The 72,089-nt window shown below is 36.9% G+C and overlaps 4 protein-coding genes across 8 annotated transcripts; 2 read left to right on the plus strand and 2 right to left on the minus strand.

The window, feature by feature from the left end:
• The first annotated feature begins 33,707 nt into the window (after positions 1-33,707).
• Positions 33,708-34,043, plus strand: LOC104222684 (uncharacterized). The gene has a single exon (XM_009773952.1). It carries the CDS (start codon positions 33,708-33,710, stop codon positions 34,041-34,043), a length of 336 nt encoding a protein of 111 aa, XP_009772254.1.
• Positions 34,044-48,108: 14,065 nt separating this feature from the next.
• On the plus strand, positions 48,109-54,661 carry LOC104222682 (probable galactinol--sucrose galactosyltransferase 2). Of its 3 annotated transcripts, none has more exons than XM_009773949.2 (15): positions 48,109-48,267; positions 49,052-49,157; positions 49,768-49,990; positions 50,701-50,945; positions 51,241-51,331; positions 51,518-51,566; positions 51,662-51,753; positions 51,850-51,960; positions 52,110-52,208; positions 52,414-52,966; positions 53,109-53,176; positions 53,274-53,408; positions 53,513-53,730; positions 53,852-53,940; positions 54,050-54,661. In XM_009773949.2, exons 3-15 carry the CDS (start codon positions 49,800-49,802, stop codon positions 54,380-54,382), a joined length of 2,274 nt encoding a protein of 757 aa, XP_009772251.1. In that variant the 5' UTR covers positions 48,109-48,267; positions 49,052-49,157; positions 49,768-49,799; the 3' UTR covers positions 54,383-54,661. The 3 variants fall into 3 exon arrangements, with proteins under 3 accessions (XP_009772251.1, XP_009772250.1, XP_070026769.1); XM_009773948.2 differs by having other exon boundaries at positions 48,109-48,217; XM_070170668.1 differs by lacking the exon at positions 48,109-48,267 and adding an exon at positions 48,399-48,605.
• A 3,524-nt stretch (positions 54,662-58,185) lies between these two features.
• LOC104222683 (NAC domain-containing protein 78-like) lies at positions 58,186-58,908 on the minus strand. Its single transcript, XM_009773951.1, has one exon. The coding sequence runs from the start codon at positions 58,906-58,908 to the stop codon at positions 58,186-58,188; it is 723 nt and encodes a 240-aa protein (XP_009772253.1).
• Positions 58,909-60,416: 1,508 nt separating this feature from the next.
• LOC104222681 (uncharacterized) lies at positions 60,417-67,426 on the minus strand. 3 transcript variants are annotated; one of them, XM_009773945.2, is made up of 6 exons: positions 67,093-67,426; positions 63,953-64,016; positions 63,607-63,847; positions 62,248-62,516; positions 61,767-61,884; positions 60,417-61,627 (listed from the first exon to the last, which is right to left on the minus strand). In XM_009773945.2, the coding sequence occupies exons 3-6, from the start codon at positions 63,836-63,838 to the stop codon at positions 60,765-60,767; spliced, it is 1,482 nt and encodes a 493-aa protein (XP_009772247.1). In that variant the 5' UTR covers positions 63,839-63,847; positions 63,953-64,016; positions 67,093-67,426; the 3' UTR covers positions 60,417-60,764. The 3 variants fall into 3 exon arrangements, with proteins under 3 accessions (XP_009772247.1, XP_009772246.1, XP_009772249.1); XM_009773947.2 differs by lacking the exon at positions 63,953-64,016 and having other exon boundaries at positions 60,843-61,010; positions 61,106-61,627; XM_009773944.2 differs by lacking the exon at positions 63,953-64,016.
• Positions 67,427-72,089: the final 4,663 nt, after the last annotated feature.

Here is a 72,089-nt window from a genome sequence, read left to right on the forward strand (position 1 = left end):
TATGGGAAATGTGATCTTGGCTGTTGATCAATCTGAGATCAACGGCCCAGATCAGGCTCAAACATTACGACGTCGTTTAGACGTCTTTGGTGTCAACTGGACAAAACAAAATCACGGACAAAGATGCCTGTTTATGCCTTTCTATTTAAACCATGTTACGGTTCAGATTATGCATGACACGTACATTTTTTTTTGTATTTTGTTTTAATAAAGTAAAAATGGGCCAAGGTCATAAATAATTAACGAAGTGCCATAAAAAAAATTGTACAACAGGATCAATTGTCGTTATTTTTTTATTTCTTTTGGAGCGATGGTCCCGTGAAGCAAAAATCACGTGCTCACAATCGCTATATTCAAAAAACAGTTAATTATACTCTTCTTTTTGTCAAATATTGATCCCACTTTTATTTCATCCAACGCAGCATTTTCTCTTAATATCGTAGTTGGGGATTCTTTTTGTTTCGAATTTGAGCTTCATCTAGTTAGTTGAGTAGAGGTTTTTTCAGCAGCTTCTTTTATTACCGGTGCACTCTCTAAGACTTGAATACCCAAAGCTTGTTTGTTGTCAATCTCTATAATACTTTGTCCTTCCACTTGAATAGAATCAAATGTTTGAAGCACCTCTTCAGTTATTGCTTTATGCTTCAGCCATATCTATTTTCATTATCTGTTGGCATTTGTTTTGATTTTCATGTTGATTTTCTCTGTTGACATGTTCAAAGGTGCTTGTATATCCAAAATTTCCTACTGAAACATCAATAATGAAACGACAACCCTTGAAGAGTGAATGACTTTTTAGTAACTCTATACATGTGTGAAGATCTAAATCTTTGGATACAATCATTCCCTTGCTTGTTCCCAGATTGATATCAAACTATATCATTGCTTCAAACTTGTCTCTATCCAATTCAATAACTTCAAAGACGTGTTTAATGAAATCTTCAAATCGAATTACCTCAGGTACTAGAACAAGCTTTGTTTGATGATCAAGATATTTATAGTCTTCAGTCCATCTACCATTAAAAGTAACTATAATACATATTGTTTCCATCCTGCAATTCAAGAGAATGGAAAATTCAGGACATATTTATAGAGCAATCCTTGTATAAATTAAGGACAGGAACTGTAAGTTCAGGACCAAGTGTCCTTAACATTTGAACTTGAAAATCAAAGTTAAGGACCAAGTGTCCTTAACTTTTGAACTTGGTATTCAAAATTAAGGACCAAGTGTCCTTAACTTTTGAACTTCAAACTTGAAGTTCAGGATCATGAATCCTTAATCTTTGAACTTGGAACTCAAACTTCAGGACCAAGTGTCCTTAACTTTTGACCTTGTTAGTCTGACTTCAGGACCATGTGTCCTTAACTTTTGAACTTGGAACTCAAACTTCAGGACCAAGTGTCCCTAGCTTTTGAACTTTGTAACTGTAAGTTAAGGACGAAATGTCCTTAAGTTTTGAACTTAAGACTAAGTTAAGGACCAATTGTCCTTAACTTTTTCAAAACAATTTGCAAAACCAGGACATTATGTCCTTAATATTCAGAACAACAACAAAAACGTTAGGGACATTGTGTCCTTAATTTTTTCAATACAATTTGCAAAAACAGGATACCAAATCCTTAATATTATTTCCTCAATATTTATAGAATAATCACAAGACGCGATGTCCTAAACGTTATCAATCCAGAAAAGCAAAAAAAATCAAATTCCTAGCATCAAATTCATAGTAACGAAATAAAAATCAACAGAAACACACAAAAGCATAACTTACTGTAATTTTATGTCGATTTTTGGACGATAAAGTTGAATTCTATAAGTTGAAATCGGAAGAGAAGCTTCTGCAATTTTGGACGATCACAGTCGCAGTTGCTTCTTCAGAAAGTAGTTACGTGCTGCTGCTGCTAATCGTTAATAAGGAGCGTAGGTATAAGCTTATAACATAAAGGTATTTTTGTCTAGGTAGGTAAAAATTTATTAAAACAGTGGCTAAAGACTAAAGACATTTAAAACAGTGGCTTAAAAATAAAGATATATGCTATTAATGGCTATCTGTGCACATCGCCCTAAAACTGGGGCCCAATGTGCTCAACAGTTTGAAAAGCGCCTCTATACATAAAAAAAAATATCATTATCAAATCATGCAAGAGAAATGTGATTGACTAATGAGGTCAAATTTGGGGAGTCCGAAACTTAAATAGTGCCCTTTTGGGCAAAAAATACATTTCTACTATTAAAAAAAAAAGTTACATAAGTACATAAAACGCAGTATAATACTGCGTTTTACTTTAACGGAAGGCTAGCCGTTAAAGTTAAACGCAGTACTATACTGCGATTTATTAAAAAAATAATTTTTTTAAGGAAAAAGCAGTACAATACTGTATTTCCCTTAAACACAGTATTGTACAGCGTTTCCCTATTAAAATTGAGCCCACCTTATAACTCTGCCATAAATGCCTATATTTAAATAAAGGAAAACGCAGTACAATATTGCGTTTAAGGGAAACGCAGTATTGTACTGCGTTTTCCTTTAATAAATATAAGGCCCCTTCTTCTTCCCCAAGACAACGACTCCATTAAAAAACTCCCCCTCCTTATTGCTGGTCCCCACCCCCTCAAATTTAAAAAAAAATTTGGGCCCCACCCGTCACCCAAAAAGCAAAGAGTGTAGGTCCCGCACACAACACAAGCTTTGGATTCCTTCTTTCAGGTTCAAAAATTCGATTTGAATCTATTTCAAAAAACTTAAATCGAGGTATTTCGATTTTGTTTATGTCGAAACTCGTATAGTACATGCATATTTGTATTGTTGAATGTGTTTCCATGTTAATTTGTGTTATGTTTGTGTTTAAATTTATATCTTATTTATACCCAGATTGATTTATTAGCTTTGAGACAAAAAATAGTTAAAACTTGATAAATAATTTTTATTGTTAATGTTATGTTTTTATTTGCTTAAATAATAAATAAATATTATTTATTTAGTTTGTTATTCATATGTATGTTATGTTTGTTGTTTTTATATGTAATAGTGGCTTTTTAGCGTAATAAAATATAGAGCATTTTAGCGTAGTAAAATATATAGCCTAAGCGTAGTAAAATGTAGAGCCTTTTAGCGTAGAGTCTCTGTAGTTTAAGTATGTAGTAACTGGAACTCATACATAATTACTCAGTCCAAATCAATAATTAATTATTTGATTTATTAAATTAACAAAATTGTAAAAATGCTGAAATTGACACGCATAATAATTAAGGATAACTTGGTGCTACCGGGCCTCAAATATCGAGCCTGGAACTCATACATAATTACTCAGTCCAATTTTAAAAATAATTATTTAATTCCTTAAACTAACAAAATTCTAAAACTGTTGAAATTGACACGCATAATAATTAAGGATAACTTGGTGCTACCGGGCCTCAAATATCGAGCGTGGAACCCATACATAATTATTTAGTCCAGTTCAATAATTTTTAATTTACTTCCTTACACTAACAAAATTTTAAAAATGTTGAAATTGACACGCATAATAATTAAGGATAACTTGGTACTGCCGGGCCTCAAATATCAAGCCTGGAACACATAGATAATTACTCAGTCCAATTTTAAAAATAATTATTTAATTTATTAAACTAACAAAATTCTAAAAATGTTAAAATTGATACACATAATAATTAAGGATAACTTGGTGCTATCGGGCCTCAAATATCGAGCCTGGAACCCATAAATAATTACTCAGTCCAAATTTAAAAATAATTATTTAATTTATTAAACTAACTGTCGTGACCCAAATCCCGGTCGTGATGGCGCCCAGCACACTGCTAGGCAAGTCCGACCATTATTCAACACTTAACCCAATTTATCAAAAATAGCGGAAAGAAATATCAATTAAGCAAGATTAAAGTACTGAAGATTTTAACAAAATACACAATATAATCTCACTAGGACCCGGTGTCACGAATCTGAGCCTCTAGAATACAGAATATCATCCTAATACACGGTATATCCAAAGTCCGATAATGCGGAAATAAAGAGATAGGATAGGAGGGAGAAGATCAATGGCTGCGAACGCCGTGCAGCTACCTCGATACTCCCAGAGGCTGGATCTGCTGATCAACTGGATCTACTGAGCCTGAGACTGCCCTGGATCTGCACACAAGGTGCAGGGAGTAAAGTGAGTACTCCGACCCAGTGAGTAATAAAAGTAACTACAGTCCGAAGATAAGAAAATCCAGTAAATACACAAAGTAAGCTACAATCCGAATATACAGCAACATATGGAACTGAGCAGCTAAACACCAGTATAAATACAAATACATGAATGCAATGCAATGCATATGATGGTACATTCCAGTACCCACTGCGGCGTGCAGCCCGAGCCATCCATATTTATTTATCGTCGACGGCGCTCACTGGGGGTGTGTACAGACTCCGGAGGGGCTCCTACAGCCCAAGCGCAATATCTTGGTCAGTCATTGTTACCTGACCGGTCAGCCATTGTTACCTGACCAATTTATATCATACAGTGCCATTGTTACCACTGTTCAAGTATATCATCCAGTGTCATTGTTACCACTATTTCAAGTATATCACACAGTGTCATTGTTACCACTGTTTCAAGTATATCACACAGTGTCATTGTTACCACTGTTTCAAGTATATCACACAGTGTCATTGTTACCACTATTTCAAGTATATCACACAGTGTCATTGTTACCACTGTTTCAAGTCACTTTATAATCAGTCCAGAAAATAATATAATAAGCCCCTTGGGCATTTACAAAACAGAAGTTCCCAGCCCGGAATACATTTAAAAATATCATTTAAGTTTTCAACACTTAGAATTATGGCTGAGTTTGCAAAACAGCATTTAAAACCTTGGACTGAAATTAAATGATATGCAAATCATGCTAAGCAGTAATATCAATCCTCGAAGGATTTTACAAATCGGCACAAGGCCCCAAACATGGCATCAAGCCCAGTAATATCAATGAAGTATGTGTATCAATCACCAGTATAGTATAGACATCACACGGGATGGACCAAGTCACAATCCCCAATAGTATCCAACCCCGCACTCGCCATGGAGTGCGTGTCATGCCTCAATATAGCGTTACGATGTGAAAGTCCAGGGTTTCAAACCCTCAGAACAACATTTACATCTATTACTCACCTCAAGATGGCCAAAAGTCTACTCCGCGATGCCCTTTCCTTTCGAATCGACCTCCTCGCGCGTCGAATCATGCCAAAACCACAAGGAATATATTACAATAGGCTAAGGGAATATAACCCAATCGAAAAGACTCAAAAATATCGAAAATCACGAAATTTGCAAAACCCGAGCCCCGTGCCCACTTCTCGAAAAATTACGAAAGTCACATCACCGGATTCCTCGTCTCGCCATGAATCCGTACATATAAAATTTACCAAAATCAGAGTTCATTTGACCCCTCAAATCACCAAATCTTATTTTCAAATCCCTAGGCCTAAATCCTCAATTTTTCATGCTCAAATCCATACATAATTGATGTACTTAACTCAAAATAGGTGGGGATAACTTATCTTCACATTGATGATGAAAATCCCCTCTTGAAGCTCCCCAAAAATCGTCCATGCTTTGAAGAAATGAAGAAAAGTGAGCTAAATCCGTGTATAAAAGAATCTGCATGTGCTTCGTCGAGTTGTACCTTGCACTTGTGATATACAAGTTGTACATCCTATTAAAATTGTTCCTTGTCGGACACCTTCTGTTTAAACACCCATAACGTCTTGTATAAATATCCAAATGATAAACGATTTAAATATTTAGAAACTAGACTCAAAGGTCTTTAATTTTATAGGTTGTACACCATATAACTCTTTATATATCCCGAGATATGAGCTTCTAAAGTGCATCGTAAGTTCTGCCGAAATTGCTCCAGCAGCCCTTTTCGATCCATCGTAACTTTCTGAGATGATATCCAAATCGCGAATAATTTAACTTTCCGAAATGACATCAAAAATGTTGACCAAAGTCAACTTTAACAATAATAAATATCAAAAATTTTCAAATTTTTCCCATAATTCATATATTTCAACACAAAGATATTCCGGACACACTCCTAACTCCCAAATAACCTAACGAATCTATCCAAACCATAAAATTCGCATTTCGAATCCGATATCAAAATTTCCACTTCCGGCCAAATTTTCTCAAAAACCTTCAATTTTCCATCTTTAGCCGAACGACTCCAAAATGACCTACGGACCTCCGAATTCACGTCCGATCGCGCTCCCAAATCCAGAATCACCATACGGAGCTACTCCCAGTCTCGGAATCCCAAACAGACATCAATAACACTGAAATACACTTTAAACCAAACTGATGCAATTTCTTCTAAAATGCTATCTTCCACAATAGGCGCCAAAATGCTCCCGGGTTATCCAAAACCCGATCCGGGCATACGCCCAAGTCCGAAATCATCATATGAACCTGCTGGAACCTTCAGATCCCAATTCCGAGGTCGTTTACTCAAAATTCCAATCCTAGTTCATTTCTTCAATTTTAAGCTTTCAAAATGAGAATTTCCATTTAGATTTGACTCCAAACTTCTTGAATTTTAATTCTGACCATACACACAAGTCAATATACCTGAGATGAAGCCGCTCATGGCCTCAAACTGCTGAATGACACGCCGGAGCTCAAAACGACCGGTCGGGTCGTTATAATCTCCCCCACTTAAACATACGTTCGTCCTCGAACGTGCTGAGAACTACACTGAAGTAGTCTGAAATCACTTGTTTAACACATCATGCACCTTCCCATGCTACCACTACTCCGTTGAGCACATTAGCTCGATAATTCTGTAGATATACTTATTTATTCAAGCAAATAAGCCATTAGGCCCAATTCCAACATCCTGAATTTCCCTGCCAAGCCTGTTTCCATCATACGACCACCATATCAATCTCCACACGCTGTACCCAAACATGACTGCATAACTTTGCTGAATTCACACTTTGCATCACTTTACTCATAGAACCACAATAACATTCTTTAAACATAATAGTCGAAATTCCACGAATCTGATGCTCCCATTGCATCTCATGATCTACACAGGTCTTGCTCTAGTTTTTTTTTCAACACCGATACGACTGAAGAGATGTGCCGAAATTCACAACCAACTGCTGAATCAACAATTCATTGGATCTACACTCCTGACAAGTTCCATTACCTTGTCCCAAACCAAAGAATGATCTTTGCTCTATAATATACTTCATATAATCAGTTTGCACTGACCCCAAATCTAGTAACCTCGTCTCACCCAGTACGAACTGCTCAGGCAATAAGCCACCTCAGACATAATCAAAAATCCCACAAGATGCCACAATATGCCAGTATGCTATCAATTCGAACGCGATACAAAAGGAAGGCGAACTCTAGAAGGAACTACTCAACTCGCACACTAACATAGACTTCCTCAGAAAACAAGGAAACAGAACACACAAAAGCAAATATGGGCACTAAACTGAACATCACACTGTTGCGGCGTGCAACCCGATCCAAACAACATACCCATGGCGGTGTGCCACCCGATCCACATATAGAACTCACATAAGGAGATATACGTCGAGCTGAATAGCTCATCACATCAAAATACCGAATATCGGTCATAAACACACTAAGGTGCATAATATCATTCCCAAGGAAACATATAGCGCTATAGGCTACAAACTCAAGCACAACTGAGGTGCGATACATGATCTAAGTCTCATCCTGCTCATATAACATCACCGCTGAGCGGAACCTCAACACATAAGGAATTTACCAAGCCGTCTCACAACTCATACGGTGCAATATATCTTTACATGAATTAACTAACCACGAAATAAGACGCGACTATCCTTCCATAAAGAGCGCATTGCTGAAATAAACACAACTGGCCTGACGTAAGGCTCACTTCCACATTTAAATCTATCCACCGACCTCAAGTCGATCCTGATCGTGCCAAGCTAGGCCAATAATCTTTCACAGGTCCATAACCCAATAAACAGAGTGCCCTCCAGGCATAAATTCTCAAATGGATGATATTACCAAAATCCTCATACTTGGTTTAAATTTCTAATTAATCAAGTGACTACATGTCACACTTATACAATATTCCTGTGGGACAAGCTCCCACCATCTTCCGAAATAATTAACGGGTCTGCACATCCAAACCACCGGCTGCACTAACGCTGAAAAGCGATCAAGAATCCCTAACCAGGATGCAAAGCCTTTCTCACAGAACACCGACCTCAGGTGATACTGACGTCAATACCCATCTTACTCAAAACACTGAAACTCATATACTGCTCATCCGAGATCGTGACATCACAGTCATTGACCAAACTGCAACCTTGGTCCTTACTTCAAATTCCATACCACTCACTGCACCTCACGTGCCAATATACGATAGACGCGATTTCCATCACAACTCTGGAACCGCCGATAGGCTAATACTTCATCACATAAGACTTTCCATTTAACTCACTTCAGGAGAACTATAGCAGCATACAGGCGAATCCTCATAATCGTCGAATATGCCAATCTCTAAGTAGTTGTCCAAGCCACCATAACACTTTCTGGGATCCGCCTACTCATAATAGGCCCTAACAAAAGAATGCTTCAGAATAACATCAATCACTGCGGCCGACAAGCCTCACATGCATAACTCGATCACGCTGAACGAACCGATCACTGACACCAGTATACCAACTCAACTATGGCTAATCAATCTACTTCCTTCCAATTTATCCTTGATTGCCTTAGAAATAATAATATCTCCCTTTAACACCTAACTTATTTCAACCAAACTCACCCCGAGTGACCTTAAATCACGAGACCATGCTGTCTCAAATACCATGACCATTTCATGTCTCTCAAATGCTACACCGCAAGTCAAAACATCATAGAACATTCTGTGCCTTTCTTCATAAGCTGCTTCAAAAGCTTGACTCTTAACCGTACTTATAGACTCAAAATCATTAGGCACCACACTTTACCTCTTGAATTAACTAGGACCGCTATTGAGAGCCACCCAGCTCTGACTTGGCCCCGAATGCAACCAACTCTACTGAATTTTATAACATATGAATACCCTCTCGATAAAGCACCTAGAGGGATCACTTCCCTCGAAGCCTGCACCTATACGAGGCATAAATCATGAATCTTCCCTCAAGTCTGAACATGAGCCAATAAGGCTAACCATAGCATGCATCCAACAATTCATTTACTCAAATTACCACTCATGGTCCTTTTCCGTAGCTGCAATAACCCACCAATACGCCAATAACCAGAATTCACGCAGGTAATAAACCGTGCAATCAGCTAATCAACAGCAAGCTCCCCAACTTGGCTCGAAGCCATAGATCACAACACATATACTCTATTGTTGTCGTAATATCATGGTGAGATTAAACTCACTCCATCATAAGCTCGTGGAAACACGAATCATCTGGAATTTTAACTCTTCTGCAATTCTTGCATTTACTCACACAACAGTTAAGCCCACTCTCTAGGCGACCAATTTTTTTTTAAGTCCTAAATTTTTCAAAAATTTCGGCAGAGCCTCCTTTGTAATTGGTCCTATCCACCTGCCAGAGAATCACCAAAACCATCCTAACAACACATCCACAACTTGACAAAGCATCACAATGCATATCAATTACATAAATCTAAATTGATACATGGACATGCGTTGCACCTATTTGAATCATAACACATAGAAAATACCCTTCAACCCTCCATTATTGGGCTATTCAACCAAGTAGGAACATATTCTTCCTTTAATATTTTCGACCTTCAAGGTGGTCTCCTTGACTCAACGATTTCGTCATAATACATTTACGGAAGCGATCTCAGCTCCCAGACTTATCTAACTAGGAGACACGAAAAATATTCTTCACGCGCCCATAACTCGGGCTACTCAACAAATCACAATAAGAAACGAATCACTTAACAGTTCATCTACTATCCAGTAGGCTTCTTCGCCACTACCAAGTCGTACAAATACACCTCGCAACACTAACATACTCATCACGTGGATATCCAACCGCCATTCCGGCTAACAAGGACAATAATGAACATATGAGTTCAAAACACTTGCTCACAAAATTAGCACCTCGGTGCTCAAGCCATTGGCAAAGATTTGGCCTCAAGTCCTCCAGACTGGTCTAACTTCAAACTCACAGAGATTACACCTCGCCCCTCGATCGGGGAATCAAAAGCCATCGAGACACATCTGATACTGAGCGCCCGTTGGTGCATACGATCACGCGGAAGGAATTTCAAAAGTTTCTTTTCAAGCTGAATCAAGGACGCACGATAAGAATTCAAGAATGTGAAGTTTTCCTAAAGGTTCGACAGCCTCTCGAGGATAGGTACAGACGTCTCCGTACCGATCCGCGAGACTCTACTAAACTGGCTCATGACTCGCGAGACCAAGTAACCTAGGCTCTGATACCAACTTGTCGCGACCCAAATCCCGGTCATGATGGTGCCCAACACACTACTAGGCAAGCCCGACCATTATTCAACACTTAACCCAATTTATCAAAAATAGCGGAAAGAAATATCAATTAAGCAAGATTAAAGTACTGAAGACTTTAACAAAATATACAATATAATCTCACTAGGACCCGGTGACACGAATCTGAGCCTCTAGAATACAGAATATCATCCTAATACACGGTATATCCAAAGTCCGATAATTCGAAAATAAAGAGATAGGATAGGAGGGAGAAGATCAATGGCTGCGAACGCCGTGCAGCTACCTCGATACTCCCAGAGGCTGGATCTGCTGATCAACTGGATCTACTGAGCCTGAGACTGCCCTGGATCTGCACACAAGGTGCAGGGAGTAAAGTGAGTACTCCGACCCAGTGAGTAATAAAAGTAACTACAGTCCGAAGATAAGAAAATCCAGTAAATACACAAAGTAAGCTACAATCCGAATATACAGCAACATATGGAACTGAGCAGCTAAACACCAGTATAAATACAAATACATGAATGCAATGCAATGCATATGATGGTACATTCCAGTACCCACTGCGGCGTGCAGCCCGAGCCATCCATATTTATTTATCGTCGACGGCGCTCACTGGGGGTGTGTACAGACTCCGGAGGGGCTCCTACAGCCCAAGCGCAATATCTTGGTCAGTCATTGTTACCTGACCGGTCAGCCATTGTTACCTGACCAATTTATATCATACAGTGCCATTGTTACCACTGTTCAAGTATATCATCCAGTGTCATTGTTACCACTGTTTCAAGTATATCACACAGTGTCATTGTTACCACTGTTTCAAGTATATCACACAGTGTCATTGTTACCACTGTTTCAAGTATATCACACAGTGTCATTGTTACCACTGTTTCAAGTCACTTTATAATCAGTCCAGAAAATAATATAATAAGCCCCTTGGGCATTTACAAAACAGAAGTTCCCAGCCCGGAATACATTTAAAAATATCATTTAAGTTTTCAACACTTAGAATTATGGCTGAGTTTGCAAAACAACATTTAAAACCTTGGACTGAAATTAAATGATATGCAAATCATGCTAAGCAGTAATATCAATCCTCGAAGGATTTTACAAATCGGCACAAGGCCCCAAACATGGCATCAAGCCCAGTAATATCAATGAAGTATGTGTATCAATTACCAGTATAGTATAAACATCACACAGGATGGACCAAGTCACAATCCCCAATAGTATCCGACCCCGCACTCGCCATGGAGTGCGTGTCACACCTCAATATAGCGTTACGATGTGAAAGTCCGGGGTTTCAAACCCTCAGAACAACATTTACATCTATTACTCACCTCAAGATGGCCAAAAGTCTACTCCGCGATGCCCTTTCCTTTCGAATCGACCTCCTCGCGCGTCGAATCTTGCCAAAACCACAAGGAATATATTACAATAGGCTAAGGAAATATAACCTAATCGAAAAGACTCGAAAAATATCGAAAATCACGAAATTTGCAAAACCCGAGCCCCGGGCCCACTTCTCAAAAAATTACGAAAGTCACATCACCGGATTCCTCGTCTCGCCACAAGTCCGTACATATAAAATTTACCAAAATCGGAGTTCATTTGACCCCTCAAATCACCAAATCTTATTTTCAAATCCCTAGGCCTAAATCCTCAATTTTTCATGCTCAAATCCATACATAATTGATGTACTTAACTCAAAATAGGTGGGGATAACTTACCTTCACATTGATGATGAAATCCCCTCTTGAAGCTCCCCAAAAATCGTCCATACTTTGAAGAAATGAAGAAAAGTGAGTTAAATCCGTGTATAAAAGAATCTACTTGTGCTTCGTCGAGTTGTACCTTGCACTTATGCTATACAAGTTGTACATCCTATTAAAATTGTTCCTTGTCGGACACCTTCTGTTTAAACACTATAACGTCTTGTATAAATATCCAAATAACAAACGGTTTGAAGATTTAGAAACTAGACTCAAAGACCTTTAATTTGATAGGTTGTACACCATACTCTTTATATATCCCGAGATATGAGCTTCTAAAGTGCATCGTAAATTCTACCGAAATTGCTCCAGCAGCCCTTTTCGATCCATCGTAACTTTCTGAGATGATATCCAAATCGCGAATAATTTAACTTTCCGAAAACTAGAATGTATGGGCTACAACTTTTGTGTTTTGCACTTTTTCTGATTTCTTATAGATTACAAGATATGAGCTTCCAAACTGGACTACTCGCACCTAAAGTTTTCTGGGCACAGCAGAATTTTCTGCAATTTTTCCTAAGTCCGAAATCACTCCGAGACACCTCTGAAACACTCCCGAGCCCTCGGGGCTCCAAACCAAATATGAACACTGACTCTAAAACATCACACGAACTTGCTCGAGCGATCAAATCGCCAAAATAACATCAAAATCAATGATTTGAGCCTTAAATCCAAGAATTCTTTCAAATTTCATAAACTTTTAAATTTTCCAATTTAAGGCCGAAACCCATCAAACAACGTCCGTTTGTAACCAAACTTTACAGGAAGCGCTTAACCAACATATATGACCTGTACCCGGCGTCGGAACCAAAATACGAGCCCGATACCATTACTTTCTGATCAAATTTCATTTTCATTTTCCATAAACATTTTCAGAAAACAATTTCACGAAAAAATTCGTTTCTCGGGCATGTGACCTCGGAATTCGATTCCGGAAACACGTTCAACTCCCATATTTTTCTATGGACCTTTTGAGACCGAAAAATCACGGGTCCGGATCCGTTTACCAAAAATGTTGACCAAAGTCAACTTTAACAATATTAAATATCAAAATTTTTCAAATACCCATAATTCATATATTTCAACACAAAGATATTCCGGACACACTCCTAAGTCCCAAATAACCTAACGAAGCTATCCAAACCATAAAATTCGCATTTCGAATCCAATATCAAAATTTCCACTTCCGGCCAAATTTTCTCAAAAACCTTCAATTTTCCATCTTTAGCCGAACGGCTCCAAAATGACCTACGGACCTCCGAATTCACTTCCAATCGCGCTCCCAAATCCATAATCACCATACGGAGCTACTCCCAGTCTCGGAATCCCAAACAGACATCAATAACACTAAAATGCATTTTAAACCAAACTGATGCAATTTCTTCTAAAATGCTATCTTCCACAATAGGCGCCAAAACGCTCCGGGGTTATCCAAAACCCGATCCGGGCATACGCCCAAGTCCAAAATCATCATACGAACCTGTTGGAACCTTCGTATCCCAATTCCGGGGTCGTTTACTCAAAATTCCAATCCTAGTTCATTTCTTCAATTTTAAGCTTTCAAAATGAGAATTTCCATTTAGATTTGACTCCAAACTTCCTGAATTTTAATTCTGACCATACACACAAGTCAATATACCTGAGATAAAGCCTCTCATGGCCTCAAACTATTGAATGACGTGTCGGAGCTCAAAACGACCGGTCGGGTCGTTACACTAACAAAATTCTAAAAATATTGAAATTGACACACATAATAATTAAGGATAAATTGGTGTAACCAGGCCTCAAATATCGAGCCTAAAATCCATAGATAATTACTCAGTCCAATTTTAAAAATAATTATTTAATTTATTAAACTAACAAAATTCTAAAAATGTTGAAATTGACACACATAATAATTAAGGATAACTTGGTGCTACCGGGCCTCAAATATCGAGCCTGGAACCCATAGGTAATTACTCAGTCTAATTTTAAAAATAATTATTTAATTTATTAAATTAACAAAATTCTAAAACTATTGAAATTGACACACATAATAATTAAGGATAACTTGGTGCTACCGGGCCTCAAATATCGAGCCTGGAACCCATAGGTAATTACTCAGTCCAATTTTAAAAATAATTATTTAATTTATTAAATTAACAAAATTCTAAAACTATTGAAATTGACACACATAATAATTAAGGATAACTTGGTGCTACTGGGCCTCAAATATCGAGCCTGGAGCCCATAGATAATTACTCAGTCCAATTTTAAAAATAATTATTTAATTTATTAAACTAACAAATTTCTAAAAATGTTTAAATTGACACACATATAATTAAGGATAACTTGGTGCTACTGGGCTTCAAATATCGAGTCTGGAACTCATAGATAATTACTCAGTCCAATTTTAAAAATAATTATTTAATTTATTAAACTAAGAAAATTCTAAAAATTTGAAATTGACACACATAATAATTAAGGATAACTTGGTGCTACCGCGCCTCAAATATCGAGCCTGGAACCCATAGATAATTACTAAGTCCAATTTTAAAAATAATAATTTAATTTATTAAACTAATACACACAATTAATTTTCTTTAAATTATAGTAGACGACATGGACTTTCCGCCTGCGCATCTTGGACCAGCCGAGGATTAGCTATTAGTGTTGCAGGGCGACCATAGGTCCTCCTTTGTATGGGAGGGACATTTATCGGATCAGCCTCTCCGTGCTAGGAGTGCTGACAATATGTGGGACTTCATGGCGCAACATCATTTCCATGCCCGCGTAGTCGCGCGCCTACAGGCTATGGGCTTCTATACAATTTTTCGGATTGGGCGGATGCAGCTTGATTGGTCTCTCATCATGGCCATGGTAGAGCGGTGGCGACCGGAGACGCACACTTTTCACTTGCCCACTAGAGAGGCCACCATCACGCTGGAGGATGTTCAAGTTTTGTACGGGCTGCGCGTAGATGGACGGGCCGTTGCACTGACCCAGTACATTAGATCCATGATGTGTGGATAGTATTTGGATATGATGGGGCAGTATACTGGTTACAGACCTCAGGGTGATGCTGTACAGAGAGGGGGCAATGCGTTGCTTTGTGAGCCATGAGAGATCATATGTCGTTTTTGCACCCAGACATTACCGGCGAGACAAAGGATCTCCATATTGAGCGGTACACAAGGTTGGCATTGCTCCTACTTTTCGGGGGTGTCTTGTTCCCGAACACTTCGGGAAGTCTAGTGAGTATGCGTTTTCTCCATCATCTGTAGCAGCTAGATGATTTACCCCTGTACAGCTGGGGTGTTACTGTTCTCGCATACTTGTATAGGAGCATGTGCCGGGCGAGCATGCTTTGCCAAGTGGACATATGTGGTTTTTCTTGCCCCTTCTACAGGTGACAACATTTTCGAATACTCTGTTCATTACTCCGAATTCTATATGGTCGAAATGACTCTTAAATTTTACGTCAACCTTTTATCTTAGGTTTGGGCCTGCAGCGGATCATGCCGTTGCAGCCACCTCTACCACCACTAGAGCTCGGTGAGGCTCATCCGTTTCTCCCTCTAGCTTCTAGGTGGGTTCTACGGCGTGGGAACTACCGAGGGACCGATGCTCATCATAATCTCCCCCTTGTCAAGGATGTGTTAGATATGCTGGTGGCCGGACAGGTAAGTATGTACCTACACTTACTTGTTATAAATTGAGTTGTGTTACGCATACTCACTTTTATGTTATTATTTGGTAGTTCATCTGGACGTCATACATCGACGAGTTGCTAGCTCAATTGCCCGATTATTGCTCAGTCGGCCGACTGCTTTGGAGCACCTCCATCCCGATGATCTTCTTCGATATGGTTGAGTATCATGCCACATAGCGTGTACTTTGCAAGTTTCACCGTCCCCAGCCTATACCGGGGGAGCCTGCATGGGTGCCTACACACTATCAGTGGGATGATTGTACTAGGGTGGACGATAGATTTATGGGATGGCTAGAGCAGCAGGTCCATATTTGGAAGCAGCGAGGTGACCGTATTCCGCCACCACCTTCATTTACCCAGGAGGCCACTATTCAGCTATATACGTCATGGTACCGCCATCACACCCGACTGATGATCAGTAACCCCATTCATTTACTTGGCGAGCGCTACAGACCATACGCCGGGAGGCACGAGGCACTGGTATGTTTTTGTGGCTTATTAATATCTTATATTTGTGATATAGCATTATTTAATTAATATCTTAAGTGTTTCACAGGCTATTAGGCATCACCTGGTCTACCAGTTGGGACAAGAGATGCAGCAGCATGCCAACAGTGCTGCACTCATTGAGTATGGCCGGCGGGTGGCAGATCTGGCTCGTCGGACCCTGTTTCAAGCGAGAGATGGCGCGAGGTTGGATCACGAGGCTCAGTATGCGGCGCCAGAGGACTACCATCGGGGTAGGGCTGTCCCATGAGGTAGGGGTAGGGAACGAGGGAGGGGTGCCCCACGGGGTCGCGGGGGACGGCGAGGAGGTGGTCCCCAGCAAGGGGGCATTGAGGCACCTGTCGACCCACCTGTTGAGGGACATGATGAGGATTTTGGAGATGAGGATCTTGGAGATGAGGATCTTGGAGATGATCAGCCGGGTTATATACCTCAGCTAGATGAGCCTTCCAGCGGCATGCCATCGTACAACCTTCAACTATCTCTGCCAGCATCGCAGGTCACCCCGTCAGGAGCATTGTTGATCACGGGTACATTCGACGGGGATGTAGACCAGTACTTTGTAGTCCCATCTACCGCAGCTGAGGATCGACCGACCCGGGACGTGGATGGCAGGCGCACGTTGAGTTATGCCTCATCCCCGACGGTTGATGCGGATCTACCACAGGTGCAGGTATGTTTGTATTACTGTAAAATTTCAATTTGTTTTCTTTTCCTTAATGAGCTGCCATTAATTAATTTTTAACATTCTTATGAAGGCTTCGTCCAATCCCATCTTTGAGGCCTCTTCTACCGATCTTGCCAGCTGTGGTGTCGATGCTGTTGCACATCGTCACATAAAGAGGCGGCTTGATGATGATGATCCAGATAGTGCACCCGAGCGACAGGGGATGCGACTCAGGCCAGCAGCAGCACTGAAGCACACAGGCTGCGAGACACATTAATTTACTTATGTTTTTACTTTGTGTAAATAGTACATTATGTAAATAATGGTAACAATTATGTTTTAGAAACAATTTTATTTTAATTGCATTTGAACAACAATTTTACTTTAACAGTGCAACACAAACCTTGCAAACCTAACACAAAAACAAACAGTAGAACTAGTGAAAACACTTGACAAAGGAAACATAAAGATACACTACACCGCTCAACACGTACATGCCATTGTTTAGTTACTACCGCCTAGTATTCTCTGCTCCAACCACTTGAGCTTGTCTTCCGGATTTTTTTATCTTCTTCCACCTCCTTGAGTTTCGTCTTCAACTCCGCAATTTCTTGCTTGGATTGGCTCTCTCTGTCCCACTGCCCCGTACACACATTATGAAGATGATACAACTTGTCTTTGTAGTATTCCTGCTCATGTGGTTCATCAACCCACACCTTAAAATTGCATATAGGTACGTCAGGTTGCCTATAAAACTTGTTTATACATGCCCAGTAGTGGCGTCCAGCTTCTTCCCAACAATCGTACATCATGCTTTTGGTTTCGCAGTCGCACCTTGGGCAATAAAGGGGTTGTTGAGACATTTCTTAAAGAGAAACTTTGGTTTTATGGAAATATTTGCTATAGGTTGTTGTTAACCGCAGAAAATAACTAGAATGCGCTCGTTATTTATAGGCAAGATTTCACATAAAACGTACTATTATACCATGCTTTACATACACATAAAACATAGTATTATACCACGTTTTACATATTAAATTTTTCTGCAAGAAAACAGCATTTTCACATGTTTTTCAACTTTTTCAGAACGACAAGACAACTCAAAAAAATATAGTATTATATCGCGCTTTACATATATTTTTTTTTTATTTTTAGATTGGTCTTCCTTAGTAACACCAATAAGTTGAATATTTGAACAATTCTACGAAGAAAATACTACATTATGTAAATAATGGCAACAATTCTATTTTAACAACATTTTTATTGTAACAGAATTTGAACAACAATTTTATTTTAACATGACAACACAAACACAAACATAGCAAACCTAAAGATACACATAACAAAAAACAAACAGTACAACTAATGAAAACACGTGACAATGGAAACATAAAGATACACTACTACGCTCAACACGTACAAGCCACTGTTTAGTCACGACCGGCTACTACTCTCTGCTCCAACCACTTGAGTTGGTCTTCCAGCTTTTTTTTCTTCTTCCACCTCCTTGAGTTTCGCCTTTAACTCCTCAATTTCTTGGTTGGTTCGGCACTCTCTTTCCCATTGCCTCGTACACAAATTATGAAAATCATAAATTCTCTCTTTGTAGTATTTCTGCTCATATGGTTCATCCATCCATACCTCAAAATCACATGTAGGCTCGCCGGGTTGCCTATCAAACTTTTTCATACACGCCCAGTAGCGGCGCCCACCTTCTTCCCACCAATTGTACAAACTGCATTTTTTTCCGCAATAGCACCTTGGGACATAAAGGGGTTGTTGAGACATTTCTTAAAGAGAAACTTTGGTTTTATGGAAATATTTGCTATTGGTTATTGTTAAGCACAGAAAATAACTAGAATGCACCCGTTATTTATAGGCAAGATTTCACATAAAACGTAGTATTGTACCACGCTTTACATATTAAATTTCTCTGAAACGAAACTGCTTTTTCACATGGTTTTCAACTTTTTCAGAATGACAAGACAACTCAATAAAATGTAGTATTATACCGCGCTTTACATATTAAATTTTTCTGTAAGAAAACTGCTTTTTCACATGGTTTTCAGCTTTTTCAAAATGACAAGACATCTCAAAAAAACGTAGTATTATATCGCGCTTTACATATTAAATTTATTTTTTAATATTAAATTTTTTGTATTTTTTACAAACACCAATAAGTTTAATATTTGAACAACTATATCAAAAGGTCATGTTAAAAAATAAGATGTACCAAGATTATGGAACATAATTTTATTTGATAAATATTGCAACATACACAAGTATAGACACGTATTACAAAAAACAATATGAAAACAAAAGACTAGGGGTATCCTTGATGTTGGGTACATTCGAAGAACTTGCACCAAGAGCTGGATTACCACCGCCACGCACACCACCTGAAGGACATTTACGACGGTCGTGTCCTGTTTGCGAGCATATGCCACATTTACGCGCATAAACGGTGTCACCAACATCCATTTGGTTCCGTATACACGTTTTCTTTTGCACTTGCAGCTTGCGCAAATAGTCCTTGTTACATACCATCTTAAAAGGTTCCGCCGGCCAATAATGCTCAGCACCTAATGGCTGCAACTGCCCACTATACGTGTCTACGTATGCAGCAACATTGTATTGCCTATCAATATAGTTGGTTGTCCCAAAACCAACTTATTAAAAGCACTTCAACGCATGTGCGCACGACATGTGGTAGATGGTCCATTTCCCACATGAACACAACCTTCTGGCTTCATTCACCGTCTATAGATTATTCCCACTGTGTTTGCGGATAGCGGTCTTAACTTCAAAAACACCCCGGTCATGATCGTACTGTAGAAATGAATGCCAATGTGCTCGCCTCTTGTACCTTTCAAATCTTCTCATGGGTATTGGCATAAATTGAACACCCCTGTCCATCAATGCCGATGCAGCTCCATGCCTTTCAACTAACCTCTCCGCACTCTGTTTGAATATCATGCGGACCATGGCAGTGACAGGCAATCCACGGGCAGACTTCAACAAGATGTTGAATGACTCCGACACATTTGTAGTTAGGGCTCCCCATCTTCTGCCACCATCAGCATGCAATTTCCACATGTGAAGCTCATGTCCCATCAGCCAAGTATAGGCTTGTGGATCTAGCTGTCGGATCGCTTCCATGCGCCTCATGAATTTGCACTGCTGGTGCTCAGTTGCATCCATCCACATTAAGTCATGTAAGGCCTTGTCAAGATATTTCTTCTGGAAATTGGCCTTCAGGTTCCTCACACAATAATGGCGGTACGCATAGGGTTCCAGCCATTCAGGCAAGTGTTGTACAAAACATAAAATACCACCATGTCGATCAGATATTAGACAAATACATGAACGTTGTTTGACAACAAACTGCTTCAAGTGGTTCAAGAAAAGCGTCCACGTCTAGTCGCTTTCGTTGGCACAAATGGAAAAAGCTAGTGGAAATATTTGTTCGTTGGCATCTAATGCAACTGCAATCAAAAGCTTAATATCATACTTTCCATAGACATGAGTATCGTTTATGGAAATTACAGACGACAATGCACAAAACCATCAATTGTTGGTTTAAATGACCAGAACACATAGTTGAAAATATATTACGATCTGTCCGGACTCCGCTCAAGCCTCCATTCAATAACAGTCCAGGGGTTAAAGTGTTGCAGTGCGGCCATATACCTGAGCAGCAATGAAAACGACTTATCCCAGTCTCCATAAATAAGTTCAAAGGCATGTTTTGCGACCCAGATATGACTTTCTTTTGGTTATAGTACAACTATACTCCTGGTGGACGGCTGTAATACACTCTTTAATCTTGAACCTAATGGACACTTCCAAATATGGAATCAAGACAAGAGAAATCAAGTCTACATCCAGGTTGAAATGATTCTCATTGAATGTGTCCATTTCACATCTGTGGGTGCTAATACATTTACCCACTTTCCACAAACCTGATTTCTTCTTGCTGGCACGCAACATCCAGTGACAACCCATAAAGTCTCTATGACATACAACCTTGTATACCTCCATAGTTGACTCCCTTACCGTCATCTCTCGGCACTCTCTTACACTGTAGATTTTTACAGTCCTAATTAGGCGAGCTTTATCGGGGAAATACATGCCCTTTCTCAGAACCGCTGGTCTAGACTCATCCCACATTGCTGACAGAATTTCATCATTATCCCTTGTGAGGGCATCCACGTTCGGCATACTTGGCAAATTATCAAGGTAGGAAATATTCCGCTCATGAAATGGCACGTGGAACTCGTACACTCTTTGTCTAGCGGGAGGTGGAGGAACATGCTCCCTCGTCAGCTCAGGTTCAACATTCACTTCCTCCTCCTCATCACCCTCATCAGGGAAGGGTGTGTCATCTCCAGACTCATCCGCATTATTGTCATAATCACTATCATCTTCCTGACTCTGCGCATCTGCCAAATCACGAGTCAATACATTGTCTGTGGGAAACTGTGTGAGGTCAGGAACATCAAGAAGCTCCTTTTCACTGCATAAAAAGAACAAAATGATAAGTTACCCAACTAGATAAATACTTTACATATAGCTATATCACTTTACTTACAAGCCGTACTGTCTTGACGTTTCATGATGGATATTTTCTTGTTGGTGACGACTCCCGGATGGACCACCGTGGTCCAATACGCCAGAACTATGCATATTCCAACTAGGGCCGGGGTCATAACTTGTAAAATTCATATCCGGACGGTACCCCCTATGAAAATATGAGTGTTAATACAAATCCAATTAAAACATAAAATAAACAATGCTAAAGCGTAGAAAAATTGAAGTTTACCAGTCGTCTTGTGGATTATATAAAGTCAAAAAATTATTTTGTGCCTGCTCATTTGCCGGTGGTGACAAGTTTAAATCAAGGCAAGCTCTTTCATCAGCAATCTATCCGGCAAAAACTGCTCCAGAATAACCACCCGATGACTGGGGGTTATCCCTACTATGCGCGCCCTCATTTTTGGGAACGTCTTCAATCTTGACGTATATTTCAAACAATTTTATTACAATAAATTCCCTGTATTCATCCGAAATCCGCAAAAAATCTCTAAGAGTTTCATCATCTTCGATGTTAAACTCAAAATAATAAGCAAACCCCTGCGGAGTCACTGAATATGGAAATTTATCGGTTACTTTAAGGTTAACTGAATGCTTCCTCACACTCTTCTTTTTACGTAACAACGATGCCACTTTATCGTACTCCATTGTAAGCGGCAATTTAACAGTGACGGCAATTTAACAGTGACGCTGTGGAGGTGAGCTATACCTCACAGAGTTATTCTCCAGCACAACCTCACCCCCCCAATATAATGAACCCCTTATTTTTGGCTCTTCAGATATTATAAAAAAAAATGATTGATAAGAAAAAGAGAGAAGTATGAACGGAAGTTTGAAGAAAGTATTGAATGGATTTTCATAAAATTGAAACGCCTTTAATAAGGCAAGTCCGAGCCTGGGGTGCAGAATTATTTTATGTAAAACGCAGTACAATACCACGTTTTATGTATTTCAATTATTGTTATGTCAGTTATCCGCAGAACACTTATTGGTGGGCCCAAAAATCAGAATAAAACACAGTATAATAATACGTTTCAGTGTAAAATGCAGTATAATACTGCGTTTTACACTAAAAATTAATTCTCTGCAGTCCTGCAGAAGTAGGCCCAAATATTATAGGGAAACGCAGTATAGTACTGCGTTTAAGTTAAACATAGTATTATACTATGTTTTCCTGGAAAAAAGATATTTTTTTAATAAAACGCAATATAGTATATGGGTGTTTATCGGGTGGGCTGGGACGGGCTGAACAGGAAAACCCCCAGCTCGTTCGGTTAGCAGGCGGGCTATTAGCGGGCTGGGGATAACGGGTTGTTATAGGGCTGGGATTTTTCGGGTTTTCGTGGGCCCGTACGGGTTAGGGCTCACACGGGATCGGGCAGGCCGGGCTCAAATTTTTTTCTTTTTTTTTTTAATTTAAATTTTATTTTTCTTATTCAATGTTATTGATAGTTAAGTATTTGCAAACTTTTAAGGGTTAGAATTAAACTTTGAAGTTTAAAGTTTAAAGTTTTAAATTTGAAATTTGTATTTTATAATTATAAAATTGAAATTGGAAAGTAAGTGGCTACAAAAAATTATTTAATAAGAGTATAAGACCAATAGGCAAATGTAAGGAACAAACTCCGAAGGCTTTCATTTATATTTTTAATATTTCAACTTAATTTGCAAGTTCTTTTTTGATTTTTTTTTATTTTTGAACTTGCAAATTAAAACTTAAAAGTTTACAATAATTATAAAAAATAAGAAATAGTACATCACATGCTTTGCATCATTTTTGTAAGTTCTTCCATATCAACATGAGGTTCTTGGTTTCCGAGATTGGTTGAATCGGAACCATAAACCATTATATCTCCAATTTCTTGGTCCTCGTCTTCGTCTACCTCGTCACGCCCTTGATTTTGCCGTTCTGATCTTATCCAATCTCTGAAGCACACTAGAATTTCCAAAGCGTTGCTGCCCAATGAATGACGGGTATCTCCTAGCTGCTGCCTTGCTTGGCCAAATGCGCTCTCTGATGCGACTGTTGAAATCGGCACATTTAGCACATCTCGAGCCATGACCGAAAGAATAGGAAATTGATTTGAGTTGCTCCTCCACCAACTCAGCGGTAGAAAATCCTTTGTGAGAGGCTCCGGTGACTTTTGCAAGTAGAATTGTAGTTCATCAATATTACTGCTACTGGTTTGTTGATGCTCTCCTAGTATAGACCAAATCTGATAATCTTGAACACAATCATCATCATCCATAGTTGTTCCAGATGTTGAAGGATTAGTTGAAGGAATATTTGCATCTACAACCGAAGAAGCATCAACAATGTTAGCATAATAATTATATAAAGTTTGTAAATGTGTGTGTAGCTCAGAAATACAAGTGTCAATATCAGGAATTTCAGTTGGGCCAATATCCATATAAGTATATAAAACTCTAATTAATTGGCGACACTTTATCATTTTGACAGTAGGGTTTAAAATAGCACCAATTAGGTAAATATAGGGAATTGGGTGGAAATACTTTTTAAACTTATCTAGCATAGATTCAACAACAGTAGCATATCCTTCTTTCTGCTTCAAATTATGTAGTAAAAGAGAAATTTCAGCAATATGAACTAAACCATTTGAAATGGTAGGATAATAAGCTCCAGAAAACTCAAGTGTAGCCACATAAAATTTTTGTAAAAATTGTATAACATCATGAATGACTTCCCAAGTTCTAGATGTTAACAAACGGTTAGGATCGGTACAATGAGAATTAGCAACTTCAGTTATAGGCATTCTATATTTATAACAACATCTTAAGAACAAATAAGTATAATTCCACCTAGTAACTATTTCTTCAGGCATGAGTCTTGGTTTTAGTCCATAGTGTACACATTTTTCCTTAAATGCATTTAATCTAGCACTTCTATTATTTCCTTGAATTACACCAACAACTCTCCTAATTAAAGTAATTTCATCTCTAAATAATTCAAGGCCACTCTTCACAATCAAGTTATAAATATGACATGCACATCTAACATGAAATATTTCAGGAATTGGTGGGTGTAGATGCAATTTTAATATTGTAATAGCAGCAGTGTTGTTAGAAGCATTATCAAATGACATACACAAAACTTTTTCTGCAAGATTATAAAATATAGCAACTTCATGTATAGTATTACTTATAAATGCACCAGTATGACTTTGATCTTCATCATATTTAAAAGCAATAATACGTTTTTGCATACAAAAATTATCATCTATCCAATGGCATGTAACAGTCAAATAATCATTTCCATTCACAGCACGACCAATATCAGAAGTAAGAGAAACTTTACAAGGAAGACTTGCGAACAAATAACGTATAGATGTCTGATATTGTCCAAAAGGCCTAAAGATATCAGCTCTACAAGTACTTCTAGGAATACCTTTAAACATAGGGTTATAAATTATTTGAATATAAGTAACAAGATACGGTGAAGAAGCAAAACTAAAAGGTAAACAACCTAAAACAATCATTTTAGCTAATTCTTCCCGATCTTTCTTAATATCGTATTTCCCAAATAACCCACAAGTACTCGGGTTAAGTCTTTGTTGCCCAGATAACTCATCTACTCCCCATTCAAGAGGGTGTTTCTCTTCCATATACCTACGAAGTTGACCCGTTCCCCCTCCTTTACCGGGCTCATGTTTATAATGTTCACTACAAATTTTACATTTTACATATTTTTTTTGATCTTCTAGTCTTTCAAAAAACATCCAACACTTACTTCTTAATCGTCGATTCTTCTTAATAGGGAGAGGAGGCCTACTTGTTGCACCTGCACCCCTAACATTTTGAGTTTGACTAGCATTACCAGGTGTAGGTGGTGGTGTGTCAAGATTATCGGGTGATTGAATATCATCTAACAAAGCATCTAAATCATCATCTACACCATAATTTTCTTGCATTCGCTCATAATCTACATTTAAATTTTCAGGTGAACTTTCAGAAATATGTGTAAAGCTACTAGAAGAACCAACACCACCTCTTGTTCTTTTTGAAGTTTTCTTACTACCACCTCTAGTGCACGCTTTTTTGGCCGCTCTAAGTAAATCCATTATATAAATTAAAGTAAGAAATTAAAGTAAGAAATTAAATTAAGAAATTAAATTAAGAAACTAAATTAAGAAACTAATTAATAAAATAAGTGTACACCAAATAAGAGAAAGAGATGGAACGAGTGTACCGGGATTCCTTATGCCGCACTAATTTTGAATTTTTGATATCAAAATTCAAACTTCAATTGATAGACCGAAACTTGATAGTTGATAATACTTGAATACTTAATAATTGATACCATACTTCACTTGAATAATTGATATTTGATAATAATAATTTTGTAATGGCTAAACTAAATAATTGATGAAACTTGAAATAATAAATAATTGAGAATTTGAGATTTGAGAATTTAAGAACTATAATATCAAGAGAGAATTGAGAGTTTGATACTTGAGAGAGAATTAGAGTAGTAAGAGAATGAATTTGTGAGAAAAAATGAAGAAGAAGAGGGGCTATTTATAGATTTTGGGGTGAGATGGCTATATTAGGCCGAAATTGGCCATTTTTGCAATTTCTGGACGTTCCCCAACGGTCATTTCTGAATTTGACCGTTGGGAACGGTCCAATTTAATTAAAAAAAAATCAAACGGAAATCGGGCTGCTAACGGGCTGCAGCCCGTGTTCAGCTCGTTAAGGAAATTCGGGTTTAACGGGTTCGGGGCACCGTTAGTCTAAATGTGAACGTACACAACCCGGCCCCCGGCCCAACCCGGCCCAACGTAAACAGTAGCGGGCTGACCCGGGTTGAAGCGGGCTGAAAACGGATCATCCCGGCCGATTAACATCCATAGTATAGTACTGCATTTAACTTTAATGGCTAACTTTCCATTAAAGTAAAACACAGCATTATACTGCGCTTTATGTATTTATGTAATTTTTAATATGTAACTTTTTTTTAAACAGTAGAAACGTATTTCGTGCCAATTTTGGCACTATTTAAGTTTCGGGCCCCAAATATTAATTGACAGAATGTTGTAAATTAATAGACACAGCTGTGTCATTTATAGTCAAGACTCGAGAGATAATGGCAAATAACTTTGAAGTCATGCAAATTATAGCGCATCTTAATTTTCTTGAATGAAATTAGGGGCGGGCATTAAAAAATTATTTTAAGATGAATGATTGATACTCTAATGATTGATTGATTGATATGCTACGTGGAATTCAGAAAGAATCAAATGCATGCATACATGAAACGACGTAATCGAATTCGACTCCGCTAATTGTATATTTATCCAAATGTCATAACAAGAAGTGTCATGTTTAGTCTACTATAAAAGTACGTAGAGATTCAATATTTATTTATGAAGAAAAGAATACTGATTTACGAACAACATCACTTTGATTAGTAAACATCTTAATCATATCTTAACTACCAATCATACTTGTTGGAGTACTGACATTTCAATATTAAATTAAAACAATACTCCCTCTATTTCATTTTAAATATCGCTTTAGTTCTTTTGATCACGTTCATTAAGAATAAATAAATACAAAATATAGTTTATTAAATTATCCCTATTAAATATTTTTTGAGAATTGAACAATACTAAAAAGAACTATTACTTTTTAAATACTAGGGTTATATTGGAAACAATTGGAGTAATAAATTTAGTCTTTGAAATCCTAAAGTGACAATTATAATAGGACAATTTTTTTAAAATAAAAAAGACAATTAAAATGGAATGGATCTTGAAAAGCAGCCATAGCTCTCCTATGTTTTTCACTTTCTACCCCACTACCTAAACACTATATCATTCATTAACCCATAATTTTTATGATCTCATGACTTATTATCCCACTTTCTTTAATTTATTTTTAGGAAGAATTCCTACACCTATAAATAGAAGTTTTTCTTTCATAAAGTGAATGTAAAAGATATTGTAGAATGCAAAAAGTAAGGTTAAAATTGTGGAAAATAAAAAAGAGTTTTACTTTGTTGAAGGAAGGTATTCATCTTGGCAGAACTTTGAACTCAACAACTTGTTCGAGTCATATGACATTGTCGAGCTATTGAATCCTGAAGAAGACAAATCAAGAGTATTACTGATGGTCGACCGGTGAAGATTTTATGCAATTTACTTAAATTTTCTTTTCAAAAAAAAAAAGAGAGATTCACGAAGAATATTTTTTTTTTAACTCTAGTTGTAAATTTACCAACAATACTTAATAGGAGTAATAAAGTACTTGGTTTAGTGCTGCTTTTGATGTTTGTTTCTAGTTACTCTATTCGAGAGTCATTGTCTATGGACAATTTTCTGAAAACCAAATGAGTCAAGAAATTTTTAAGAATTTTGACAATAACAAAAAATTTCTAAAAATAAATTTTAAAACAAAGCACCTTTTAAAATATTTTTATCGAAAGTTTGAGACATTTTAAAAGAAAAATCCGACACTAAAGGGAGCAAATTGTCTCTACAAAATTATACTCCCCTATTTCAATTAAGATGACACATTTCACTCACCGGGAATCAAATTAACTAAACTTTAAAAATAAATTAGATTAGTTCAACTCAATATTTTAAAATTAAAATTTAGATATTCAAAAACTATACGAAAAGTACAATAAGTTATAATTTCTCTCGTGTAAATATGATAAAAAAATTATATTTTAAAATATTGGTCAAACTATACATAATTAGACTCTCAATAAGCAAAATATGTTTCTATATAAATAAAAACGCAAGAAGTAAAAATAATTCCTGGGGGCACAAACAAGAACAACTATTAGCTTCACTTCCAAACACGTCAAGTCGACTATATAAATCTTCAATGTCATATTTATTTTTTCGTTTAAATTCACTTAAATCGTACATTTGACAATAATAAAACTTTTAATCAAGTGCATTGATGACAATTTTTCGTACAATAAATTTTCACAAATAAGTGTGTGTTTAATGTACTGTCAGCTTTCCATTTTTCTCTTATATCATCTCCTATATTGTCAAGTGGGACCCTGCTGATTTGGCGTATCAAATGATCTATGTGAATGACGTGGCCAAGAGGTGCACGGAAACAATATTCATCACGTGTATATTACACGTCAAACCTATTACAGCGATACAGATTTTTGTGGGCCCCCAGAAAATATTGAATAAAAATTTTCATAAAGCATTATCTTTTAATAGTAATTAGTCATCTAAGAATATCATTTGTTATATTACGGATTATAGATACTTTTTATGTAGTTATAAGATGTATTTGATGTATTTAAGCTATTGTATTCATGAATACAGTAGCAAAAATAGGCGTGAATCATGGAAGTCCAGCTAATCAGTTGTTGTATTCGAGTGTATTCGACTGTATTCATGGAGTAAAAAATGGAATTACAGATGGATAGATTCGACTGTATTCACGGCATGAAATAGAGGATTACACTGTTTTTAAAATGGAAAGTGAATCAATTAACATAATAGACTCTTAATATAACTCAACAAACTCAATTATAACACACAAATTTTGTATTTTCAGTTATAAAAAAGATTCTCAACCGAAAAATACCCCAAAGACATAGAAATCTTCAGAGAAATTATATAATACATCCGAATACATAAATTATATTAATTAAAAAAACGTATAAATACATTCATGGTATATAGCGAGACAGTGAATATAATGAAATACATAGAATACATCGGGATGCATTGAAATACAATGAGAAAAAAAGACAGTAAATAAAATAAAATACATGGAATACAACGAGATACATTGAATTACAATGAAAAAAAGACAATGAAATACATGAAAATACATTGAAATATATTAACAGAAAATCAAGTTGCTCAGCCCCAAACTCCATCGTCTTTGTTCAAAAACAAACCCTATTTTCCGGCGAATCCGCCGTTCACCGGAAGCCGGTAGTGAAAAACGCGCCGCCTTCATGGAAATTTCACTCTGAGTTGTTTGGCAATAAAAATTATATTCACATCTTTCCAGTCACAAAAATAATATTCGGTAGCATTGCATCTAGCACTCTTGTTTCGTCAGGTAAGCAAGGGAGGTCCATTCTCAGCAGTTGTTCGAGTATGTTCGTGACTATGGCTTCTTGACATTTGTACATCTCGATTGAAATTGGTCTTTGACTTCGCATAAGGAGCGTCTCTCGCTAGATAAAATTGGAAAAGCCATTCTAATGCAGAAACAAATTCGGTAGAAGGAGGAGGAGATCGAAAATTTTAATGGGATGGGGGAAGAGAATGAGATGTATCAAAGTAGAGAGAGAGAAAGAAAATAGTGTAACTGATTAGCGTATTTAGTGGCTTAGGGATAGGAGGTAACCAAAATTAAATATTTTGCTATAAACCTTAAATTTAAAAGGTATTTATAGAATATATTTTTTTAATGGTATTTATTTAAAATAAATAAGGTGTTAACATTTGCTATAGGAGGTAAAAATTTCAATATTGAATCAGTTGCAAACTTTGGTAGTTTGTGTTTATCACCTTGCTTTGTAATGTCGTATTATTCTAATTTTAATTTTTGTTTAATTTAGGAAAAACTAATAGAGATGAAGAAGTAATCTTGATGTGGTGGCCGTTGATGCTAGTTATATGATGCTTTATGACTTTGGATCTCCAATTCATTTGGTTGAAAAAGCCAATTATTGTTGAAGCAATGGAAGTTAGAGAGGCATTGCAGATTGAAGTTCGTAGACCATGGAGAAAGATTCATCTCCTATCAGATGCGAATGAAATAGTAATGTGTCACGATCCATAACCATGATCGTGATGACACCTATCATGTTACAAGGCAAGCCTATTCCCAAAATATTATTACTAATTTGATTATAAGAATTTAATAAAACATTTCAACATTTAAATTTTTCATAAACTAAATCAACTCTAAATATAATATAGAAAAATACGGAAACGAACCCCAAACATCGGGGTGTCACTAAGTCATGACCGTCTAAAACTATAAACTAAGATATATAAACTGTCTAACTGTCCAAAAGAAGAAATGACAAGAGGAGTAACAAGATCCTGCGGACATTAGCAGCTACCTTGCAATCTCCACAGATAGCCGGTCTGAACTCAACGATCGCCGCACTCTAACTCACCTGGATCTGTACATAAAGTGCAGGGTATAGTATGAGTACAACCGACTCAGTAGTAACAGACATAACTAAGGAACTGAGCAGTAGTGACGAGCTAAATAAAACAGTCCAATTATTTATTTTTCACAAATTTAAAAATAACAGGAATAAACAGGTAAATTTCATAACTCAGTAAATGCCACAAAGAAATTTAACAAATAAATGCAGCAACAACAAAAGTAAATGCAACCTCACAGCAATGTCACTCCATCACTCAGCACTCAACAGTCAATACACTCAACACTCTGTGCTCATTGGGGGTGTGCACAGACTCGGAGGGGGTCCCAAAGCCCAAGCTCTAAGCACGGACAACTCACGTGCCATCATATCAATACCTGAATCCGCACGGTCCACTCACGTGCTACGCGGACAATTCGCGCGCTATGGTATCAATACCTAGACCCACACGGTCAACTCACGTGCTACGCGGATAACTCACGCGCTATGGTATTAATATCCTCACAACCAGGCCCTCGGCCTCACTCAATCATGTACCTCACTAGTCTCACCATTATCAACAAATAAGGGAACACAACCCACATCAAGTATCACAGCATATTAGCAAATAATAGAGACTGAGGTAAACATGTACAATAATTTCTATGACTGAGTACAAATAATGTGAGCATGAATAAATCCTAAACATGATCTCTAACGTGAAGGCAGACATGTTCAACAACAAGTAACTACGTAAACAAAGATGATGGCCATGAGGCCTCACGGGACAGACCAAGTCTCAATCCCTCGGGGTATATACCCACACACCCATCACCTAGCGTGGGTATCACCTCCAAACAATAACATGACATCAAATTCTCCAGGTTTTTACCCTCAAAGTCAGAGTTAAAATTGTTACTTACCTCAGCAGCGTAAAATCCTACCTCGGGATGCCCTCTTCTCTGGACTCAGTCTCTAAAAGCTTTAAATCTAACCATAATCAGATTAATACCATCAACATGTGCTAAAGAATCGAATTCCACAATAAAAACTATAAAATATGCCAAAAATCCGAAATCGGCCACAACCCGGCCCCCGGCTCACATCTCGGAATTAGTCAAAAATGGCAGAATAATAATTCTCGTCCTCTTCCGAGTCTAACCATATAAAATTCGTCAAAATCGTACACCGTTTGGTCCCTCAAATCATCATTTAAAACTCTCCAAAACTCAAACCCTAACTCCCTCAATTTCACTTTGAAATCATTCAAATCCCAAAAAACGAAGATGGATTCATGAAATATAACCAAAACCGAGTAGAGAACACTTATCCCAATCCATATGGTGAAAATTACCTCCAAAATCTCCCAAATCCGAGCTCCCCAACTCAAAATATGACAGAATGAACAAATCCTTATTTTAAATATCTTTCTGTCACTTATTCTACCTCGTTTCTCATACCAAACGATCCCGAAACTCGTTTTTTATGCCTCCAATGTATTTTTGTGAAATTCTAGTCAAGTTAGGCTTTTGAATTACTTAATTTGACCTTATAATGAATGAGATATGTTGGTTTCAATATTTGTAGTAGTACATATTTTTAAATACGCCGTTAGTGGCAATTTCGTTATTAATTTGAAAAAAATCTGGTAACCTAATTCTTAGTAAAATGACCATAAAATCCTCATACAATGTCCAAATTCGACCATTCTTTTTGCTACGGGTTCGTAATTACGATACAGATCTAATGCTTCAATCAAAAAAGAAATTGGAGCTCATTTGTTCTATATGATATCATTTGTGCTTGAAGAAACGGCGTCGAAACATAAGAAAACGAGCACAAAACAACCCAAACCTATTCAAAACTTACCCGAGGCCCTCGAGACCTCAACCAATAATTCCAATAAGTCATATATCACTATCCGAACTTAGTCGAACCTCTAGAACACCTAAAACAACACCAAAACATCAAATCAACCTCGAATTCAAGTTTAAGAACTTCTAAACTTCCAAAATTCGCCAACGACGCCGAAACCTATCAAACCACGTTCGAATGACCTCAAATTTTGTACACACATCACAAATGACACTACGAACCTACTCTATTTTCCGAAAATCCATTCTGACGCCGATAACTAATTTTCCACAACCAAAATTGCAGAATTTCCAACTTTCGCCAATTCTAGCCTAATTCTACCACTGACCTCCAAATTACATTTCCAGACACACTTCTAAGTCTAAAATCACCCAACAAAGCTAATCGAATTATAAAAATCCAAATCGAATTCGTCTACTCATAAGTCAACTTCTGGTTGACTTTTCTAACTTAGCTTTCTAACTAAGAGACTAAGTGTTTATTTCACTCCAAAACTACTCCGAACCCAAACCTACCAACTTGATACAACTCAACACAACTGAACAATACATAAATAAGCATAGATGGAAAAATTTGGACTATAACTCTCAGAACGAACGACCGGGTCGTTACATAATGATATTATAGGAATTGATTCTTCACCTTGGTCTATAGAAAGCGTATATGAAAATATTAGTCATATTAGGGGTTGGGACGAGAGAAAAGGAGAGTAAGGGGAAAGAGGGAGCTTGTAGATTGAGTATCGGGTCGTGGAACATCGGCACGCTAACGGATAAGTCTATTGAGTTGACAAAGATTCTCCAGAAGAGAAAGGTTAATATAGCTTGTGTCCAGGAGACTAGGTGGGCAGGGTCGAAGGCGAGGAATGCGGACAGGTATAAGTTGTGGTACTCTGAGTCGTGAGGGGTAAGAATGGAGTGGGTATCTTGGTGGATAAGGATCTTAGAGAGTCTGTGGTTGAGGCTAGGTGAGTGAATGATAGACTAATGTTTATTAAGTTGGTGATTGGTGAGTTCACCCTCAATGTAGTTAGCGCTTACGCGCCGCAAGCGGGCTTGGATGAGGAGGTTAAGAGGCGCTTTTGGGAGGGCTTGGATGAGATTGTGCGTAGTATTCCACCTACTGAAAGGTTATTTATTGGAGGGGATTTTAATGACCATATTGGGGCAGCTGTTGGTAGTTATGGCAAGGTGCATGGTGGCTTTGGCCTTGGGGATAGGAACGGAAGAGGTACTTCGCTGTTAGACTTTGCTAAGGCTTTCGAGCTGGTGATTGCGAACTCGACTTTTCCAAAGAGGGAGGAGCATCTGGTTACTTTTTGAAGTTCGGCGGTGAAGACTCAGATCGATTACCTTTTCCTCAGAAGGTGTGATAGAGGGTTGTGCAAGGATTGTAAGGTTATTCCGGGAGAGACCCTCGCGACTCAGCATAGGCTCTTAGTGATGGACATCGGCATTATGATGAAGCGGAAGAAGAGGTATGTTCGTGGCCGCCCGAGGATTAGATGGGGAGCTTTAACCAAGGATAAAGCCCAGGAGTTGGAGGGGAGGTTAGCCGCTATGGGAGCTTGGAGGAGTAGTGGAGACGCGAGCATTATGTGGTCAACGACAGCGAACTATGTGAGGGAGGTGGCGAGAGAGGTGCTAGGTGTATCGAAGAGTTTTTCTGGAAGGCACCAGGGAGACTGGTGGTGGAATGACATAATCCAAGGTAAAATGGAGGCGAAGACGGTAGCATACGCGAAGTTGGCAGGGAGCACAAGCGAGGAGGAGAGGAGAGCGAATAGAGAGAGGTACAAAATAGCTAGGAAGGAGGCAAAACTGGCGGTCACGGAGGCTAAGAATGCAACGTTTAGCCATCTATACGAGGAATTAGGGGAGAAAGGCAGGGGAAGGAAGTTGTTTCGGCTGGCTAAAGCGAGGGAGAGGAAGGCCCAGGATCTGGACCAAGTAAGGTGCATCAAAGATGAGGATGGTAGAGTATTGATGGGAGAGTCCCAAATTAAGCGGAGATGGCAGATGTACTTTTATGGTCTTCTAAATAAGGAGAGGGATCGAGACATAGCGACTTGGGGCATTTGAAGAGTCTCCGAGATTCTAGGCATTACAGGCGCAATAAGGTGGAGGAGGTCATGGGGAATTTGCGCAAGATGAGTAGGGGTAGAGCGACGGGGCCAGATGAAATTCCGGTTGAGTTTTGGAAGTGTGTGGGTAGAGCAGGATTGGAATGGCTGACTGGGTTGTTCAAATGTAATTTTTAGGACGAAGAGGATGCCGGAGGAATGGAGGTCGAGTATAGTGGTTCCGTTGTACAAAAACAAAGGTGATATCCAATGTTGTAACAATTATAGGGGTATCAAGTTACTTAGACATACCATAAAAGTCTGGGAGAGGGTGGTGGAGGTGAGGGTGAGGAAGACAACGTCTATATCCGACAATCAGTTTGGGTTCAGGCCGGGCCGCTCCACTACGGAAGCTATCCACCTTATTAGGAGGTTGGTGGAACAGTATAGGGATAAGAAGAAGGGTCTGCACATGGTGTTTATTGACTTGGAGAAAGCGTATGACAAAGTTCTTAGGGAGGTGCTCTGTAGATGTTTTGAGGCGAAGGGCGTGCCGGTAGCCTACATAAGAGTGATCAAGGAAATGTATGATGGAGCTAAGACTAAGGTTAGGACTGTGAAAGGCGACTCGGAGCATTTCCTGGTTGTTATGGGTTTACACCAAGGCTCTGCGCTTAGCCCGTTCTTATTTGCATTGGTGATGGATGCTTTGACAAACCATATTCAATGGGAGGTGTCATGGTGTATATTATTTGTTGATGACATAGTTCTAATTGACAAGACGAGGGCCAGTGTTAACAAGAGATTGGAGGTTTGGAGACAGACTCTCGAGTCTAAGGGTTTCAAATTGAGCAGGTCTAAGACAGAGTACCTGGAGTGCAAGTTTAGCGCTGAGTCGAGGGAAGTAGACGGGGACGTGAGGCTTGGGTCACAGGTCATCCCCAAGTGAGATAGCTTCAAGTAATTTGGGTCGATGATTCAGGGGGATGGAGAGATCGACAAGGACGTCACTCACTGCATAGGAGCGGGCTGGATGAAATGGAGGCTCACATTTGGAGTCTTGTGTGACAAGAAAGTGCCACTGATACTCAAAGGTAAGTTTTATAGAGCTGTGGTTAGATCGGCCATGTTGTATGGGGCAGAGTGTTGGCCAGTTAAGAACTCTCATATCCAGAGGATGAAAGTAGCAGAGATGCGGATGTTGAGGTAGATGTGCGGGCACACTAGGACAGACAAGATTAGGAATGAAGATATTCGGAAAAAGGTGGGCGTCGCCCCTATGGATGACAAGATGTGGGAAGCAAGGCTCAGATGGTTCGGGCACGTGCAGAGGAGAAGCCTTGATGCACCGGTGAGGAGGTGTGAGCAGTTGGCCGTGGTGGGTACGAGAAGAGGTAGAGGGAGACCTAAGAAGTATTGGAAAGATGTGATCAGGCAGGATATGGTACGACTGCAAATTTTCGAGGACATGACCCTTGATAGGAAGGCCTGGAGGTCAAGCATTAGGGTTGTAGAATAGGGGTAGTTGAGCTCTCCTTACTTCATATCGGGGGTGAGGCGGGTTTGGATTAGGGTTGATCTTAGATGGCTTGTAGTTTATGTTGAACACACACTATACTTGCTGTTTATCTTAGCCCCGGGCCTTAGACTCTGGTTACTGTTATTGCATGTCATTCATCTTTTGGTTTTATGCTTCTGTTACTATTACTGTTTCTACTGGAGTTAGTAATGAATTCTCTTTTCTTGTTTTTTATTTCTGTCTCTTTGAGCCGAGGGTCTATTGGAAACAGCCTCTCTGCCCTATCGGGGCAGGGGTAAGGTCTACGTACACATTACCCTCCCCAGACCCCCACTATGTGAGATTTTACTGGGTAGTTGTTATTGTTGTTGTTGTATTAGGAGCAACCTAGAGGTATATAGTTGTTTCTCCTTTATTAGAAGGAATAACAATAGATGCAGTCACAAGTAGGTATTACTAACTCAACAACCTGTCCACAATGTCACCAACATAATGAAACAATTCCTCATTTATTTCAAACTTGTGCTAATACCATACTTCTTTGGAAATCTCTTAGAATATCACCTCCCACTAGCACATTAGTTGTTCCTCAAAATAAGCTTATGCCTTGGGTGTACCAACTTATACATACATCTTTGCCTTCTACACCACACAATATCCCTTCTACAATTATAATTCCTTTTGCATTATGGGAAATATGGCTTAAAAAGAATATGTTTGTTTATGAACAAAAAGTAAACGACTTAAATATGCCTTCTTTGTTCGTAAAGGTAGCTGAATATTACTTTTTAACAAATCAATCTAGTAAGAAGAGATCAAAGTCTCCTATCTATATTAAATGGCATCCACCTGATCATATGCATTACAAATTAAATATTGATGGATCTTGCTGCCCGGCTTTATGCACTTATGGAATTGGTGGAGTTATCCGCAACCACAAAAGCAATTGGATCATAGGCTTTGCAGGGTCTGTCAAAGAAGGCACCTCTATACAAATAGAACTCCTTGCACTCCTCAAAGGTTTACAAATTGCTATCCGACAAAGGCTCTTACCAATCATCATTGAGACGGACACACAAGCAATAATTGGTATATTAAAGTCACCAGCAATGAGCTTTATTAATATTATTAATGATTGCAGGTTCTTGCTCTGACAGTTGGATAGTCCATCAGTACAAGTTATCTACAGAGAGCAGAATTGTGTAGCAAATAAATTAGCTAAATATGGTGCACGCATGTACAGGAGCAATGCCTACTTTTTGGAACACCCCCACCTTTTGTTATGTCTTGTTATGAACAAGATCACGAGGGCACACTCCATAGCAGGATGTCTCGGCAGCTTAGTAGGAATGTTACACAATCTCTCTCTGGATCATATGGTTTAGCTAGTGTGTATAATAGTACAACTCCCTTAGTAGCTTCTACTTCCAATACTAGTGTTGTTTCCCAAGTAGTGGAAAATAAACAATCTAGCTCTATCTTTATACAACGAATGCCGTGTATGCATCCAAGACTCTAAACTTATGTAAATATTTGTTATGTTATAATATTGCCTATCTTTCCAACCAAAAAAAAAAATAAGATGTAGTCGCCTTCTAGCAGTTTCCCACAAGGTTTGTCTACGAAATAAGTGATTCTTTTGCTTTGCTAATGCATAAATAAAAAACCACTCGTTTTGATTTAAAAAAAAACAGAAACTGTCAATTTCTTTTATGAGTAATGAAAAACTTTCTCAAATTCAAAGGATACTACTTGGTCTAAGTACTCTTGTTTCCGTTGCTGATTCTCTTTTTTTTTTCTTTTTTTGGTTTACAGCGTAATTTTGTTTTGTTTGGTAGGTATTTTAAAATTTAAAGTGTTAATTATTTGACACTTAAAATTGGAAATGGTGCTAATATTACGGGGTCTGATTTCAGCATTTTGGCCTACGCAAAATATATATGAAGATATTGGTCACCTTAGAAACAATTTAAATATAGTTTGTTTCTCCTTTATTAGGAGGAATAAGTATAGGTGTAGTCACCTTCTAGTTTGTTCTTCAAAGACTTTAGTACATGATGTATTTTAAGATAAGCAGTTTTCCATATAATTTGTACAAAAATTGTGACACTTTTACTTTATTAATGCATAATAAAAAATAACCTGTTTGATGTTGTTTACCCTTAAAATGAGTAACAATTAAATTTATACGCAGTTAAAGGATGTGTGGTTTAATTTAACACGAATGAACTATGAACAGTAAATAATTGAATTAAAGAAATTCAGAACAATCAAACCAAATGTAGTGGATGAACAAGTTCAACTTCGCTTTGAGCGTCTGGAATTTTGTTCCGATTCAGCCCTCGGAACGAGCTCGGTTATGACTTAATAAACAAACAGCTGGAGAACACTTTGAACAATAGTTAAAGGACAAAAATTAACTTTATTCCTTTGATATGCGTGCCTATAGTGATTTTAAAATCAAAAGGTTCTCCCCTTTATATAGTAGGGGAGTTTCAATCCTAGTATAAGTCTACATAAGGTAAAAAAAGAATCTTCTCCTTCGAGTAAACATTTATGCAGTTGATATCGGGCGAGATTCGTACCGTAACATCCGGTTGAGGGCGGATATTACAGTTTCCCGCCAGGGGTCTTCATAAAAATCCAAAAAACTGAACCAACCCAAAAACCAAACCAAACCGACCAAAAAAACCGATACTCTTTGATTTGTTTTGGTTTTGGTTTTGAAATTTAAAAAATCGATCAAATTTGGTTTGGTTTTGGTTTTAATAAAAAAATTGAACCAAACTGAATATAGAAGTAGCCATTTTAAATTTAAAATTACACACACACACATACACACACACACACATACACACACACACACACACACACACACACACACACACACACACACACACACACATATATATATATATATATATATATATATACTTTTATACAAAGTTTCAAAATTTTTATAGTAAATGTTAATCGTTTGCACTTTTAATACAGTTCTTTACCTTTACATTCTAGTTTGATTGATAGTTTTCTTTTGTTAAGTGTAAGAATCTATTTCATGTTAAAAATAATATATTTTTAATTGAGTCCTTAAATTATTCATCACTATTTGATTCAATTATCATCAATATATCTTGGTAAATAATAGATTTCTCATAGGGCAATTGATTTGATAGTGTTACGTTAAAATTGTTAGGACCGAAAAAGTAGGTGTCATACGGAAGCTAGCAAAGCAAACCTTGAGCGACGATAAATATACAACAAAGGAGAAATCTACCAAAAGAGATACAAACATTTAACGTGGTTCGGTCAACTGACCTACGTCCACCGCGGAGATGAGCAATCCACTATATAAAAAGAGAGTACAAAATATCGAGAGAACAACCTCACGAAGAGACAAACACAAGTGACACTCTAAACACCTGTCCCGTAAAGTTCTCCCCCTAAACACGCCTCTCAAACCCCATATGGATACATTGTGGATACTACTGAATGAGAAGGACGGATCTTCAATTTATAGAACTCCAAACTTTTTCCTACAAGAAAAAGGACTAGCCAAGTATAGGAGAATTATAATTTCCTTCAACAAAAAGGAAAACCCAATTAAGGTAATTATATTGCCCTTTCCTTCAACAAATAGGAAAACCAAATATGGTAATAAAATTATGGCAAACACTTAACAAAAATGTGGTCGCCGAAATATGTGTTTGGTAGTGTATGTCTTATATTTAAGAAAAAAAACCGACAAATAACCAACAAAACCGAAAAACCGAAATATACCGAATCGAGAAAAAAACTGAATTAATTGGTTTAGTTTGGTTCTAATATTTGAAAAACCGACTTACTTGGTTTGGTTTCTTTTTAGGGAAACCGATCCAAACCGAAATATGAACACCCCTATTTCCCACTTATCGTGTCTAACTGTTTTTCCCCTTAGTCACAGCCCTTTACTCTGCACGAACCCGATGCCCAGCCGTATCCGGTCCCGGGTGCACCATTCGTCCTCCCTGAGCTCTGAGACATGGAACCCCTCGGCTTTACTCGAGGTCATGTCAGATCGTGCTTCCCTCTCGTTTATTTATCGGGAAATCGGGGGTAACTTTATCCCCGATTACCCATACACAGATAGTCCCCTCACTTTTTGGAAAGCAGATTTATCAAAAAGATGAAAAGTAATTAATTGACCCTGGTTTCTTCCTCCGTACGTTACAATCGGGTTGACCATCCTTGAATGCGAAATGTCACGCATTAATTACCTCCCTCCTATAAAAGCTTCGATTCCCCTTTTTTCACTTTTTTACTTTCCGATTTCAAACCTTCTTAAGTTACCCCTGGGCTTTTTACTTGCTATAATTCCTTCAAATCTTCATACATTGTTCTTCACATCTTCATTTCTTCATCTCCAATCTTCAAATCTTCATATTTCGTCTTTGAATCTTCAAGTTTGACCTTCAAATCTTCATACCCATCTTCAAACCTTCAAACCTGCCTTTAAACCTTCATATTCCATATATCGATGGCAAAAACCTCGAAATTTGTGCCTTAAAATACTACTTCTTCAACTGCCACCCCGACCGCTGACATCAAAGCAACTCTACGGCAGTGGCCCCAAAACCTCCCCTTAAGGACTTTATTCCCGGAGGTTGTTCCATAGATAACGATTTTAAGGTCGAGAAGGCCTCCAAACTAGGGGATCGTGGTGAGGAGGTGTGGAGGTATATCTTCTCCATCACCGAAGATACACTCTCGATGGTCCGGGAGGACTATAAGTGGGAAGGCAAGGAAATAGTCATCCCTAGTCCTGACGAGGACATTACAACTCACGTGGAGGGGTACTTAAACGTTTATACGCACTCCTTTACGCTTGGTTCGGTGGTCCTAGACTTTTTCAAAAGGTATGAGGTCTGCCTCGGGAAAATCTGTCCATCTTTTTGGAGGATCGTGATTCTCCTCTGTCACCTTTTTAATAACACAGAGGAGACCCGATTCATTATCGACCACCTGCTCCGTATCTACGTCCCCCGAATCTTCTGAGAGGGTTAATCAAGCTTGCTCGACAGGCAAAGAAGACTCCCTTCTCAAGTATTGACAAAGACAGGGAACGAGGCTGGCAGGGGAGATTTGTTCGGGTAAAGACTGAGGAACTAATTTCCTCCGATTTCATGTCGTTCCTCGAGAAGTGGAACTCAAAACGTAAGTTCATCTCCTCTTAAGTAGTTGAAGTACTTCTTTGATTTTATCTTTCTTTCTCATTGCCCAATTTTCTCGTTGTGCAGCGGTCGCCTGAGTCCCAAATGCAGTCCCCCATTTTAAAGAGTGGATTGAGGGGATCTACAAAGAAGTAACGTACTTCGAGCGCATGTGGATCAAACTCTTAAAAGGCAAGTGGGAGGCCTGTTCCCATGGTGAGTGTTCATAGTAGGCTAGAAACTCGTATTTTAGTCGTAGTTTGCACTCTAATTACTGCATTTTACGTGTGTTTGAACGTAAATGATAGTGAATTACACTTATACATGTTTTATGCATTGTAGGAAGTGATTTCGAGTTAATGAGTTAATTTGGAGCTGAATCGATCAATTTGTAGCTTTAAAATCTAAGTAAAAGCCCAAGAATTTGAGCCTGGATCGTGTTCGAGAATCGCGCACCAAGTCTGAATGTTAAAAAGTGGACGAAATAATTTACTCTAAGAAAAATACACAGTCACATCGTATGGGGCACTGCAAGGAGCGGTAGTGTAAAATTAGCCTGACAAGTCTTTGACACAGCCTCTGATAAATCCCACACACACGACACATGGCACAGCGCTAGGCGCGGCGTGCATGTGCAAAATTCTGAGAGTTTTTTCTGTTTCAGCTTGGAAAGGGTAGTTGTGTCCGGACCCACTTCCACATGGTATAAATACAATTTGTGAAACAAATTTTGGAAGGGGCTTTTGACCTACGAAAGATCGGAGAAGCAACTGAGGCAAGAAGATATAAGAATTCATCAAGATTTCAACCAACGATCAATGCAATACGAGAGTTTGTATCGAATCATTAGCATTGATGTTTTCATTGTTTTTAAACCTTATTGAGATAACTTTTTCCATTGCTATAGAGTGATTTCTATTAGGATGTTGACAAATACGGTATTTTGACAACTTGATTAGGGATTCAATTTTTAATAATTGTTGGAGTTAATTGATGGAATTTTAATTCATATTATGAAGTTATTTCTTATTTTTCTAAATCGAAAGAGGAGCTTGATATTGATTTTTTTTACATCTTATGCTCTAGTTTAAATTCGTGATTCAAATAGGTAATCGAAAGAGCCTCTTGAATTGTTAATCAAACTAGAAAATATAGGGAATATTCGTGAGAAGTTACCCTTTAGACCATAACCATTATTTCATTCATTACAATTGTTTATTGTGCTTCAATTGGATTAATTATTGAAACCAACGTTTAATCAAAAGAGGAACATTAAATTCAAATGTAATCTAATTATCTGTTAAATTCGTAAGAATCAACAGTATTATAGAATGAACTAATTCAAGAATCAAATTCCGAGTCAATTATTTTGCACTTGTCTAGTCAATCATCCTTATTTATCTCATTGATTACTCATTTGTTATTTTTTGTGATCAATTGTTAATTGCTTAATTTTTAGTAGTTAATCGCAATTGATAATCATCAATTCAATTGTTAATTTTTCTGGATAGTAATCAACTGAAGATTATTCGAACACTGTTTAAATTCAATTCCTGTGGAGACGATAATTAAACTATACTATCTTTGACTAGTGAGCAATAATTTTGTATTGTGTTTTGCGCGTCAAATTTTGGCACTGTTGCCGAGGACTCGCAATCAATAGTGTTTAAAATAGTTTTTAGTACTAATTGAGGAACCAATTTTACTTTGTTGTATTCACATTTTCTCACTTGTGTGCAAGATACATGTTTAACTTCTTTGGTGTATGACTCGATCTTCTTCAAAGGAAGTGATACCCTACAAACCAAAGTTGGAAAAATATTTGCGACAACTGAGGAAAGAAAGAGAATTAATAGAAAATTTCTTGGGTCATACTTTGACTCAAGATAACATGGCAAATAAAGATATTGATGGAGTAGACTTAGCTGCAAGAGAGGCAGCACAACAAGAAGTTGCACGAATAACAGATGAGGCAGCCCTTAGAGCTACTGAGGAGACTATCGAAGATGGTGGGGGTCAAAGATTCAATCTAAACCGACCATTAGTTGAAGATCAGTTTGAGAATACAACACCAAGTCCTGGGAGATCATTAGGTGATTATGCCATGCCGGTATACAATCAGGGACTGTCAAGTTTCATACCTCCACCCATATCAGCAAACAACTTCGAGTTGAAGCAAGGCTTGCTTCAAACCATCCAAAACAACTGTATATTCAGAGGGAAGGTGAATGAAGATCCTAAAACTCACTTAATGGACTTTGAGAAAATCATGAATACTTTCCAGTACAATAGAGTATCAAAAGATGCGATCTACTTAAGGGCATTCCCCCTTTCATTGAAGGATGACGCGAAGCACTGGCTTCATAGCTTACCTACAGGGTCGATCAGGACATGTGAAGATATGACTAAAACATTTCTTGACAAGTACTTCTCAACTGCAAAAATAGAGAAATTCAGAAGGAAAATCCACAATTTCTGCCAGAAGGAGACAGAAACGGTTCTCGAAGCTTGGAGAAGATTCAAGGAGATAGTCAGATAGTGTCAGCACAGCGAAATTGATTTGTGGATGCAACTCCGGGATTTCAGGGATGGACTGACACCTTCCTCACGATGAACTATGAGTACTACATGTGGAGGTCCACTAATAAAGAAAACTCCGGAGGACGTTGTCTCAATCCTTGATGAATTGTCTGAGGATGCTAACCAGTGGCCTGCTGAGAGTAATGACAGGCGAAAATCAGCTGGGGTCACCAGGTGGATTCTAATACACTAGTACAAGCCCAACTAGACACCATGGCCAAGGAGATAAGAAAGTTGACATTCACCAAGGTACAGAGTGAGCCGCAAGCAACATATAATTAATTCGAAATATTTGAATTAGTCTTACCGTAATAAATTATGAATTATTTCAATAAAAATTCGTAATTACACTCCTTAGGTCAATTTCGATTTTTTTCATTAACCTTAGTTAACTTCCCATGTTAAGATCCAGATACTATTTAATTGAATTAAATTACTAACAATTTAATTTATTAATTTTTTATTTGGACTTTCGCTTAATCTATATGTGATAGATATAATTTTTTCTTGTAGGTTATACATGAAAACTTATAAGATTTCATAATGATGTATTATCATCAATATTTAAACCAAGACATGAATTCCTTCAACTAACTATTATTTCGCCAATGTATATTGCTATCATCCAATTTATCAAGCATATGGACCCCCAAAAACCTCGCCTTTTAATCAATTAAAATAATAAATAATACATACATATAATAATAATTATATCAAAGTTAATAGTATAAGTACATTTAATGGGCTATAGAATTTATTGTAATAAAATACGTATTTTTACTTGGTCTGTTCAATACATACAAAATGTATTAGCACAAGAAGTCGATTATACAATTTCTATAATCAAGATAAATTATATTTAATCTTGTACTTCAATCATTGTGATGGCTAATGGCTTGTCAAATTTCATCTCATATTGTAAACATATTCTTTATATCTTATAAGAACCGATGATGTAATCTTCCATAAGATAACTATTATATACTAAATCATCTACTACATAAATAAATGACATAAACAAATAAATAGTCTAATTTCATCCAAGAGGTGGTGTTGGTTCTTCTACTAACTTTACACATATTTCTGAAAGTTCACCTGAAAATTTCAATGTAGATTATGAGCGAATGCAAGAAAATTTTGGTGTAGATGATGATTTAGAAGATATGTTAGATGATATTCAATCACCCGATAATCTTGAAATACCACCACCTACAACTGGTAATGCTAGTCAAACTCAAAATGTTAGGGGTGCAACAAGTAGGTCTCCTCTCCCTATTAAGAAGAATCGACGATTAAGAAGTAAGTGTTGGATGTTTTTTGAAAGACTAGAAGATCAAAAAAATTATGTAAAATGTAAAATTTGTAGTGAACATTATAAATATGAGCCCGGTAAAGGAGGGTGAACGGGTCAACTTCATAGGCATATGGAAGAGAAACACCCTCTTGATTGGGGAGTAGATAAGTCATCTAGGCAACAAAAACTTAACCCAAGTACTGGTTTTTTTTTTTCGGGAAATACAATATTAAGAAAGCTCGGGAAGAATTAGCTAAAATGATTGTTTACCTTTTAGTTTTGCTTCTTCATAGTATCTGGTTACTTATATTCAAAGAATTTATAACCCTATGTTTAAAGGTATTCCTAGAAGTACTTGTATAGCTGATATCTTTAGGCTTTTTGGACAATATCAGACATATATACGTTATTTGTTCGCAAGTCTTCCTTGTAAAGTTTCTCTTACTTCTGATATTGGTCGTGCTGTGAATGAAAATGATTATTTGACTGTTACATGCCATTGGATAGATGATAATTTTTGTATGCAAAAACGTATTATTTCTTTTAAATATGATGAAGATCAAAGTCATACTGGTGCATTTATAAATAATACTATACATGAAGTTGTTATATTTTATAATCTTGCAGAAAAAGTTTTGTGTATATCATTTGATAATGCTTCTAACAACAATGTTGTTATTACAATATTAAAACTGCATCTACACCTACCACTTCCTGAAATATTTCATGTTAAATGTTCATGTCATATTTATAACTTGATTGTGAAGAGTGACCTTGAATTATTTAGAGATGAAATTAATTTAGTTAGGAGAGTTGTTGGTGTAATTCAAGGAAATAATAGAAGTGCTAGATTAAATGCATTTAAGGAAAAATGTATACACTATGGACTAAAACCAAGACTCATGCCTGAAGAAATAGTTACTAGGTGGAATAATACTTATTTGTTCTCAAGATGTTGTTATAAATATAGAATGCCTATAACTGAAGTTGCTAATTCTCGTTGTACCAATCCTAACCGTTTGTTAACATCTAGAACTTGGGAAGTCATTCATGATGTTGTACATTTTTTACAAAAATTTTATGTGGCTACACTTGAGTTTTCTGGAGCTTATTATCCTACCATTTCAAATGGTTTAGTTCATATTGCTGAAATTTCTCTTTTACTACATAATTTGAAGCAGAAAGAAGGATATGCTACTGTTGTTGAATCTATGCTAGATAAGTTTAAAAAGTATTTCTACCCAATTCATTATATTTACCTAATTAGTGCTATTTTAAACCCTACTGTCAAAATGATAAAGTGTCGCCAATTAATTAGAGCTTTATATACTTATATGGATATTGGACCAACTGAAACTCCTGATATTGACACTTGTATTACTGAGCTACACATACATTTACAAACTTTATATAATTATTATGCTAACATTGTTGATGCTTTTTCGGTTGTAGATGCAAACATTCCTTCACTTAATCCTTCAACATCTGGAACAACTATGGATGATGATGCTTGTGTTCAAGATTATCTGATTTGGTCTATACTAGGAGAGCATCAACAAACCAGTAGCAAGAATATTGATGAACTACAATTCTACTTGCAAAAGTCACCAGAGCCCCTCACAAAGGATTTTCTACCGCTGGGTTGGTGGAGGAACAACTCAAATCAATTTCCTGTTCTTTCGGCCATGGCTCGAGACGTGCTAAATGTGCCGATTTCAACAGTCGCATCAGAGAGCGCATTTAGCCAAGCAAGGCAGCAGCTAGGAGATACCCGCCATTCATTGGGCAACAACGCTTTGGAAATTCTAGTGTGCTTTAGAGATTGGATAAGACCAGAACGGCGAAATCAAGGGCGTGACGAGGTAGACGAAGAGGAGGACCAAGAAATTGGAGATATAATGGTTTATGGTTCCGATTCAACCAATGTCGGAAACCAAGAACCTCATGTTGACATGGAAGAACTTACAAAAATGATGCAAAGCATGTGATGTACTATTTCTTATTTTTTATAATTATTGTAAACTTTTAATTTGCAAGTTCAAAAATAAAAAGATCAAAAAAGAACTTGCAAATTAATTTGAAGTATTAAAAATATAAATGAAAGCTTTCGGAGTTTGTTTCTTATATTGCCTACTGGTCGTATTAATTAATTTTTTGTAGCTACTTACTTTCTAATTTCAATTTTATAATTTTAAAATACAAATTTCAAATTTAAAACTTTAAACATCAAAATTTAATTCTAACCCTTAAAAGTTTGCAAATACTTAACTATCAATAACATTGAATAAGAAAAATAAAATTTAATTTTAAAAAAATTAACTGGAGCCCGGCCCGCCCGAACCCGCTAAGCCGGAACCCGTACGGGCCCTAAAAAATCCGAAATCTCCCAACCCGCCAGAGCCCGTTTTCCCAACCCGTTAACCAACCCGCTCGCTAACCGAACGATCTGGGATTTTTCCGTTTAGCCCATCCCATCCCGCCCATAAACACCTATAATCTAAATACATGATTGACAGTATATATCCCAACAAAACAAGAAGCCACTTTACCTTGTCCCTTTTGGTAAAATAAGACAAAATAAAAGAAAGGAAAAGGACAAACAGCTTCACATGCAATATTTTATACTATTAAAGAAATAAAATGTCGAAAATATCAAATGTCTGGAATCTACGTGTCATCTGGGGGATAGTTGATTCTGGAAAAATCGTTCGACTTTTAACATCTCCCTGGACTATATATATAATGCCAGAAATGGAATCAATCATTCAAACTCCACTCTAATAATTGATTGACAAGTTTAACAAGCAAAGCAATCATCTCTGATTGTAGCAATCGTCTTTTACCCTCTCAAAGTAAGTTTGCATTCCCTTTTGGAGTAGTAAATACATTCTTGCACACAAATGTGAGTTTTCTCGAAGTTCTACAAGCTCCTTTTTGGTTGTATTGGAAAAAAAAATTTGAGCTAAGAACGTGGAATATTGAATTGTGTCAGTGGAGATTTAAATTTTTGTGGATTCAACTTTTAAGTTTTTAGCGTTGAATTCATTATATTATTAAAGTTAATGAGTTCATATCGACTATTTGTTAGCAAATTTATTGAATAAATATATATTCCAGGTCGAAAGTATGAACTCGGTACCGGTACCTTAAGCGTGGATCCCCTGGAGTCAGCTGTTTCATCTAAAAAGAAAGTTTAAGTGATTTGTTTTTAAATTTTTTGGAATCAAAGTTTGATTACAGGTGTTTTTGCTTCTTCTTATAATGTATATTGTTATGCTTATACGTGCTTGATGAGAAAGCCGTCTGGTTACTTTTGAACGAAAAACGGTGAAAATTTTGTTGTTGAGAGGAAATTCTTTTTTTTTTCTTTTGGAAAATGGTTGTACGTTCAGCTTCTATGAGTTACCTCATGTGTATCAATCGTTAATTCATGCTTTGTTTTTGGGGAAGAATTTGAGAGGTACCAGATGTGATTTTTCATGTGCGTCCAATTGTTCATCTTCCTTAGAAATTGCCACCTCCTATTTAGCTGAACTTTTTAGCTTTTTCCTGGGACTTTATTGAGTTTTGACAAGTATGTCTTTGGATTTGCTTTGAATTTACCAAGTTTTCTGATTAATTTCGCAAATCAACAATTTAGTAGAGCGATTTGACGAATATACCCCTAAATCCCTTTCGAATGGCAGTTCATTTCACAGGACCAGGTGGAGTGATACAAGATTTGAAGTTTGGTTGAAAACTCGCTTTAAAGATTTGAATCAAGATAGCGCATTGTTCCTCTCCTAGCAAACGGTTAGTGTTGTCAGTCTTTCGATGTGAATATTCTTCTCTGCTAACCGCTAACAAAAGTATAAGTTCGCGAAGAGCTTATCTGGTTCTGATAATGTTTCGTCAACAAATCCCTATCCTCCCTTTTAGCTTGTGTTAAATTTTTTTTTTTTTGTGGGGTGGGGTGGGGGTTAAGCAGTGGGAGTAAGGGGGTATGACCGCTTGGGCATGAAACTCACATCTCTTAGGGACAACAATATTTGCGAATAACTTAACTAGATGAATGTGATTATGGTGACCAAATAGGCAAATTAATTTAAATCCTGGAGACAGAGTCATACTTCAGCCATTATGTCTGTCTCAAATAATTTGTATTGTATCTCGTTATCATCTTTAATTATTTGTCATAATTGTTAAGTATGAGACTGTATGATATTAGCGTAGTAGTGCTAGAATCTCTAATCCGATCTGGCATAGTTCTATGGGTATTTCGCCGTAACCATAATGAAATGCATTCATGCAAAGATACTTTAGTTCATTTCCGTGTAAATATTGAAGTGGCCATAAATAGTTAAGAGATTGTGAATATTACTTTTGAGCTAACAAAATGCTTTTGTCGCTGTTTTCTCTGCAGTTTCTTGTCAAACAGCACCTACTCGCAAGAAGATGACAGTCACACCTAAGATCTCCATCAATGATGGCAACCTTGTTGTCCATGGAAAGACCATACTGAGGGGAGTGCCTGACAACATTATCTTGACTCCTGGATCGGGTGTTGGGCTTGTTACTGGTGCATTTATTGGAGCCACAGCTTCACAGAGCAAATGCTTGCATGTGTTCCCTATTGGGGTTTTAGAGTAAGCAATTTAATTGTTCTCAGAGTTTATCTCTAATTACTCGCCGTGGACTTTTAGATATTTTGTTTTAGGAAGCTAACGTTTCAAGGTCCTGCTTGCTCATTTAATGGCCTCTTTCTGGAAAGGGAAGACTTAAAATTTTTTAGAATGAGACTATTTCTTTGAACTCTGTTGTCCATAGGACCACTGCTAATTAATTTATTAGAGAGTATAAGAGCGCATAAATTACTTGGTCAGGTTCATCAATCTTTTGTTTGAACAAGATAATTTGGTAAAAAGAAGATAAGTTATATTTTTCGCCTTCTCTCAACATGCTATAACCATGGTAAACTAATTTAAAAGAACTTAACATAAATTTGGATGTATGGATTTTGACTTGGTGGATTGCTAATTGGCTGAAGCTGTTGTGCCACTGATTCTACTGCTTTATTATGAGTCCAAATTGATTATTGGTGGGATGTAAGTGTCCATATGGTGATGAAGTCCATCGTTGGTGGTGAAATTTTTTCTTCACATTGTTAAATTTCTTACTTCATGTTTAGTGGATGAAAGTTACTTTGATCAATTCCATGCAGAAGAATTACATGTTTATGATATTTCAGAAGATCATAGAGAATTGGGCTGCAAAAGAGTGAAGACACGAATATGAACATCTAGAAGATGCTACTCATTTTACAAAAATCATAGTTCTTTGCTGTCTATTGCTACAGGGATACTCGGTTCATGTGTTTATTCCGTTTCAAGCTGTGGTGGATGACTCAGAGAATGGGGACATGTGGAAATGATATTCCTTTGGAGACCCAATTCATGCTTGTGGAGAGCAAAGACACCACCGAGGGTGAGCGTGAAGATGCCCCAACTATCTACACTGTCTTCCTACCTCTACTTGAGGGACAGTTCCGTGCTGTTCTTCAAGGCAATGAGAAGAACGAAATGGAGATTTGCCTTGAGAGTGGTGAGTTTCCTTCTAGCCATTGGAAAATCCTTCAGTACCAAAATGTCATTACTCGTTTTAAGCAAAGTTTCTTCACCCATAATGAACAGTGCTGTGCAAAAAAATCCTTCAGGATAAGCTTGCAAGTCCTATACCTCATTTCCACAAAATGAGGCTATCATAACTTTTAGGGGTGGACCTATGCTATAATTGTCAATGCTGACTTAGTTACTGGTAATCGGTAGATCATCAAAGTAATAGTATATGAGAAACCATCAATATGACCTTTGTCTTTCGGTTTGATTTATTTTTGCAGGAGATAATGCTGTTGAAACCAACCAAGGTCTTTATCTTGTCTACATGAATGCTGGGACCAATCCCTTTGAAGTCATTAACCAGGCTGTGAAGTAAGCTCTAAGTTCCTGAGATCTTTCTGATTTAAATCACCAAATACTATAGTGTATCTGCAGTGTGGAGTAATTGTTGAATAATGTAGTTGATAATCAACTAGCAAGAATGTAACTGCAATTCATTTGTAAATCCATTTCTAGATTGTATAATAATGTGTTTTGCTCCTCTCTCTTTGTCAACAGAGCTGTTGAGCAGCACTTGCAAACTTTCCATCATAGAGAGAAGAAGAAGGTAAAGAGTTGCTTTCTTAGTTTTTTAATGGTGAAATCTTGGTTGGACCATTATCTGAAGGGGACCTGTTAATATCTTCTGTTGGTCTCATGCAGTTGCCATCAATTATTGATTGGTTCGGGTGGTGCACTTGGGATGCCTTTTATACTGATGTCACAGCAGAGGGGGTTGAGGATGGCCTTAGAAGGTAAAACTTGCTTAACTTTTTATTTGGCTGTTTCTTTGTTTTTGTTTGGAAATGTCTTTTGGGTTGAACTAATTTATGAAATGCTTTTTACATCAGCTTATCTGAGGGTGGTGTTCGTCCACGTTTCTTGATCATTGATGATGGCTGGCAACAGATTGGTAATGAAGCACCCAAGGACACTAATTGTGTAGTTCAAGAAGGAGCACAGTAAGATTTCTTCCTATGTGTAGTCATTATTTTACTGTTATTTGCACATCTAGTTAATAATATTTCATTTATGATATCATCCTGTTGCTACAACTATTATCAAGAAATAGACTCTTCTTACATAGGTATCTGTGATGTTCGTTTTGTAGGTTTGCAAACAGGCTTACAGGAATTAAAGAAAACAAGAAGTTCCAAACGAAAGGCCTGAAGCATGTGGTGGAGGAAGCCAAGAAACAGCACAATGTCAAGTAAGTTTGCAACTTTTGATTGTTGTATTTTACACAATGTCGAAGAATTGTGCACACATATCACTACCCTTTAGGTTTGTAATTGAATTACTTAATGTTCTGTTGAATTCAAAGTACATCTCAACACTCAAATTTTTTCCTCCTTGCCTCAAAGGATATGTCTCATAGTGATACTTGTCATTTTAACAATGTGTTTACTATGCAGGTATGTGTATGTATGGCATGCCCTAGCTGGTTACTGGGGTGGAGTACAACCTGCTGGTCCTGGGCTCGAGCACTATGAAACTGCTTTGGCATACCCCGTTCAGTCCCCTGGAGTGATGGGAAACCAACCTGACATTGTTATGGACAGTCTTGCCGTTCATGGCTTGGGTTTGGTGCACCCAAAAAAGGTCTTTAACTTCTATAATGAACTACATGCCTATCTGGCGTCCTGTGGGGTTGATGGAGTCAAGGTCGATGTCCAGAACATCATTGAAACACTTGGTGCTGGTCATGGTGGCAGAGTTTCCTTAACAAGAAGCTATGTCCAGGCACTAGAAGCATCCATTGCTCGAAACTTTCCTGACAATGGATGCATTGCCTGCATGAATCATAACACTGATGGGCTCTACAGTTCCAAGCAAACTGCTCTAGTTAGAGCTTCTGATGATTATTATCCTCGTGACCCAGCTTCTCACACCATCCATATATCCTCTGTTTGCTACAACTCGCTGTTCTTGGGAGAATTCATGCAACCAGATTGGGACATGTTCCATGTTAGTATCTTGTATTTACTCTACCTTCATTTATATATCGTTTATGTTTGACGATTTCATATGATGATCAATTAAAATTAGTTTATAATGAATGCATTAGATGTAAAATTAGGTAAATTAACAACTGTGATGTTCGTTGCAGAGTCTCCACCCTACTGCTGAATATCATGCTGCAGCTCGAGCAGTTGGAGGATCACCAATTTATGTGAGGTAATAAGTTGTCCTCCTGTATCCTGTTCTTCCTTATTGCTTATTTCAACTTCAATGTTGGAACTGTTGTCTAACCTGGCGTGTTTCTATTATTCAGTGACAAACCCGGAAATCACAACTTTGAGCTTGTGAAAAAGCTTGTCCTTCCTGATGGATCAGTGCTTCGGGCTCAATTGCCTGGTCGGCCAACTCGTGATTGCCTATTTGTTGATCCAGCTAGAGACGGGACAAGGTTGATTCTATTTTGCAACTGATGTATCTCTAGAATCTCTAGGCTATAATGTGATCATTCTTGTAAATGAGCACTGAAACTTAACCTTTGTATTTTATGTACAGCTTGCTTAAAATATGGAATGTGAACAAATGCACTGGTGTGGTGGGTGTATTTAACTGCCAAGGTGCTGGCTGGTGCAAGGTCATAAAGAAGACACGTATCCATAATGCATCTCCTGGAACACTTACAAGTTCTGTCCAAGCCACTGATGTCGACACCATTGCTCAGCTGGCTGGCCCTGGTTGGAATGGGGATTCTGTAGTCTATTCTTTTAGATCAGGTAAAGTAATTCCTTATCGTAGTTTTTCCCGTAACCACCAAAAGAAAGGTGGCTCTGATCTTGCAGAAGTATGACCGTGATGTTGGATTATGATTTAACTGTCTCATAATTTAATCTACAGGGGAAGTAGTTCGCCTACCGAAAGGTGCTTCGCTGCCTGTGACACTTAAAGTTCTTGAATATGAAGTATTCCACTTTTCTCCAGTCAAGGTAACTAATTAACATGCTGACCTTTTGTTCCTTAGCTTCTTGAACATAATTTATTAAACTATGAACAAAGAGAAGACCTTGCTAACTAAACATTTTTTTTTGTGTGTAGGAAATTGCAACAAATATCTTTTTTGGTCCAATTGGGCTGCTAGATATGATCAACAGTGGTGGTGCCATTGATCAGTACAAAGTGCATCTAGCTTCTGAGAAGAAACCCGAGCACCTTGATGCCGAAAGCCAATCTCCAACTGCAACTGTATTACTGAAGGTCAGGGGATGTGGCCGCTTTGGCGTTTACATTTCACAGCGACCCCTGAAATGCTCGGTGGATGGTGAAAACACCGGCTTTGACTACAACAGTGAATCAGGATTGCTGACTCTGAATATCCCAGTTCCCCTAGAAGAGGAGATGTATAGATGGAATGTAGAAATCCAAGTCTGAAATATTTATGGGCAGAATCTATGCCTATATCAAGGAGAAGTGCTGAAAGCTTTTATATTGGGGTGGGGGGTGGGGGGGGGGAGGAGACTGATATGAGGATTTAGATCAAGTCTTATTGAGTATCAAGTGGGTCTCCTCAGGGAAGAGTCAAGTGTCTCTGTAATAAAGCTGTAACAGAGCTGTCTGTATTATGTTGAATATGAATCCAATGTTTTTGCTCTGTGTATATAGTCTTTGACCTATCATTTCCTAAAGAAATAAATCTTTTGCCATTGCCCATCTTGTGTGTTTTTGTGTGTGTTTTCAACTGAATAATGTTTACCAAAAATCTGTGCAAGAGAACCTGACTTCGACTAACCTTAAAAAACATACTGTATAGCCTTTTATAGCTGGTAAAGCTGTGTTGATCGCGTAAAAAATTTATTACACTATCATTAGATATACATTAAATTCAATTAATATATGCATGTGCCCGCTAAACTATACTAGCCTAGATCTGTATTTTCATAAACGAACTAAGAACATCATTACTTCTCAGTAGACAAATAACAGCATCATATTATTACAGCAGAACATTAATTAGCACAGTTTGAACTTAATCAGGAATGAATATATCAATAGCTAAGAAACATTACAATGGAAGTGAAAAAATTAAAATGAACTGATACAATTAGAACATATAATCTGCACAAAGAATATTGTAAGAAACTTCAGTTCTGTCAATCTCCAACTCTTAACTCCACAAAGCAGTAGGACCAATATAAAAATCTTCAGAGAAAAGAGGGCATTCATCCTCCAAATACTGTGGAATGTCAGGAACCAATGGGGGATTAAGTTTAAGTATTTCTGCAGCATAGACATCCAATTCTTTGTGGTAAGAAGCAATATCATTATTGGCACAAACAGAGGCAGTTTCTTGATCCTTCTGCGCTTGCACAAACAAAATATCAAAAAAGGCCAAATCTTCTTCAGTTAAGGGCTCAAACGGTTCATTGAATGGTGGCAATGCAGTATATGTAGGTGCCACAGCTGCTGAACATTCTGCTTCTTCAGTAGAGATTAGAGGCAATTGGATCAATGGAGCAGCATTTGATTCTTCTATGAGTAAACTATCTAAGCTTATGCACTCGTTCCCATTCCAAAAATTGCTCAACTCAAAATCTTGATTTTCTTGAAACTGAAACTGATCAACTGGGGAAGGAGTCCAAGAAATTATAGAAGCCTTTTCTTGATCTTGTGATAAACAACAACTTGGGACATAATTTTGATCTTTCAAATAACCTAGCATTAGCGGCTCCTCGGACATGAGATTGGCAACAGAATTCTCCCCACTAATGGCCAAAGGGACATTCTGAGAACTTGCACACAAATTCACAGTCTTCGTAATGCGACATACAACATAGTCCTCGTGACGAATTTGACGGCGTTGTCTTAAAATTTTCACTATGGTGTCGCTAAGACTATATTCTTTCATACTCCAAACAATTCTTGAATCCGAACAATGATCATTAATATCCTCAAAACGAAAACTCTTCTTGAAACCAATGACAGAACCTTTCTTGTCGAAAACAGGTTTACTCTTGTCGAGTACTTTCCATGAACCACCACCTCCAACAATTGACCTTTTGTAGTTCTTACCACGGGCTGATGTTTTCTTTAACTGCGTAAAGACATAATCAGTACTCTTCTCCTCCAAGTGTTGAAATAATTCAGAAGGTTTTTTGTTAGCATACAATTCGACAAGACGAATAAGATGGCATCTCGTAGGAATGCCACAAACAAACTTCAAAAGATGGCTCATAACATGTTCATCATCAAAAGACGGCTCCATCTTCTTCTGTTTAAACGAAAAGAACAGAAGAAGTAGTAATGCGAAAAGAAGCAAGAAGAGATACTAAAAGAGAGCGTAAGAGGACTGTGGAAAGAGGGAAAGAGAATACGTTGTTATATATAGAGAGAAAGCGTGGGAAATAATTAGGAAACAAAGAAAATCAAGAAACCTTAAAAGTATTTCCTACTTGCGGCATTAGGGTTATATTATTACAACAATTACTCGATCATTATTCAAAAAATACAATATGGTACATTAAATATGAGAAAAGGGAAAATTCTCAATCTGGGAAAAAATTACAAAAAAAAAAATGTATTAAAAAATTATATTGAAATTCACAGCAAATATAGTGGTAAATTTACTGTGTCATTAACTTTTAGAAATTTAAGTTCTATATAATGTCAGTGCAAAATATTTTTTACACTATCAATGAATTATAACATGTGATAGCAGGCCAATTATTATTTTATTAAATTTTTAAGCTTATAAAAAATTAACATGTAATTACTTAATAAGTGATGTGATTCAGTAAATATTTTTTACACCGTCAATAAATAGGACTTCAATTCAATTTTAGCGATATGTATTGCCGCTACTTAACACTCCATTTATATGAAACTATTTCAATTGCATAACATTTCAAAATATTTAGCATTATTCTTATTTTTAATACTATTTTCACATCATTCAAGAACTTTGATCCATTAATTTATTCAATTTAAATCATATATATATATATATATATATATATATATATGTCGTTTTTCTGTCAATTTAATTTTCTAACTATTATTTCAATATTTTTATACGCTATTGCTAACATAATATAAAAGTTAAATTAACATCTTAATCAAAAGCTGGTAGATTATCTTCCCTGTATAAAAATATTAGGAAATTCTCCTCCTTAAATTTTCTAATTACAAAGATTTAATTTCCTTAAATCAAACTTACATACTTATTTAGTTTTTCCTACACGACGTATTTAAGAATGACACTCTCTTCTTCAATTAATCTCATAGCCTCTGTCTTCGCGCACATTCTGTAAAAGAAAGAGAAGTTATGTGATAGGCTGTTTTATTATCTCAAAATATAATTTTTTATTTTTCTGTTTATTTTTCGAAATAAAATGACAGATTATAAGAACAATGAAGAAAAAACTTCATGTAAGTTTTACATATTCTAAGGCTAAAGACCAAATTAGGAAAAACTTTGAAGTTAAAATATTTTCCATATGCTAAAATCTCATCATGTTTATATTTATGGAGGACATGGCCTTGACAGGGAATTATGGAGGTCGAGCATTAAGGTTGTAGGTTAGGGGAAACTTGTGAATATTTCTACAGCACAATAGAGTGAGACTAGCCAGTTAGGAGTTAGACTAAGAATGTCATTGGTCGTCTATTGATGCAGGGCTTTACCTGCTAGTTTTACTATACCAGCCATCTATTTCGTATTCTGTATTTCATATCTCTTATATTGCTGTTATTTTATTATGCATTTTTATGGTACTAATATATCGGCTCCTGTTGCTTTTTTTTTTTAGCCGAGTGTCTTCTGTAAACAGCCTCTCTACCCTTCGGGGTAGGGGTAAGGTCTGCGTACATATTACCCTCCCCAGACCCCATTTGTGGGATTATACTGGATCGTCGTTGTTGTTGTTTCTTATGAATTTCATGACCAAACTTTCAATTACTACTAAAGCCAGAAACCTAGAGAGACTGGACACTACACTAATTCGAATTAGTTGGGCTAGTCGACTTCAAATACCTTATAATTAAATCAGAAAAAGATCGAGCACCAAAAATAACAACAAACAATAATAAAAACTAACATATTCCTTGAAAAAAAAAAATAGATTGTGTACTTACTATAAAAATTGAAATATATAATTGTGTATAAAGGTCTTTATAAATATTTAGCCGTGAAACTTTAACTTACTACCTTCACTACAACAGTTAACTAACACTTTCTATCATTTATTTTCCTCTTGTATATTCTCATAAGCATGTGAATATCCAGGATCAGGATTATCAAAGAACGCCAATTCTTCTTCAGTCAACGACTCAAACGGTCCATCAAATGGTGGCAGTTTAGTTAGTTCAGTGTACAACGACCACCCACAATATATCGTTGCTGAAGAAGAACTTGAGATATCCTGAGAATTTTTACACAAATTAACCTTCTTCTCAATGCTACACAGAACTGAGTCCTCGTGTCGGATTTGACTACGTTGTCTTAACACCTCTAGTCTCGCGTCGCTAAGACAATATTCTTTCATACTCCACACAATTCTTTGATTATTACCAATGTCACTTTCTTCATCAAAACGAAAAGTTTTCTTCAACCCAATCACTGATCCTTCCTTATCGCGAACCGGTTTACCCGTGTCTCGTCCTTTCCATGATCCACCTCCAGTAATTGACCTGTTATAATTTTTACCTCCGTCAGATTTTTTCTTCAACTGAGTAAAGATATAGTTTACATGATCAGTACTCGTCTCCCCTAATAAGTCTTGGAATAATTCACATGGCTTTTTGTTACCGTACACGTCTATATGTCGAATACGATCAGACTCAATTGGCATTCCGCAAACGAATTTTTGTAGATAGCTTATGAGATCTTGATCATTATAGGGCTGAAATTTCGTCCCTATTGTACATGAAGAAAACTTTCTTCGCTCGCTTTTCGTCGCCATTATTTTCTTCTTTTTGTTAATTTAGGAATAATATATAGTGAAATATCTAACTTTAGATACAGAAAAAAGAATTTTGAGAGGATGTAGTAAGTTAGAGCAAGAAAATAACCGTGCATTATATATAGAGAAAGTGTAGAGATGAAACAAAGAGATGAAGAAGACTTCAAAGTTTCTCCTAATTCAAATTAGATATTAAATTATTCGGAATTTTAAAAACAAATTAAAAATATTTCCTAATTCGAATTGAGAACTATTTGGAGTTGAAAAGGCAAATTAGGAAATAATTTAAAGCATGTCCTAATTCGAATAGGAAATTATACAGATTTGAAAAAGGCAAATTAGGAAAACGTAAAAGTATTTCCTAATTAGAATTGGAAGCAAATTAGGAAAACTCTTAGACATAAGGTCTTATTATGATTTTGTTCTTGAAATTTCTGAGATCGTTTAATTATATTAGCATAAAAGAGTCCAACTCTAAATATGGGAAAATGATTGGAAACATGTCTATTTTTGAAAAATTTATGAGAAAAATATTATTCCACAAACTAAACAATACTCTCTTTGTCCCATTTTAATTGTCGCTTTAGCTATTTTCACGTTCGTTAAGAAAAATAATACAAGGCATAATTTACTTAGTTATTCCTATTAAATATTTTTTGAGAATTGAGCTAGTATTAAAAAGAACTATACTACTTTTTTGGTATAAAGGTATAGTAGGAAACAAATAGCAAATTTAGTCTTGAATTCTTAAAGTGACAATTATTTTGGAATAATTTTTCTGAGTTAAAACGATAGTTAAAATAAGACGAATCGAATATATTCCCTCTGTTTAAACAAAGAATGAGGTTTTGAAGTGCGAAGCTCAAGCTTTTTCATCTCGAGTTGCAATTCAGAAATTAATTTTTAAATATTTTTATTAAAGTAAAATTTCAATAATTTAAAACTACGTAAAATTAATAAGTACAATTTCTTATAATTAGAATATAAAATATTGTTCGAATTTACAGTAAATAGGGTGCTAACTATACTTTGTCTTGTTATTTTTAATAATTTTGCTACTAAATAATTCCATTTATATGACACTATTTCTATATTACATTGATCCAAAATATTTGTCATTATCTTAATTCTATTCAAGATTACTATATTATTAATCATGTTTATATTCACCATTGCATATTTGCTTATAAATTTCAAGACAGAAATACATGATTCAACTACTATTAATCTCAGAAACGTAGAGAGATTGGAAAATACACATTATTATCTATCAAATACAAGAAGGAACATGGACTTTATTCATTAATCTAACTGACAAAAAAATGGTTTTATTCATTATCTAATTGACATCAAATGTTTTTTTCTAATGACATGATAAAAACCAACAACCACCACCCAGTGATATCCCACATGTGAGGTCTAGGGAGGGTAGTGTGTACGCAGACCTTACCCCTACCCGAGGTGGAGAGGCTGTTTCCGAGAGACCCTCGCACAAGGAGATGAAAAAGTGGCAATGGAACAATAATAGCTACATACATCACGAAGACAGTGCCATCAACCTAAGAATCAGAAAAATAACTGGAAAAGGCAGTATCGATAATCAGAACAATGACCTGAAAAACCAAGCACAAAAAATAACCAAAAAAAAAAACTAGTACTTAATAGATTGTTTGATAAAGATAGTAATTGCTAAAAAAAATTGAAATAATTGGGTATGACCTTCTTCAATTATTTGGCCCTGAAACCTTAATCTACTGCCTTCATACCTTCTCTAATCATGAACTGGAAGTTTGTATAAAATAACTAAAACCACTAGAAATAGTAAAATGTGCCATATCATGTTTCTTCGTTTTCAATCATTTCTTGGCCTCTTTCTTGTTCTCAAATGCCTCTGGATATCCAGGATCAGGATTATCAAAGAAGGCCAATTCTTCTTCGGTCAACGACTCAAACGGTCCATCAAATGGTAGCAGTCTAGTTTCTGCAGTATATAACGGCCACCCATCATATCTCGGTGCTACAGCTGCTTCATTTTCATGGCTACCACGGGGTGAAGCTTGAACCGATGGAAGTTTAGGAAGTTCAACAGAAAAAGGAAGATCCTGCGCATCACGGAGATGGTTGAGTGTTAATCCCATAACACTAACCTCATCAGCATTTGCGTTGTTGCCTGTAAGAGGAAGGATAGTATGCTGACCATGTTGAGGACGAGAAGGAGGCATAGTACCATCTTGAAGCCAAGAGTTGGCCACGGTCCAATCAAAGCTGGGCTCATCAAGAATATATTCGGGACAGAAAGGTACCACAAGGCTGTTACTTGGGCCGTTGTCAGTCAACACCACACCATTGTTAGCTTTATATGGCCCTGTAGAAATAGGAAACGTCTTTCTCTCATCATTTTGAGGCAAAGGAGGAGGAAGCCTAATTCCCTGGTCACGCTGAGGCTGAGAGTTTGCATTCGGTAGGTGTGGCATCATAAGGCCTTGATGAGATGCAGGCGGTGGATGTGAATCACGCTTACGTCTAGGACGCTTATTTCTAACCACATTGTTTGTTGCTTTCTGTCGACCTGTACGAGTAAGCGTAGTTCCCTGAACATGTTGAGGCATAGGGGTAGGTATCGTGGTGCCCTGATCAGTATCAGGCATAGGAAGTAAATCACGGCCATGACCATTACTCGGCCCCTTATCATTAGTTATGTCATTTGCTTTCTCGGGGCCTGCAAGCAGAAAAAAATGGAAGCATTATTTCCTGATGATGCTGAGACAGCGGCTTCGCATTAGCTCCATCAATAGCTGAAAAATATACCACACTGCTGATCAAGAAATTGGAGGAGTTCCTCAAAAACTAATTACTACCTTGAATTGTGGGGTCCGCGCTAGATACCCCATCATTTGGAGCAGCAAATTTGGTCGCTTCCTTCTCCTCTGCTTCCATGAGCTTGTTATTCGACTTGAATAACTTGCAAAATACCCGCTTTTACAATGGGAAGAAAATCAAAACACATTAGTACCAATCTATAATCAAATCTTCAAATGAAATGCAGAAACCAAAACGGAATTTTAAATTAGTTTCTCCCACTAGTACGCCAACTCTGTGAAGAGTAGTTGTGCATCGGCTTCTTGGAACTAGATCTCGTGCAAATGAAACAGGTACATGCATCTGCTAATTTAATTATAACAGGAGATGTCCATTGACGTTCATCCAATTCTAGATTCTTATACCTTGTGTGATGTCCATAAGAAACCATAGAGCTGCAACCCATTTAAACTCCCAACTCTTGCAAATAAGTATATGTCTTACTATGACTTAATTAGAATAAGTTTAACAACACCGTACCTGCATGTCTCTGCTTCCTTCCAGTCTGTATTCATGCATTAGCCATTCAGTCCTCTTCATATCCTTATCATGCTTCCCCTCAATGTAGTTTAGTGTCTTTCGGTATCCAATCAGTTTACCATCCTTGTGGATGAGAGAATCGGTTCCACAAGGTTCCCAATATCCATCATCGTTCACGCTAACCCTGTTAGATTGACCTCCCTCTGTATATTTGTTGCTTGCTGGGCTCACAAAGTACCATTTTTTCGCTTGAGATGGATGGTGCATCTCTGTCAAAATGAAACTAGCTTTTTCACCACGACTGAGATCGACAATGACACTAATAAGATTGGAGATGTAAAAATAATTCTTGATTTTGCTACTATAAGAGACAACAGCAACAAGCTTCTCAATCCATCACATCCATATGTGGTCAAAGAAGACATGGATATTTAACAAAAACAAGAAAAAAGAAATGAAAAACCATTGCCAGGTCTAACCTTAACTTTGGGATTTCCTATTACGGCTAATGGAATAAATAAATATTCATAACCTAAAACTTGTATGGGATCTAAGACAATCATATGCTTGTAACTAGAGCTCCATGATACATTTTCTTTGTTGCTCCAAATAGATCCTCTTAACGTGATACATCATGCATTGCAAGAAAAAAGATTTTCTGAATTCGGAGAAAAGTTGGTCTTTCCAAATGTTTACACTTTTAAGGGTGTGTTTGGTATGGCGGAAAATGTTTTTCTCGAAAATGAGCAGTTTATCACTTATTTTGCCATGTATGGTCGATGAGTGAAAAACTTTTTTCGAAAATATTTTATAGTGTTTGGTTAGTGAGTAGAAAATATTTTTTTGAAAAATATATAATTTAGATAAACACTATGGGATGGGGGTGGGGTTGGGAGTGGGGGTGGGGGTGGGGATAGGGTAGGGTAGGTTGAAAAAAAAGTTTGGAAAACATTTTTCTTCCTCTGAGGAAAATGAGTACATGAGGAAAATATTTTTCAAAACATTTAAGCTAATCAAACATGAGAAAATTAAAAAACATTTTCCAAAAAATATTTTCCTTCGTACCAAGCGCACCCTAAGAGCAACAATCTAATAACTGAAGTTGCTCAGATTTGTCAGATAGCTATTCATCGTATAAGACCAACGCTTCCTCAAGCACTTTCACTTAAAGCAGAAGGATGAAAGCAGAGCATGTTTGATACCACGGATCCACAAATTAAATTGGGAAAAAAACACCTTTCACATGATGAACATTCAGAAAAGAAGGATATTGACCAGAAAACAGTAACCCCCCCCCCCACACGCACACACACACACACACACACACACACACACACGCACAGAGAGAGAGAACTATACGAGAAAGCTGATGAGGATGGTACAAGAAGACGTCGACTTCATGAATAGTGTAATTGGGAAAGGGCTGGTCCATCATTTTCTTGTCAAGATAATGAATTATCAGCCCTTCATCCGCACCAGAGAGCTGATCATCAACCAGCACTTCCTGTTTAGGGATGACTCCAACGTCCGGACAATTCTTGTTCACATTCGTCACATTGGCAGTGCTATCCTGTTTCCCCTTTCCTTCCATTTTTGCACCCTAGTCACATAAAATAAGATCAATGACTTCTCAATTTTTGATATTCAACTATACAACAAAAAGCAATAGGAAACATTACTTGGCAAAGAGAAATAAGCGAACCACCTTCTGAGTTGTCGTGGAGGCTCGCCTCTTCTAAGATTTTTCTTACCGTTGTCCTTTCTTGAACCTTAAGAGGTCAAATTTTATAGATATCCCGAAGAAAAAAATGGTAATCATATTTGAATTTTGAAGGGGGAGATCCTTCAAAAATTGGAAAGAAATTTATAACAACAAATAATTTAAATTTTTCTCCCAAACAGTTAACGGAGGACTCTTTAGTGACCATTATGCGGAGATAATGAGTTAGCAAATTAATATTTAGTCCTAAAAGGCCTACTTATCACCTAAGTTGCTCTGACACGGCAGTTTAGGTGCTGCACCCGTGTCGATACGACACTAGTATAGACATAGGTATGAGATCCGTATCGGATCTAGTCAAACAATTTTGGGTACTTTGACCATGACGGAAGAAAAAATTCGAGACGAGATACAATTTGATCCCCAAAATCATAACCAAAACTAGGGTAAATTTGAAGAATATAGCATATCTTATCTAGGAAATCGATCATTTACTTATCTACAACTTGAGAATAAAAAGAAAATCCATACTTTACAAGCTATATGTAAGTATTCCACAAAATTTCTCAGAATTTAGAGATATTTTTATATTTTTATTTTTTTGAATTATTTTTAGTTGGATCGTTGCACCCGTATCCCTGTAGGATCCATACTACATCTCGAAGGATCCGACCTCTAGATCCTCACCCGTGTCGGACACCCGCACCTGTGTCCGAGCATCTTAGCTTATCACAAAATCAATTCAAGAAAAAAAATGTAGCCGACTCAATTGCCATTTCACATGTCGGGAGTTTCCAGCTTCTTTCACTAGTAACAACAGTTATCTTCCCTACGTTACCAATTTTCTTCACTTTTCAATGAAGACTAATATTTTTTTCAAAATGAGATGGATAGGAATTTAAGTACGTTTTGACTTTTGACAACTATTTCCTTCCATGGATTATTAAGTTTAAGAAAACTTTTCCAAATTGCATGTTAAGTATAGAGATTCTGATATTCTTTCTTAACGGTGGCCATTTGAGCAGGCTTGCACGCACCCGACTAATCCACCAGGAAAGTATCGAGAGTTTGTGGTAGAATTTAAGAAGGAAAGAACAAGAGGTTTTGGACCCCCAAACACAAAAGAAAGGACAGAAGTCAATTCCAATCACTATTATTAAAATTAGATTACAATATGAAATTCAAATCAGCCCCAAAAACCTCAAAATGAAGAAGAAGACAAAATGGCCAACATTGAAGGGCTTTCCTATTAAATGCAGATAAAGATAAAGTTTGTTACCTTGCAAAATTGGAAAACTCCAATAACTACTCATTACTCAATAAGGAGAGGCAACATCAATTTAACAGGGAATCGAGGTTCAAAATTCACCCTCGCCGACATCCATTCAAGAAGGAAATAACTTTTCCTTCTTTTCTTTTGACAACCGTGGTGTCCGGACCAGCTTGCGCACACCTCGACTAATTCTACGGGATACCTGCTACCTCCTACCAGCAACAGGTATCAGGTATCAGGTAAAGGAAATAACTTTTCCTTTGGGGCATCACTTCATAAAGAGACTGTAAACTCAATGGACTTTTCCTCATTCATCAATTCTAGATCTTCTAAACACATCAATACCAAGTTCTAATTGAAATGAGGAGTGATTATTGATGACATTAGCAACTGACTTTTCACTGCACTTAAAGGTGTATTACCCAACAAAAAAGATCTGCTACGCTTCGTTGGTTTAAAAGCTGCAGAAAAAAGTCGAACCGAAGTTTGTCAGAACATCAACTGCCTCTGGGCTCCAGAGATTGCGGCGGATAGTAACATCATAGGAATTTCAACCTACTTGAGACAATGCGAGATGCAATGCTAGGAAGTACACTTATATATGTTCTAAGCTGTTCGATCTAGAAGATCTCTGTAACAGGTTTCTCTACAGATGTATGGATAATATTTGCGTTGAAGTTGATGAAAAACGAGTATATTCAGTTGAAAAAAGTTTCAGGAATTTCAAATTGTTATGGACATGAATTTGACTTGGAAAAAGAATTTGTGAAACTTGAAGATTTGTGGGAACCAATATTTCACTTGAAATACACCTTCCAATCAGTATTCCAATATTTCACTTGAAATTCAAATACAGAAGTTCAATATTTGTAAATACTCATGGCCAAACTAGTATTTGCAAATACTGAACTTCAGTATTTGGCTAATTGCAAATACTGAGATAATATTCATGCCAGATGGGCCCATCAACCATGTACTTCATCTGCATTTTTGTGGTTATAATCACCCAACAAATGTATCGGAAATGTTCATCCCTATCAATGGTTGTTGCTATACCCTTAAGAATGTCATATTTGGTGATCTAGGTCTTCTCACTAATTGGCGACACCAGACTCTAAAGTAAGTCGACGATAGGCTACAGGAAATGCCACACTTAAAGAAGAGTCAAGGTCATCTAGAGAAAATCACAAACCACAACATAGTAGGGATTGAAATACTAAGCGAAGAGCTCTACACTCCAGAGAATAACTGTATGAGCTGACAAAAAGAAATTTATAAGAGACTCGACTTAAATGATCAACTCAATTAAGCACCTAGTCCAGAAAAGTAAAATTGATTGTTGGAGTGATAAAGCCTTGGCACTAGTTGAGTACTATATAATCTTCCATTAAAGCAAATTGTTTATTACTTCAATGACGAAGCAACATAGATGGACTACTACTAAAGTTGTTGCTCGGACTCTTCAAAAATGTTGTCGGATGCATGTCGGTTCCTCCAAAAGTAGTGCATTTTGGGGGACCAGATACGGATGCGGCAACATTTTTGGAGAGTCCGAGCAGTACATATAAAACACTAATTAATTATAGTATATGACAAGGAAAGCAGAGAGTGTGTATTACTTTAACTAATAGTGACTTGATTATGCACTTGAGTCTGATAAAATTAAAATACTCAAAAATCAACCCTTCTCCCAAACTCAATTTTCTCCCAAACTACACAAATTAAACTCTATAATTAAAGAAAAAGATCACAGATGATAATATATGCACAAGCTGCAAAAGGGGGATGTATTAATATCATTTTCAGTCATAGAGAAGTTCAAACAAAAGAGAAGTACAGATTATAACTTTACCAGAAAAAAGCTGCCAAGAATTGTTTGAGTTGAAATTTGTAATTCCTCTGTAAAACCTCAACCATTTTCACTTCTAGTAAAGCAAAATTTGCTCTTTGACACTGAAATAAAGGACCCATCTTTGTTATGATTTTCACAGTCATATCCAAAAACTCTTCAGTTTCCATGGCTATGTTCTGCTTCTTCATCTCCTTTTTTACCCAGAAAAATAGAATGATAAAGGCAAAAATGGCTTTTGGGTTGAATTGGGTTGTCTTATATTTGATTATTTTTGACAGAGAAAAGGTTAATTCATGACAACTGGGAAGATTCTTGATTCATTGTTTCAGAATTACTTTTCTTTTTCCTCTTCTTCTCCATACAATTTTGTTCAAAAATATATTCATAAGAAATTAAAGTGATATATCAGTTTGGTCCCTTTTGCACTGAGCTCGGAACATACAACCACCTCAAGTTTCAAAAACTATCATATAGCCCCAATGATTGTTATAAAATTTAACTCCTTGTTGGTTTATATTATTTTAAGTAGGTATTTGGACAATATTTGGTTGGAGTTAAAATAAAATAGAGTGTTCAAAGTTAAGGTAAACAAGAACAACAACAACGACGATCCAGTGAAATCCCACTAATGGGGTCTGGGGAGGGCAGTGTGTACGCAGACTTTACTCCTACCCGAAGGAGTAGAGAGGCAAAGTTAAGGTAAAGTAAAAATTATTTAAAAGTTTGAATTTGTATTTTATTATAAATTTTACTTTGAAAAAAGTATTTATGAATCAATTCTATTTTGTGTTATGTTTCAATATCTCTTGTATCTTTTCGCCTATTATGTTGTTTTCTTATATATCTTATTATTTTATACTTTTATAGTTTTTCTAAAAAATATTGCGGTAATAATGCTCCTCCGATGAATTGCTATGGTGAATTAAGAGTATATGAAATAAAATTCGAACTACTTATGATGATATGAAAATGCCCATACAACCAAAAATAATTATTCGAAGATATATATTTTATAATATTACATACTTATTTAGGAAAAAAATCATACCTAGCATATATGCACGTTGTATGCTTTTGGGGTATACCATTCACATATTATATTTACCTTAATAGTGCGATTCAACTATTGTTATTATTGTATACATATGAGATATACAATTACGTAATGAACAAAACTGTGATGTGTAATTATTTAATGGGAGAAATTTTTAAATAATACATACGAGTAATTTTTTTTACCTCGCTTTGGCAGTCCCGTAAATGTCTACTTAATATTTACATCGAATCAGTAAATATATAATAATCATTTTTTAAGGGTGAATTAGTTAAATAAATTTTAAAAAACCTTGCAAACAAGCCTTAATTTAACCTTCTTCGAGGGGTTCCGTTGAAACTCGAGTTGTTCACTTTTCTAAGCGCTTCTATAATTGGAATATATAAGAAAGAGGAAATAAAAATGCAATATCAAATAAATATGTATAAGAAGATAAATAAGCATTTCGCAAAAGAATTACTATCTATCCAATAAGGTTTTATACCTGTTATTTTAAGGTGCACTTAGACACAAGAGGAGGATGAATTGTGTCTTGCTCGATTTTTGCGAGTCATAAAATTTTATTCTTTGATTGAACTATTCTGACAAAAATTGACAGTGAAATATGAAAATATAAAGTACTCAAGCAGTTTTACGTGAAAAATATCCTTACTCAAGGGAGTAAAAATCACTACCTATCCTCGTAGGATTTATCTCAAAACTTCACTAACTTCAAAAGGCAATTTTCCGTACAACTCAATAACCAAAGAGAATAACTTTATTACCTACTCCTACAATTAATCGGATTATAGCTACCCTTTTTAACACTATAAACTCTAGCCTAGATTTCTTTTTTCGAAGATGAAGCAGCAGGCATCGATCTATAGAACCTATAAAAAGGAGATAGTTGTGCCGCAAAGTACAACTGTGCACCTACGTCATTCGGCTCAAGCGCAAGCCCGCACCCTTATATTATGGAAGAATTGAGCTTATTATTGGGTCGGTTACTCAGATCCATCAATTGGCTGTTCGTCCCGCAACTAGAAGAAGATTGCTTCAGGGTCACCATAGTGTGGATGAGTGTAGAGCAGTCTAGCGTTATGGGCTTTGATTAGTAAATTTTTTTACAAATTTGAAAGATAGTCAAGGTAGCTTGCTTCTAAACCACTGCACTAGATGGGCATGTACTCGTAGTAATCGGTCCAATTTCACCATCATCATTATCCTGCAAACTTTTCTCAACCACGTGATCAGTTTTATAAAAAATCGCATGTCCACTTTGTTCATCACACAAGGTTCTTTTGTTACATATTTTGTAAGCCTTACTATGGGAAGAGCATCTTAGGGAGACACCCTCGTCACTTTTTTCATCAAACTTTCAAAGAGTAGGTTTTTTAATACTATACACAAAACACTTACTACGAGATGCTCTTAAGTGAATTATATTAGGCTTAAGGCCCTAAAGTAACTCATATAGGGTCTTGCCCCTTCCCCTTTCACCTCTAGGAAAAACTTCTGGGCTGAGCCCTTCTACTCGTAATTTTTATATTAGAGGGAAAATTCTCGATCCCAAACCAGGCTCCGATCAAGGCTTATAAAAGCATCAACCTCATCCTAAAAGGGCTCCTTTAGCTTTGGGGTTGATTTACGTGGCTCAAGCAAAGGTCTCGTCATGCACCTATCAATTATGTTGAAAGCCGTTTTACAATCACAGCTTAGAGGACTTTAGGAAGACCATTAGTAATTAGCATTGTTATTTTCATATCCTCTAAGGTCCTATTTTTCGTACAGGAAAAACTTGCATATCCTAGTTTTTTGTGCAATAACAATGAATCATTATCATGTACACTTTGCTATATTAGTCTATTTACAGGAAAGACATAATTTAGCTTTGTAAATATTTTTGTGCATTTTTTCTTTAAGAACCAGGTTTCTAGAATTAAGATTAGTGATAGTGCATACACTTGAGGTAAACAGAACATGATTTCCTTTATCACACATTTGAGGTACATTCAACAAGTTGTATTTTAGACCTTTAACATAATATACACTTTTTATTGCATGGGATTGGGACTTACCAATCTTACTTATACCAATAATATCTCTTTTACATCATTACTAAATCTCCCACCCCCTCTTTGATGGTTTATCAATGAGGGAAAATTTCTCTATTTCTCGTTATGTGTTTAGAGCAGGCACTATCCATATACAACATATTCTTGATGGTTTAATATTTTTTCGTGTCTCGATATATTTCCTTTTTTTTTTTTGAATTACTTTAAACTTAATTGTGCGTGTATCTTTGAAGTTCTTGTTATTACCATAAGTGTGTGTATAAATAATTTTTATGAATAAAAATATAATTATTTTATGAGTTATACAGGATCTTGACTTTTTTTATGTCCTAGTCCCTTTCTATTGCTATTGTGGTTTGCATGCAAGGTAATCTGAGGATCTGGTCTATCTCATACAACAACAACAACAACAACCCAGTATAATCCCACTTAGTGGGGTCTGGGGAGGGTAGTGTGTACGCAGACCTTACCCCTACCCTAGGGTAGAGAGACTGTTTCCAAATAGACTCTCGGCATCCTTCCCTCCAAGAACTTCCCACCTTGCTCTTGGGGAGACTCGAACTCACAACCTCTCGGTTGGAAGTGGGGTTGCTTACCATCTGGTCTATCTCATAGTACATCTAAATTCATACTTAGTCTTGTTCAGATTCTCTTGAAGCACCCAATTTTTTTCATAGTAGAGAAATTAAATCACTTTTAATCTTTTTCAATTCACTCTCCAGATTTTCCTGAATCTCACTAGCATGACTCTTTCCCTTAGCACAAAAATTATGATATACATCAATTCAGATATAAGACAAAAAAAATATTTTTTTTAGAGAAGGTATGAATCTTTTCTTTTTTGTCAAAATTTACCTAAGTTTGGTCATCATTTACATCTAAAATAAAATTGGTCATAAATGCAAAAATGTCTTCTTTGTCTGAGTCAGATTCTTCCTTGGCCATCAAGGACTGATCTTCATCATCACTAGCATCATCAGATTCATAACTACAGGTATTGCTCATAGCACCTATAGCCTTTTTTTACAATCTTGTTTGCTCTTTTCTTTGGCATTTTGATCCAAGAACTAGGTCCTTCTTCTGCTCGTTCACTTTATTAGGAGTAATTTTCCTTAACTCAGTTGTGGTGCCTCTGGCGGGCTGACGAGGGCGGGTAAGGCAGGACTGGCAAGCTTCTACGTTGGCAAGTTTCTGAAGAAGGTGTGCACATGTCACCTTAGGCAACTCCCAAGTCTGAATAGGAGAGAAAAATGAAGAGCAATATAAGGCATGAGTTAAGTTCACACGGTACGCATGATTTTTGGGCTCGAGATAGCGTACCAAAAGACAAATTTGTGTAGGCCTAGACCCAAAACAGAACATACATGTCATGCTTCTTCAACTTATAGGTCTTTAAGTTTGAATAGTTTTGCCCTCCTTTATCTTGAAAAGTTCATAATTCCTTGTGAGCATGTCAACCTTAGATTGTTTGACCTAATTGTTCCTTCATGAGCAGTCTGTAAGGCATCCCAAATTTTCTTAGCATTATTGTGTGCAGATATTCGAGTGTACTCATCAAGTACAATACTACAGATTAAGATCTTTTGGCCTTGATATTCTTCTTAACAGCCTTGACATCTTCATCATTATGCTGCTCTCGGACTTTATGGCCAGTTACTATACCCTTGTCAACTTTTGCCATAGGAACCTTAGGAATTTTCTGAAAAATGTCCTAGAGCTCTAAATTTTGCCTTTTAGAAAATCTTGCATCCTTTCTTTTCACCATCCATAATACTTTCTGTTAAGCAGTGGTGGACTTGTGCTTGATTATCCTTCTTAAACGCCTATAGTGCAAATATCTTGGATTATTTTAAGGTGTTAGCCTTACATTGAAAAAATTTGTTCTGAAA

The sequence above is a fragment of the Nicotiana sylvestris genome, chromosome 3 (genome assembly GCF_000393655.2).
Source record: "Nicotiana sylvestris chromosome 3, ASM39365v2, whole genome shotgun sequence".
Classification (NCBI taxonomy): Eukaryota; Viridiplantae; Streptophyta; class Magnoliopsida; order Solanales; family Solanaceae; genus Nicotiana; species Nicotiana sylvestris.

Bases quoted from the DNA above. Each gene is read 5' to 3' on its own strand.
- LOC104222684 (XM_009773952.1), top strand. From the start codon at position 33,708: ATGTTTATTAAGTTGGTGATTGGTGAGTTCACCCTCAATGTAGTTAGC.
- LOC104222682 (XM_009773949.2), top strand. From the start codon at position 49,800: ATGACAGTCACACCTAAGATCTCCATCAATGATGGCAACCTTGTTGTC. The intron at 49,991-50,700 runs GTAAGCAATTTA...CTATTGCTACAG, and splicing joins TTCCCTATTGGGGTTTTAGA to GGATACTCGGTTCATGTGTT. The intron at 53,941-54,049 runs GTAACTAATTAA...TTTTGTGTGTAG, and splicing joins TCCACTTTTCTCCAGTCAAG to GAAATTGCAACAAATATCTT.
- LOC104222683 (XM_009773951.1), bottom strand. From the start codon at position 58,908: ATGGCGACGAAAAGCGAGCGAAGAAAGTTTTCTTCATGTACAATAGGG.
- LOC104222681 (XM_009773944.2), bottom strand. From the start codon at position 63,838: ATGGAAGGAAAGGGGAAACAGGATAGCACTGCCAATGTGACGAATGTG. The intron at 62,517-63,606 runs GTATAGTTCTCT...TCATTTTGACAG, and splicing joins CCATCCTCATCAGCTTTCTC to AGATGCACCATCCATCTCAA. The intron at 61,885-62,247 runs GTACGGTGTTGT...CCATTGTAAAAG, and splicing joins AAGGAAGCAGAGACATGCAG to CGGGTATTTTGCAAGTTATT.